This window comes from Cynara cardunculus, assembly GCF_001531365.2.
Source record: "Cynara cardunculus var. scolymus isolate 2C chromosome LG 1, CcrdV1, whole genome shotgun sequence".
Classification (NCBI taxonomy): domain Eukaryota; kingdom Viridiplantae; phylum Streptophyta; class Magnoliopsida; order Asterales; family Asteraceae; genus Cynara; species Cynara cardunculus.
In genome coordinates, this window is record NC_037528.1 from 14,533,761 (window position 1) to 14,595,324 (window position 61,564).

Sequence of the window (61,564 nt, forward strand, 5' to 3'; positions counted from 1 at the left end):
CAAATCGATAATTAATTAATTATATCGGTTATAAATCGGTAATTGTTTATTCCTTTTATAGTTCGTAGAATCATCCGTGTCGCATTATGAACATATATGTCGCTTATTAACTAATCTTAGTTCGTGACTTTCACATATGAATATACGTAAACACTTATGAACATTTATTTGCACCTATTAAAACTCATGAACAATAAAGTAATTGATTTTCACATGTAAACACAATAATATATGGTCAAAGTGTTTCGCTTGTTAACACATATTGACCAAATGTTAGATGTATGTATATAGATACTGTTTTATGGACACAATGGAACACAAGTGAACAATATATACATCATATGAACATTGGCGACGACATATATGTTGAAGATAGAACATTCAAAAATTTTATCATATTAAAATAACAAGTCATCCATAATTTGAAAAAAAAAATAAACATATTGATTTAACTATAAACATTGTGTCATCAATATTAATTTTATAGTGATAGAAGAACATAATCTAACAAAAGCTTATGATTGGTCTAAATTGTTTGTATAGTTAATACATTTTTCATCGTTAACAAATGATTTTAGCGCACAAGCGCTCTCTCTCTCTCTCTCTATATATATATATATGTGTGTGTATATATATATATATATATATATATATATAAATATAAAGAAGAGTATAATTTTTCCATATAAAACAATTTAAAAACACAAAATTCCACTGGAGAAGAATTGTAAAGTTGACTGGTTCTACGTGTGTAATATTTTCTTGAAAAGAATTCAAAATAAGTATATATTAATAATATTAAATTTATTAATTTCATATTTAATACTTGAATACAATAAATCAGTTGCATATTTTTAATTTAAAATTATTATTTTAACCGAATTAAAATATTTCTACATAACTTACAATAAAAACTTTTATTCCAATTAAAATAAAAACATATAATATTGATTTTATGTTTTTTGCTTTTTTTTTTTGGTATAAATATAATCAATGATTTATTATGGTAAACTAGTAATATGAAAATAGTGTGGACAAGATCACGAACAAGATGACATATGGATAGAATTTAAACATTGAATAAAAGTAAAATTAATTAAATAAAAAAATTAAAAGATTACAACAAATTAACGACCAAACACGTGAACACTAAATTACCATATTCCCATTAATCAATTAGTACTAATCAAGCTTTGTTCATGATAATCTTATTAATTTCAGATTACCAATCACTTCATGTCCATTTTTAACTTTAATTTACTTATCACTTTTCTTTCTTCTTCCTCCAACTTCATCTATATTTTATATATACCCAGAATTTTTAATTTAACGCAATCACGTAAATGTCCAACTTCTTCAAATATTTCATTGCAATTTTTTTGAAGTATATATAATATTTATAGGATAAATAGAACAAATAAACGTACATGCTTTCTCCCTTGACCTTCTAAAAAACTAATGACTCATATACAGCTAAGTTAAAATTGACTAAAATAAATTTTTAATTGAAAAAATGATTAAAAAGTAAAATGGGACAATGGGCTATTTTGGCAATTGTTGGTTTGTTTGGAGTTATAAAAACCAAGCGGTTCTTGATTGTTGAAATGGGGAGTTCGCCGGCACAACAATCTGACCATAAACAGCCGTTTGCTCATGTAACCGGACAAATCCCCTTCTGACGTGTCCATACCCTGGTCCCCATTTTTCCATCCCCTTCCCGACATGATGACCTGGATCGGTCCCACCTGTCGCCTCTCTCCACACAAAAGCAAAAACACATAATTTCGTCATCTTCTTCATAGAGGTTTCTGACATGGCCTTATGACATGGCATACGACCCAAAACAAACAAGCCTTCACCACCTTCTCTGTGTGTGTGTGTATGTATATATATATGCTACCACCTCCCTCCATTCTCAATCACAACAAACAAACTTAAACCACACAGGTTTAAATTCCTTACTATCTCTCTGATTAATCATGGCCGTTGATTCATCGACGTCGTCATCCCTCGGCCCGCCGGCCACCGAGAAAGATGCAAAGGCTCTTCAGTTTATAGAAGAGATGACTAAGAACTGTGATTCGGTTCAGGAGAATGTTTTGAGTCAAATTCTGACCCAAAATGCTGACGCTGAATACCTCAAAAAATGGAACCTTGGTGGCGGCGGCGCTGTCAATCGGAAAACTTTCAAGTCAAAAGTTCCGGTCGTCTCTTATGAGGATCTCCATCCCTACATCCAACGTATCGTCAATGGCGATCGTTCTCCCATCCTCTCCACTCGCCCCATTTCCGAATTCCTTACTAGGTCATCATGCATCACTTAATTAATAATATTTTATTTTATAATTGATTTCTTTTAAGTATAAATTAATGAACTGCACTTGATTTTAAATTCTAATTTATAATAGTTAATTAATTGTTAATTACAGTTCTGGGACATCAGCTGGAGAAAGAAAGCTCATGCCCACCATTGCTGACGAGATGGATCGCAGACAGAAGCTTTATAGTCTTCTCATGCCTGTCATGAACTTGTACGTTATCAATTTCTATAAGAAGTGGTTATAAAACTCGTTTGTTAACAGCTTAACGGGTTTAATATAATTCAGACAGCTTTATACATATGAGAAGATGTTGAAATTATATATTTTCTTGGTGTTGCAGGTACGTGCCGGGGTTGGACAAAGGGAAGGGACTGTACTTCCTATTCATCAAAGCCGAGACCAAAACCCCAAGCGGTTTAGTAGCTCGACCGGTTCTTACCAGTTACTATAAAAGCCAACAATTCAAAACCCGGCCCTACGATCCCTACAACGTTTACACCAGTCCCAATGAAACCATCCTCTGTGTCGATTCCTTTCAAAGCATGTACTCTCAAATGCTCTGTGGTCTTATATATCATCAACAAGTCCTCCGTTGTGGGGCGGTTTTTGCTTCCGGTCTAGTTCGGGCCATTAAGTTCCTCACGTTAAACTGGAAACAACTCGCCCTAGATATTCAAACCGGATGTTTGAACCCCAAAATCACCGATCCGGATATTCGTGCATGCATGTCCAACATTCTGAAGCCTGACCCGGACCTCGCCCGGTTTATTACGGTTCAGTGTTGTGAAGGGAACTGGGAAGGGATTATAACCCGGGTTTGGCCCAACACCAAGTACCTTGACGTCATCGTGACGGGTGCCATGGCTCAGTACATTCCTATTCTGGATTTTTACAGCGGTAATTTACCTCAAACTTGTACGATGTATGCCTCCTCTGAGTGTTACTTTGGATTAAATTTAACCCCCATGGTGAAACCGTCGGAGGTTTCATATACCATCATGCCAAACATGGGTTATTTTGAGTTCATCCCACATAACTCGGTTGACTCGGTGTCTGACTCGGTTGACTCGGTGTCCCACTCGGTTGATTCGCCACCTCAACTCATTGAGCTAGCTGACGTCGAACTCGGAAAGGAGTATGAACTCGTCATTTCGACCTACTCGGGTCTTTGTCGATACCGGGTCGGAGACATTCTCCGGGTCACGGGTTTCCACAATTCGGCCCCGCAATTCAAGTTCATCAGAAGGAAGAATGTTTTACTAAGTATTGAATCCGATAAAACCGATGAAACTGAGTTGCAAAACGCCATTGAAAAGGCTTCCGAGCTTTTAAAGGAATTTAACACTGCGGTTGTGGAGTACACGAGCTACGGAGACACGAAAACAATACCGGGCCATTACGTTATTTACTGGGAGTTGTTGGTGAAAGATCCGAGTCACGGACCCGGTTCAGAGGTGTTGGATCAGTGTTGTTTGGCGATGGAGGAGTCTTTGAATTCGGTTTATCGACAGAGCCGGGTTGCAGATAATTCCATTGGTCCGTTGGAGATCCGGGTCGTGAAAAACGGAACCTTTGAGGAGTTAATGGATTACGCCATCTCGCGAGGTGCATCCATTAACCAGTATAAAGTTCCAAGGTGTGTCAGTTTCACACCGATCATGGAACTTCTAGATTCTAGGGTCGTATCGACCCACTTTAGCCCAAGTGCACCACATTGGGTTCCAGACCAACGTTTCAAAGACATCAACTTTGTTAGCAACAAATCAAAATGAAATTAGAACAAAGATTTGGTCGATCACGTAAAACATGCTTCTGTGACGTAGGTTCTGAGAATGAAGGGTATAATGTGTAATTTCAGAAAGTAAAGGGTGTATTGTGCAGGTTTAGAAAGTCATGTACCAATAATGTAATTGTTGAAATGATGATTTATTTTTTGCATGTTTTGTTGAACTTTTGTAGTTGATGGGCATTATTGTAAGGTGATTTATATTCCAGAGGGTTATTGTTTTTATATTATTCTCAAAGGGCTTTATTGTCAAGGGGATACTAATGTGTGTTATGTGTGCTTCTATTTTCTAGGTTCTATGATTTTGTATGATAATATTACATGGGGATCATTGAATCATATTATCATGAGTTGGCATCAAGGTTGTTTTTGTAAGACATGTGAGTCAAGTTTATATACTTGAAATTTTACAGTAAAATGTTGTGAAAGTAGCTTTTACAGTGTTTATGCTGTGAAGATTCGTTTTCTTTTTACCTTCACAGTGTTTTGCCGTGAATTTTCACGTGTCTAACGAAAACAGTCTGGTTTCACGTGAACTCAATTCATATATCGTAACTTATATACAAAGAAGCGAATCTATATAGAAGCATATGATGGTGTATGTTACTGTTTTATGATTCAATCGCAGCGGAAAATAATTAAGTTTAATAAAAGGTGTCACCATAATATTATATTATGTGTTCATATATTCTTAGAACTACTTATATGACAATATTTTATCGATAACATTAATTACTTATCTACATATTTTCTTTTATGTTTCCTATATGTGCATCATCTTTTAATTTGCAATGAAAACTATGTATGACGATTAAAAAACCCATTCAATAAATAATTATTATATTATTATTGTTATTGTTATTATTATTACTATTATATTGTTGACAAACTTGTAATAAAATCGACCGAGGTTCACGAGATCAAACATAGTAGAACATGGTGGGAAAAAAAAAAGGTTAAACTTGATTTTTGTCTATTTTTGGTTGGTTTTATCTGGCTTGTTTGAGTTTTATATGATATAAAATCTACAGGGGTGTTTGCTTCATAAAATAGAATTTGATGAAATTGAAGTCTATAAAAGGAATTTGACTTTGAAAAAATTGGAATGAAATTTGATGGAATTTGACCACGCGTTTGGTTGATAGGAATTGGAATGAAATCTCTTAAAATAATTGAAAAAATTGTCTTTGTTTGGACTATCCCACCATCGCCTCACCCACATCCTATCAATCACCTTGTCATTACTATCGTTGTGACAACTATCAACTCTACCCTCCCCCAGCCCAGCCCAGCCCAGCCCAGCCCACATCACTCATGCCCCACCCCCTGCTCCATAGGTGGGGGTTGTTGGGGGCCAGCAGAGTGGGGTGGGACCAGAGTGGGACAATGGCGGCATGGTTGTAGCTGTGACGACTACAGTGTATGCTGGTGGGTTGGAGTAGGGTAAGGTGGGGTAGGTAGGGGTAGGTGGCGGGGTGGTAGCTATGATGATGATAGTGGTCGAATGGCTGGGGTCTGGGAGTGAGTGGGTACGACGACAACAATAGTGACATGGTGTTTAGTGGTGGGTTGGAGTAGGGTGAGGTGTAGGACGTTTGGTTAAGGGCGGTGGGGATGGGTGGTAGTTGTGACGATGATAGCGGTGGGGTGGTGGTCGGTTGGCTGGGAGTGGGTAGGTATGACGAACAATAATAGCATGATCGTGGTGGGTGGTGATAAAATTCAATTCCTTCAATTATGTCAAAAAACAATGAATTCATTAATTTGTAAAATTCAATGGATTTTGTCATTCCAATTCCATCAAATTCATTTGAATTCCGCAAATCAAACGGCCCCTAAGTCTCGTGGACCCTTAAATATTATACATCGTTTTTTCTTTTTCTTTTCTTTTCGTGTTCTAATAAAATTGGTTCGCCTTCATGAAAAAGCATGAACCCCTTTTTATCTATTTCTTAATCAATGATCTTAAAATTATGCTATTGACTTGATCACAAAATAATGCCACAGTTAAACAAGTGTCATTTAATAATTTCTACATAATTAATTAATTACCCTAGTTATAGGGTGATTAGAGACAATGTCACTTTCTGTTCAAAGCCTATAATACTATAATTAAAGGCTACGAAAGTGACTTAATTAACTTTTAATCGCAATTAATTAACACTTGATGATTGGATGATAATATAAGTATTGCTTAATCAATTCAGACGGCACTTAAATATGTTCTCGCATAAAAGACACATACCACAACTGAAAAGGGAAAGCAAAAGCTTGTGTCTCCCCTAAGACCATAAATACAAAATTAATATTAAAAATATTTTAAATTAATGGTTATTATTAAGAATTTATTTTCTTGAAAAATAAAAATTTGTGTTCGTTAAATATTTTTTATTTTTTAATCAAACTAAAAAACAGTAAAAAATCATAATTAATTAACTATTTACTTAAGCATAGTAAATTATGTGTGTTTAAAAACTCAACTAGCCCGGCCAACTTAATCGATTGGAAATAACCAGATCCAATTTAATTTAAAATAACCTGATACTTAATTGGGTTATAAATTTTTTAAACCGTAGGATTTGGTTGAAAATTGAAATTGAGTTTGGGTTATTTGAATCTGATGTATTCATGTAACATGGATATATAATATCCTTAAGACCTTGATAAATATATGTACATTTGACATTAGATCAATCCAGAATTAGCTTTTTTCAAGCTTATATTACAATTTTAATCGTAACTTTATTTATTTTGATTTAAATGGACCGTTAAGAGATGAATCTTGTTTGACAAAAAAAAAAAAATTTGTCTCTTAATGGTTCTAAAACCCTCTGAATGATTTTGCATCATGGGCCTCCCTTAACCATTGAGTGCCCTAATTTTATTGTAAGCGTTTACCAAACAATTATATTTCATTTTGTAATATATCACGAGAGCCTCTTAATCATTATGACCACTTAATCATTCTGCACCAAACTATTCAACAACTAACAACACAACCCCTTAGTCTTATTATATGTTTTCGTTTTGATTTTACTTCGGTTAAACAGAAGGCAAAGGATTGTGTGAGAAAAGAAATTATGGTAAGAAGCGTAAAAAGAGATCTAAAACGTTTGATCACTTTTAATTTCATGTTCACCTATGAATTGCGATTTAGAAAAAGAATTGATTTGGTGTATCTCGGTGCACCTCATTAGTGTTGACATTCAATTATGATTGATCTAAGGGTGGAGATATCTTCTTACGCTTCTCCCTGGAACCCAACCCTTAAACACAATCTCTTACCTAGATTAAACATGATACATCCCGATCAATCCAACCTGTATAATCGAGTTTGGTTTATATTGAAAATTTTCAAACCTTAAACATTGAGTTGAGTTGTTAAAATGTATTTATTTCAAACCCACCAAACCAACCAGTAATAAATATTAATTGCAAAAAGATATTTAAAGTTTTGATGGAACCCACCAATTTCTTGCATTTCATTTTTATGACATGGTTCATGCCATGTAATCTTGAAACTATCACCCACCATCCCTAGGTTTCCATGATAGGATGTTGCATGATACAGATGAATGAAAAGGATAGTTTAGTAATTTACTTTTAATGGCAAATTTTATTATTTTTAAATATATTATTTGATTTAGCATCGAATAAATATAATTATTTAATAAGATATATATATATATATATATATATATATATATGTATATATATCTTGAATTAGTTAAAATTATAGTTGAAAAAAAGGTAAATGAAATTGATAATATAAATTAACAAAAAAATTTAGAAGAACTCAACGTATTATTTCATTTTGAATACTTAAATATATGAATTATTTTTGAAAGAAAAAACCATTAAACTGTCTTATTTTGAATGATTAAGTCTTCGAACTATTTTTTTTAAATGAAAAATCATTAAACTTTATCATTTTGAATAATTAAGTAGTATCTACACATTTTTTTCAATAAAATAAACCATCATATTTTAAAGTTTTGTTACTTACATCATTTTAACAAAAAAACATGTAACTGGCTAAAATTTTTTTAAAGTAAAACTACTTGTAACCCTCTAAAAATAGATCAAAAATAGGGAGATCGGCGGCAGGGGCCAACAGTGTGATAACCAATATGAAAAGCAGACAATGATGGGACGACAAGGAGTGACGAAGGGGAGTAAAACCGTTGTTTGTGAGGGGATTGAAGTGCTTAGAGTTTGGAAACTGTAGAACCGATTTAGGTTTTCTTTTTTACTTTAATATCTTTCTAAAAGTTCAATGATTCGTTTATTACAAAAATAATATTTAGGAACCTAATCATCCAAAATTAAAAAAATTAATGGTTTTTTCATTTAAAAACTTAATCATTCAAATTGAGAAAGTTTAATGGTTTCTTATTAAAAAATTAATTTAAAGACTTAATTATTTAAATTGAAAGTTTAATAGTTTTTTTAAAAAAAAAATAGTTCAAACACTTCGATTATTTAAAATAGAGTAGTTTATTAGGTTTTACGAAATTTTCCATATAAATTAAAGATGAAAAACAAATGAAACTTTTCTAAATAATTTAGAGCATGTCAAGTTTAATCCCAAATTTATTTATTTTAATATTTATGTCGTTAATAAATATATTAAAATAATATAATAATACTATTCGGTTACATTATGTTTTGTGTTAGTTTCAACGTAATATTTTGGTCTTTCAAGTATTAAATTTATATATTTTTAATTAATTTTATAATATATATAATAACGTTTTAATTTTATTTATTACATATATTATATTACAAGTTAGATTTATACTCAATTTTTTAAGCTATTATTAAAAATACTTTTTACATATTGATCAGCTTAATTATGTAAATCATGATTACTTGTTAATAATATAAAATTCAAAAACATATTTAGTTAAATATCTCATACACAGATTTATATTACAGAATTGCTAACGAGAAGGTAAAAAAAATAACCGAAAGTTAAAATCTGAACAACAAGAAGCGTGTAGAAAATATGTAGAACCTGCATGTTCTCCAATCAGACTTAAAATGGCACAATCAATCCATCTTTTGGAAGAAAAAAAAACGTGTAACATGACATAATAGAGACATGCATTATTTTATATAACATGGTAATCGAGGATGAAAATGACCTCGTGACACCAATTAAAATTACAAGAGAAGTGCCACCAGTAGAGTTCGAAACAGTGGTGGACAATAATGATCGATTCGAGCTATATCTTGCTCAGTGTAGACAAATTAACAACAAAATATAGTATAATGGATTGCAGACTTGTGATCTTAGTGTTATTAAAGATTACACAAGAATGTTACAAAAATATTTTATTTCATAAAAAATAAGTGCAAGTTGCCGATATAACTACTAGAAGTAAAATGGTTTAAAGTAGATCGAGAGGTCGTTTATCAAACGCTTATCTAATAAGTGTTTATTGAGTCATTTACCTTACTGAATATATATATGGTAGGGACCATAATCTTAGCTATGACAAAGACCAATAGTCTTTACTCAACAAGTGTTTATTGAGTCATTTATCTTAACTAGGGGTGAGCATAGGCAGGTACCCGCCCTTTTTGACAGGAACCGGAACCAGAACCGGCGGTTCTAGAGATATTGGAACCGGAACCGGTTAGAGCGGTTCTTGAATTTTTGGAACCGCCGGGAACCGGTTCCGGTTCCGGGTACCCGCTTCCTAAAATATTAAAATTTTGTTATTTAGAAATAAAAATAAAATATTGCCAAAACACTAAATTAAATAAACAAGAATACAAATTATACGGAATAATGGTTACAAATATTGTTTTAACGATTACAAACCATAATAGACTAATAGAAAATGTTCAAAGTTTAACGATTATATACTAATAATTGTAAATTTTTAAAACTTAACGATTACATACTACGAACTGTAGTTTAGTAGAACTAGAAAGTAAATGAAGAATGAAGATGACCGCGTCATTTGAAGATGTAATTTAATATAAATTTAGTATTTAAAAAAATCAATTATTTTTTTATTGAAAAACAACCGCCGGTTCCGGATACCCGGCGGGTAACGGTTCCGAAAAACTGAGAACCGGAACCGTTCTCAATCAGTTACGTATTTTAGGAACCGGAACCACTCATATCGGTTCCGGTTCCGCAAACGGGTATCCGATTCCGCTGCTCACCCCTAATCTTAACGGATATACATGACAAAGACCCAGGATATTAGTAACGGCAAAAACCAAAAGTCTCACTTGCTTAGTGCTTACCGAATAAACTGTTACATACGATGCTTTTTGATAGACTAGAATGTAGTTTGGTAAAATAAATAAAGAATATTAACTTTGATCCTTATAAGGTAAACGAAGACAATCAATATTTCATGCAAAGATATTGGAGGAACATACGGAGCTCGTGGGATGGACCAATTTACGCAAAATATTGGAATGGATCTCGAAAGTGTGCAGATTAAATCAATCCATTTGCTCAATGTGGCCCTAACAATTACACATACAAGCAGATTATGGAAAGTCATAGATCACATTTAATTCCTTGAAGCTAGGCCCAGCCTCACTCACCATAGCCCTGCCACTATATTCATAGGGAACACATAGGTTAGGTTAGGTCAGGTCAGGTAAGGTCGGCGGTTTAAAGACATTTAAATAATCGACAATTTGAACGTATTTTCAAAAACTGGTTATGTCATAAATTGAAACCAAAACGATTAGATATTAGTAGTTGATAATTAATCACTCGAAAATGTTACAGTCATATGACTTTATATTTAATTGTCTAAATATAAGTTTCAAGCTACATGTTATGATAAGAATATTGAATTAAATGACGACGTCAATCAACAACGATAGTTTCAACTTCTACGACCCTGATGTTACCTTATATTTGAGTTTGTTCATATTTTTGCACGGTTAAAAAGCAAAAAGTTAGACTCGTTAGGATTAGTACGAGTCTGAATTATATAATAAGCTAAAATATTAAATTGTTGGACCATGTACTTGTATCTTTAGTAGACATTTATTACCATTAATATGAATTTTTTATATTATTATAACTGGGTCGAATTACATTACATGTACCTAACCTCATAACCGACCTTACTCTGATCGGTTTGTAGATTTTTATAAACTAATTAAACTTCACGTTAAATTGGGTTGGATTGGTTTGTCTATTTTTCGGGTTGGATTACTATTCCACAAAACAAAATGGCATAAAAATCTACGGTTCCAAAACTTTATGTCTCTTCCCTCTGTCACTAATCATGTCTCGACACATCAACAATTAATTTAATATGCATTTATTTAAAATTTTCCATTTTTTTCTCTTCAATAAAATATACTGTGTCATCACATGATTGATAGATAATATAGAGAGATGGAATTTTAGGACTATGAGATTTTTATTCGATAAGTAGACCATTTATATCTCATTACTATCTTCCACCACCCAATCACCAATGTTGAACACAAGAGGCTGGAGGTGAATGAACTGATCGGGGAAATTACTGAAAACGTTTATCTGTAAAACATATGTAAATAGTAACTTTGCAATCGACGAGAGGCTGGAGATGATGATAGAAGAGAGAGACAAGGGTAGTCATGGAATACGGACGCTTCTTGATCAGATGTAAATCGACCGATCCAGAAGTTCCGTTTAGTTTGCCAAACAAGAATTATGTTTAACTTGGAAGGAAGTAGAAAAGGGGTTGCACGTAATTTCCCCTCCTCTCCGTCGGGTCTCATCATAACGATTCCATGACCATCATGAAAAAGGTAAATCACGATATCCTAAAGCCTTGTTAAATCAGATTTGAAGTCAAGAAGTTACACCCACTTTCGATGCGACAATTCAACAAGGATTAGATGCAACATATTATGAATAGTGATATGGTTTCAGTGGATGGTGTAATAGTACAAATTCTTGTTATGGGGTTTGTTGATGTTTGCTGCAAACAGAATTTTGTTAGGGCACCATCTTTTTGTTGAAGATGTGTTCCCTAAAAACAGGAGATGGGAGGAAGCATGGGTGAGACATGGTGGTTTTAACCCATACCCATTTGTCCCAACCTTCCATACAATTTGTTTCCACTGATATAAATACATGCATATATATATGGCGGAAACCAATATACGTGTCTTAATAGGGAAGATATCAAATAACGACCTTTGAAATACTGAAAATTTATCGCAACCATTTAATGAGTTTTTATTCAAAACGTTGATTCAATATGCATGATTGTTTTCACATGTGAAAGTGTTGATGTTTCGGTTGTTCTTATGGTTCTCGATTTTTATTTGGTTTTTTCTTTGGACGAATATGATGATAACACTCGATCTCATTATCTTAAGTTGTTCGACCAATTTTTTTTTTGTAAAAATCATGAAACAAAAATTGTTAATCGTATAATTCTATGAAAACCACTCAAACAAAGGGTATTCAAATCTGTTGTCCCAAAATCTTACATCTAATTCCTGTCTCATTATTGAAATGAAGACATGTCAGATTTTTATATATTTTAAATTTTTTAATTTAACTCATATTTTCTATATGATGATGTGTATTTTAAGACAACATGTTTTTTTCAATCAAATGAATAAAACAAATTTAGAAATTGTGTTGGGATGAGGCCCAGCCCAATATAACACAAAGGGGTATGTAAATAAGCATAGGCCCATTATTTGATAGAAGTCAAGAGCCCATATATTTTGAATAGCCTATGTCCAATTCTTGTAAGCTCGGAGTTTTTTTAAGGCAAGGAAAGAATTAAAAACTAAAAAAAGGTTACAAACGAATAATCTCAAGTAAGCCAATGTGAGCTTGGTCGTCAAGTTTATAACCTGGATATCTAATTTGCTATGTAAGCCGATTAATCTCAGGATGACCACCCGCTTTACAGGTGGTACGAAGTCACCACATTTGAACGTACGTGGCCCACAAAGGGATATCCATGTTTTTTTTGTTAAGATTACATGTATTAATTATTATATTTTCAATATAAACGATTCACATTCAAGTTGTAAATGAACTGGTCACGAATAAAGTTGATAACTCTAGTCCAATATCTTGTTAATAGAAGCATTGTCGCGTTTCTATTTTATTCTAAAACAAAGATGTATTTTTCTTTTGAAATATATAGTTTACATACGACAAATGCAACAAATATATTTTTCTATGTTCCGTAGTTCACATTACACATTTGATGAGGTATAAATCTCTAACCTCTTAAGTCTTAAGTTCTTGCTCCAACATATTCTCTAAAACCTTATGTCAAAATGGAGATGATGAAAATCTCCAAGTTAAAAAAATTCCCAAAAAATGATTACTTATGAAGATTTTTTATTCTTGCTACCAACGAGGATGCTTGAAATTAAATGTTCAGAGATAGAAATAATATTTTATGGATTGTAAATGTTTTAATAATATAAATAACATTATAATCTTCAAAATAGAGATTCTGTTGGAGATGAACCCAAATTCTACTGAAGATCTTCTTTACTCAAACGGTTCCCAAACCTTGTCTGAAATGGAGTAAGTATGAGATTACGACTTTTATTTCTTCATTTCAGAAAATCTGATGAAGAGGGTTGGGTTCCAATGAAAATGAGAGTTAAGTTGGACGCACATTAGGATTAGATGCACCAGGTCAATCTTCGTATCAAACACAATCCATAGGTGAATTTAAGATTAAAGGTGATTAAGAATTCAGATCTTTTTTTACGCTTCTCACTTTAACTCTTCTACTCACACGATACTGATAAAGATGCTCATACAAACTACAACTTAGTTGCCAACATATTCGTCTAGTTTTATATCCACCAACTAAAGTTGCAAAAAGAATTGTATTAGAACAAAAAAAAAAGGAATTTGTTTGGTAGCATTTTAAAATTTGAGGATGAAATGAAATTATTCAAATTTAAAACGTGGTATCGTTCGACAACGACGTCCATCGCACACGCTTGCATGCCAGCACCACGCACTACATTCAATTTTTTTTTTAATTACTATATATTTATTTTTAAATTTCCAACTAACAAATACTCAAAATCAAGCAAAAAAAAAAAATAGTTACAAATATATATATATATATATATATATATATATATTTAGAAGATATGCAGGGGTGGATATGTGAAAAGACTAAGGGGTCGTTTACCAAACGCTTATTCGGGTAAGTGAATATCAAGCTACATTACCTTATCGGATGAATATGTAAGGACCAAGAATCTTACCCGATAAGAGCGAGATAAGGACCAAGAGTCTTACCTGGTAAGTGAGGGCGACGACTCTTACCATGGTAAGCGCTTACCGGATAAATTATTACATACAATACCGTTTTGGTGGACTAAAATCTTACCCGATAAGTAAATGATAGTGCTAAATTTTACCGGTAAGTGTTTGGTAAACGGGCCCTAAGTAGGGTTTCGTGTATATGCTTAATCAATTTTTGTAAGTAATTTTTTTTTGGGTATTAGAAGTTTATCTGTTAAATTGACGAATGGTTTAAAATATTGAAAAATATAAGTAATATCAACCAAAAAACTGTGATAGTTTTTTGAAAAAAGCTTAAAAAACGGTCTTTCGAGATGATGGAATTTGGCTTTTGACTTCATGAGCCTTTAATTCACCTTAAAAATGTTGTCGCTGCACAAAGTTATATGTGCAACACAAAAAATATGTTGTCATTATTTGTTAAATAATTTGATAAATAGGTGTTTTTATTTAGGGGAAAGTTCGAAAAATCCCAACGAACTATTCATTTTGAATGATTAAGTCCTTAAACTTTTTTTTAAATTGAAAAATCATTAAGCTTTCTCATTTTGAATGACTAAGTCCCTAAACTACTGTTTTTGATTGAAAAACCCATTAAATTTTCACATTTTAAATAATTAAGTTTCTAAACATTTTTTTAAATAAATAAACCATCAAACTTTTAAAAAATATGTTTATAAGCTATATACAAGTGTTTTAGGATTTAGTTTCTTCTTAAATGTAATCACTTGTATATTAGGTTTATAAGCAATATACTAAAAACATTATAAAAGGGAAAATCATGATAAAACTATTAAGTTAACAGATGAATTTGACACCGGTTAGGCCTGTAAAAGCAAATAGAAGCATTAAGGACACTCACATAATTTTGTTGTAATGACAATATCCAAAATTTCAAAGTGGCTGTCTATATTATAAAACATTTTAAAAAAACTCTTAAAAACAATTTTTTATGCATAAAATATTGTTTATTGATGCATATTACTTAAAATTCAAAACTACAAGTAGATTGTGCATAAGTATAACTTATTAAAGCTTTATGTTTAAATTCGTGTAACTAACTGTAAATAAATATAATCAAATACATGATAAATATCTTATTTTAAATATATAAAAATCTAAAATATAATTGGAATAATTGAGTTGTAACATAATATTTAACTATAATCTTTATATAAAACTATATTATTAAACCAAAAAAAAAAAAAAATTGCTTCATTATTAAGCCTAAATTAAAATATATTAAAAATCGAATTAATAAAATTACACAAAAAATAAGAATTTTTAAATAATTAATTTGATGCTAATATCGATATAATTTTTTCAAATTCATATTTTATCAAAAATAAAAACGTTATCGTTTTTTCAAAACCACATAAAACCGTATTATATTGATAGAGATAAAGAATAAAATGAAACATTAAAATTGAGTATCCTTCTAATCTACTCTAAAATATTTGAACGTCTTCTTAACTATATAAAGTTTTGTTATGCGGTGACTCCAGACTATCTGCAAAGCAAATGGTCGTCCTGGAATTAATCAACTCGCATAGCGAATTAGATATCCAGATTAATAAAAAAAAACTTGTTTGAAATTCTAAAGATTTGACGTTAACAAAACAAAACAAAAGAAACTTAGAATTAAAATTAAAATTAGTTTAGGTTTCATATTTTGGTTGAACTATATTTGAACCCCTTATAATTTTTAAAATCAACCAAACTATCCGTCCTTGAACATATAAATTCAAGATAAAAATTAAATGTCCTAAATTTTTATGTATCATTTACATCCATCGGTTATTTGAATACATATAATCAGAAAGAGGAAGTGAATATGAATTAAATAAACTTAAGATACAAATGAAAATCCGATGTGTTTTAATTTTATTTGTGAGACATGATTGAGATGTGATTTTATTTATAAATTTGGGAAAGGGAAAGGTGTTGCTTTCTTGTTGGTATTTCAATTCTTATTAGTACCCAATATCTATTTTATTTAAATAATTGTTAATACATCTTCAATAGCTTTTTTAAAATGGAGAAATGAAAATTTTGAGTCAGTATTTTATTTTAACAGATTTTTCAAAACCATCTCTAAAATTAAGAAAATATGAGAGAGAACTGGGAAGAGTTTTTCTTTATCCAAATATGAATAACACCCAAAATTATCAAATAAAAAAATAAAAAAATTTGCTTAGAGATGTTATTTTATTGTTTTATATTAAAAATCGATATTAAAATGTGTAAAAGTCAATGGAATATTAAATAAGAAAAAGTAATGTCTCGCTTCATGTGCCAACATAGGATGCACAAACAAATCACATCCTTTTTTCATATCATATGGATATGGATGCATATTTTATTTCTTATTTTATGATTTTTTAAATATGTTATAGTTTTACATTTTATAGGAAGTTATACAAATTCATATCAATCATACTTAATTAGGAGCCATTTACTAAATACATACTTGATAAATGCTTATCGGATAAATTTTCTTATTGGATGAACATGAGAATGGCCAAAAATCTTACCGGGTAAGAGCGATAGGAATGATGTAGAGTCTTACCCGGTAAGTGATGATGATGGCTCTAACCAAGGTAAGCGCTTACCCAGTAAATTGTTGCATTCGATATGTTTTGATGTACTAAAATCTTGCGCATCAAAACAAATCATAGTGTTGACTCTTATCGGTAAACACTTACAGGGTAAGCAATTGGGTAAACGACCCTTACCAAATAAATAAGACATTTAAGGAAATGATGATAATATATTTATTATTTTCTTAGTCTCAAAATAATTATTCATATTTGTAATTATATTTGTCTTAAAATAAATATTCATTTTCAAAAATAAAGAACCAAATTCTCAAATTTACCCTTAATTAATGCTTGAATATTTAAGATAGTGAAAAAGAGAGAAATTATAAACATGTCATTTGGTTAATAAAAAGTGTAATAATTATATATGCCTAAAACTGTGTGTCATTTCAATTGTGGACATTTATTTTGGAACAGATAAAGTATAATCTGGATATTTATGAAAAATGATCAGAAATCATTCATTATGATTAAACACTTTAGACAAGAATATAATCAAAATATTTATGAAACGAAATATTCAATAGATTATATGAAACAGTAGAGATTGCTTAGTAGTAATTGAAAGGTTTGTATTAGATACTCTCTCTCTCTCTCTTTATATATATATATATATATATATATATATATATATGGAAAGAGAGTTAGAGAGAAGATCAAACAAGATCGTGGTCAACTTATGGGAAACGCTAGAACGTCTATATCACTTATGATTTTTTTTAGTGAAAATTACATGTGGTCGTCGAGCCAAGTGGACGTGTTACCCGCCTTTGGTTGACCCTTCTTAATCACATGCAATGTAAACATCAAAATACATTCTCGTAAATTAACTTCGTTCTCGTTAAGTCCAACTCCAACCCCCTTTTTATAGTAATTCCTAAACTTAGAAAATTGATAATTTTGCATAAAACATCTAAGAAGAAACAAATTTATGGAGACGATGAATTCTTAATAAAATGAAAAAAATGAAGATCTAAAAAAATTAAAATTAAAATAAAAAAATACGTAGCGTGTTGTTTCAAGTTTGTCGTGACTGGATGAGATAAGCTTTGCATCTCACATTCAGACCATTGAATTATATGGAGCTTGCTTCTTCTTTCAAACTCTTCTAATGATGCTTTTTCTTTTTCCTTTAATTAATTATTAATATATCTCTAATAACATTAAATTAAATAGAAATAAAAGACTAAAAAAAGATAGATATGTTATAGGATAAGTGTGACATCGTCTAAAAGATATAATGATGACTAATATCTATCGTAGTTATCTACTTATATTTTATCTCTATTTAAAAGGCTTTTGAATAATGAGTATTACAGATTCATTTTTTCAATTATATTGTAGTTACAATTTACAGATTCATCTACTTATATTTTATCAACCCACTTTTAGTTACAATTTACATTTTTTAAATTATATCAATACAATAGTTCTATGTAGAGACGGACATGTAAGTTTTTAAGTGTTCGTATCATTTTATTATAAAAATTTATTAATATATTTTTTATATAAAATCATCTTAGACTTGTTGGTTAGTTTCTTGTTTTATGTATATGAAGTTATGTGTTTAATTCTTTTATCTCAAAAAATTTCACGAGTTTTTTATTCCAAAAAAAATAAAAGTAATAATAAACTTAAAATCAAAAACTAAAAATTAAGAAAATGATATTTGAACTCATTGCTAGAAGGGGAAAACAACCATGCAAACCAACCATGTCAAGAGAAAATTTGTGTTATTATTGTAGTTTTAAAAAATGTCACACCCAACACGATAAAATGATGGCACCTTTCATGACCTAATTTTTTTACGCTACAATGGATGAACAAAAACCGTGCCACGTGCCACTGTATGCACCATATTGGGTTTGCCGTTCATTATAAGAGTATCTCCAATATGTATGTTATAATTTTTTTTTGTCTTTTCTTCTAAATTTGAAGATTTCTCCATTCTCTTTCTCTTTTTCACTATTTTATATGAGAGTTTAGCATAATTAAGGTACATTACTTTTAATGTTAAATCACGTTAACTGTACATGTTAATATATGTTATAACTTAAATGTTAATACATGTTAAGGTCAGGTATGTAAACTTACATTCATATATGTCCAGAGTTCTTTAATCGAATATTTTCATGTCAACTTATGTTAATTCTGCAGTTTAAGGTATGTTAATTGTTAAACCTCTAGAGATTAAGGACATTAACCTTCATGTTCGCCTACAACTATACGTCAAAGTTCCACTTGTTTAACACCGCGTCCATCAACACCGTCTATTCAAGATAGGTGCTTTAAGCATTTTCATAAAAAAATGCAAACCGTAAATTGTATCATGAAAAAATCAGACCATGTGATATGACGATGTAGGCTTTTTTATGCAATTTGATGAAATCCCAAATTTAATATATATTTCTATGTATATAGATGTACTAGTAAGGTGTTTGCACAATGTCGTAATGTGCTTTTCAACTTAAAACTGAGAACTTAAAATGTCAATCATATTTTTTTGTCCATTTTGACGCTAGTTGTATATTTGTACAATATAATTGAATATGAATTTAGAACAGATGTAAGTAACAATGCATAATATAGATTCATATACCTGATTTTTTTTTTTCTACAATAACCTTTGTATATGTTTATTAACATACTATAAATATAGATAGTACAAACTTGTACGTATTTATGCTATTTTATAATATTATTAAATCCAGAAATANGGGATTTACTCACTAGACCTGTATGGTCTAACCCTCATTTTCTGTTGTAAATTATGCAATGCAGGAATAGCTGGGTTCGGGGATATAAAAGGGAAAGGGAAAATGTGATTATTTTCCTAATCTGTTTCCTGCTTTTGAAGATACATGTTGTGTTACATGTAGTAGTACAGGATTTGTTTTGAAAATTTTATATGTAGATTTTGTACATATAACAATCCATGTATTAGTGGGACCTTTCTAATGTAATCTATGTTTCTATGTAATGAAATATGTATTTTATGCAAATGTGAAGTATGGGGATGTTACATAAAACGAAAAATGAAAAAGTAAGGGATGCACTCAAAAATTAAATAAATATAATGGTACAAAGTGTAAGTGATAAAAATATTCTTTTGTAATATATATCATATAATAATATAATTTAAATAAATAAATATAATGGTACAAAGTGTAAGTGATAAAAATATTCTTTTGTAATATATATCATATAATAATATAATTTAAAAAAAAAAATATAATGATATAATTTATAATAAAAAAAAGACACATTTTTATTTTTAATATGATAAAGTTGAAAAAACAAGACATAATAATATTAAAATAAAAAATTCGATATTAAACTCAGTTTAGAAACTACTTTTTAAATGAAGGATTTGATTTGCTGCATATGTTCGTTCATGCTACCTTTCGTCTTTTGGGACAAGTTTCTTTAGTAAACCCTCAAAACGTAGAAAGCATCGACAATCTTTTCCAACTTATTCCTCTCACCAACCCCCACCACCTCACTCCGGCCACCTCTCTCAGACGAAAAGGGGATCAAATCACCCATTAACGGATATGCCTTCCGATCAGCATCAACCGTTACTGACTTCCGACGATAGAGAAACCGCCTACGAACCCAACGAAAAAGTACATGTAGTAGGAGTAGACGACGACCAACACCAATTCGACGAGTACGGCGACAAAACGCCGCCGTTCTCATGGCGGAAGTTATGGGTGTTCACTGGACCCGGATTATTGATGAGTATAGCGTTCTTGGATCCGGGTAACTTAGAGGGTGATCTTCAGGCGGGTGCGATCGCGGGTTATTCACTCTTATGGTTGCTTTTGTGGGCTACGGCTATTGGCTTGCTCGTTCAACTTTTATCGGCTCGGCTTGGTGTAGTCACCGGGAGGCATTTGGCTGAGCTGTGCAGGGAAGAATACCCGAATTGGGCGGGGAAGTTACTGTGGATCATGACTGAGCTCGCACTTATCGGAGCCGATATTCAAGAAGTTATTGGGAGTGCGATTGCTCTCAAGATTTTGACAATTGGGTTTTTGCCCCTTTGGGCTGGTGTCCTTATCACTGCCTTCGATTGGTAAATTACAATCTGTTCTCATTTTTAGATATCAGTTAATTGAAGTTTAACTGCATTGAATTTTCCATTTTGATCATCTTAGAATGGTGTAATTCACTGATCGTTTGATATCGAGCCCTAAAAATCGAAGATTTTCACTGTCTTATCAAAAAAGGGGGTGGAAGAAAACGTCTTTTTAAAATTTGACTTGGATTCTGGGTGTTCCTCAAAATTGGATCCATTATATTTTAATGGGTGATGATGGCTTCTTAAATCTGATTCATCTGATGGCTTTTTGTAGTTTGTCAAATTTTGTCTGTTTGTCTGTTTGTGATTTGTTTGTATACGTGTGTATCTATTTGTGATTGGAGCATCTTGACTCTTGAGTTAATTAGTTTAATCTATAGATCATTTGATAGTAAACCCTTAAAATCAAGATTGCAGTCTGTCAAAAATTAGGTTTTAAGAATTGTTTGTTTTCATGATTTGATTAGGGTTCTTGGTGTTCTTGATAATTGGATCTTTAACAACATGACTTGATTCTGTGATTCATGTGATGTTTCTGAATAGTTTGTCAAATTCTCTATGTATGTATCTGTTCTTTAATCGTCATGTTTCATCTGTTTTTTTGCTTTTGATATCAAGTGAATAGTTTAATTCCCTTTTGATTCATCTGATATTGAACCCTAAAGAAAAAAAATGATGATTATACCATCTGTCATGAATTGGGTTCTGTAAAAAAATGGGCTTTTCCTAGATTTGATTTTGGGTTCGGTTTTTCGGATCTTTCAGAAAAGAACAGCAATCTGATTTCGACAATTTTATTGATTACTTTGTTTTCTTCTAATCTTAAATGCAGTTTCATCTTCTTATTTCTCGAAAACTATGGTGTGAGGAAGCTAGAGGCACTTTTCGGGGTGCTAATTGCAGTAATGGCAGTCTCATTTGCTTGGATGTTTGGTGAAACTAAGCCCGATGGCAAGGAGCTTCTTGTTGGTGAGAAACGATACCTCTCTTTAACAATTCAGCTTCTAGTTTTATTTCGACTAAAAATCGCTAACATTTTCTTCCTCTTTGTAAGGTATTGTGGTTCCAAAACTTAATTCAAAAACAATCCAGCAAGCAGTGGGAGTCGTTGGCTGCATTATAATGCCGCATAATGTGTTCTTACATTCTGCACTTGTACAATCGAGAGAAATCGACCCACGAAAAACCGGTCGGGTCCGAGAAGCTCTGAAGTACTACTCGATAGAATCTGCCATAGCACTTGCTATTTCGTTCATTATTAACCTCTTTGTAACGACTGTATTTGCAAAGGCGTTCTTTGGTACTGAAATAGCCAATACTATTGGTCTTGGGAACGCTGGTCAGTTTCTTCAAGAGAAGTTCGGTGGAGGGTTTGTGCCGATTCTGTATATTTGGGCTGTCGGGTTGTTAGCGGCTGGACAAAGTAGTACGATCACGGGAACGTATGCCGGCCAGTTTATTATGGGTGGTTTTCTTGATTTGAGATTGAAGAAATGGGCAAGGGCATTAATAACACGTAGCTGTGCTATAGTTCCGACGTTGATGGTTGCTCTAATTTTCGATAGTTCTGAGGAGACGTTGGACTCGCTAAATGAATGGCTGAATATCCTCCAGTCTGTTCAGATCCCGTTTGCGCTTATTCCTCTTCTGTGTCTGGTGGCCAAAGACGATCTCATGGGCGTTTTCAAGATCGGTCCTGTTCTAAAGGTATCATCTTTCGCTCAAAATTATCAACAAAATTGTTTATTTTTTCATCTTTTGGGGTGTGTTTGGTACGCATCAGTAGTTGACTGGACTGGACTGGATCGTTGAAATAATCGTGCAAGGTTTTAGGGTTTTAATTTGATATGAGTAGTTTAATAATTTAGCAGTCTTTGTTCCACCTATTTTGTTGGGACGAAAAAAATGCATTTTTGTCTAACTTAGGCCCAGTCCTTTCCCAGTCAATATCACAACAAACATGGGACAACAAGTTTTTATTTGTCTTGTCCTGTCTTGTCTTGCATACCAGATCAACATGATCGATATTTCATGTTTGATTTGAATATAACTTTGCAGACAATCTCGTGGTTTGTGGCTGTGCTTGTGATGGCGATAAACGGGTATCTATTGCAACAATTTTTTGCTGAAGAAGTAAGCGGGCCGGTCTTTACTTCTATTGTCATCGTCTTCACTGCTGCATACGTCGCATTCGTGGTGTACCTTATTTGGCGAAGCGTTACCGTATCTACATTTGGTTTCTTGAAGCCAAGAAGCCAAGTAATGTAGAGCTTTTACACGCTGGTATATGTATATAATTTATGCTTTTCAGGCTATATTATTAACACAATCGTAATCCTAGCAGCCGAAATCCGTCAGAAAAATGACATCGTTATGTTGTAGCAACGTCGTAGATGTTAGTGTTTATGACCTCTTATTGAAGGCTGATCACGTTGCACTGATGTAGCAGTATGTAAGACCTCTCTTTGGAAAGATTAAGCAACTGAATATGGAAACGACCTCTTTACTGTTTGGAGTAGAAGAAAATTCTGCGTATATCTTATATTTTCTAGAGTTGCTGTGTATGAAATATACTGGCTTTGTTTGGTACATGATGACTAATTAATTAATGTTTTAACATGCCATGATGTTGTGCATTAGTAGCGTTTTTATGTAATAAGAATCGGTGAAAAATAACTACAAATGAGGTTTTTGTGTTCAAGAAATCGCTCAAATAGTCGAATCGAGAACTTAAAATCAGGCATTATGTGCAAGGTTTTGCTTTGAATTCGAGACGGTTTCGTGAGTTGAGTTTTTATATGTTTTGGTATGTCCATGCCATGTATGAATGCTACTTGTGTTTCAAATCGGTACGAGATGTTTAGTAAGCTCGATATAAGCAACCATAAAACACATATGACCGTGTAGGTGTGATTCCAAACGAGATCGTTAGACCTCACTACCGAGTACTGAAATAGGTCCCGAGCCAGACGGATCAGTCCCAAATCGGTCCTTGACCCCTTTAAAATCAGAAGGCCGGTTTCGACCAAAATTCCTAGGCCCAGTAACTAATCCAGTCTCATTGGGCTGGCCCCAAATCTGGACCTTGGTTTGGGCTACTTTTTTTAATTTACTTTTAAATCTTTTTAACACAATTTTATTAATGTTTTTTTTTTAATTACGATTTTGAAATTTAATATTACAATACACTTTACATAACAATTTTAGTTGAAAAAAAGAACTTGAAAATATAAATAAAAAAATCGATCCTATATATCGTCATGAATCAGGCTTTGAAATTCTATAAAATTTATAACTGGTCTCGGACAATCAGGATATAACTGACCCGAACTGGGCCCAATTTGGCAACTCTACTTCACCATTTTTTTTATTAACCTGGATATCCAACCAGTTATGCTAGCCGACAAATTCTAGGACGACTATCTGTTTTGCAGATAGTCCAGAGTCACCGTATTTGAACCTCCATTGACACAAGAGGATTTTTTTTTCCTCATTTGATTTGAACCTGAGACCTCCTGGTACTTCACCTGGATATCCAATCAATTTAGATATTTATGAAAATGACGAAAGTTCATTTATTATGATTTAAATATTTATGGAAGATGACTAGAGTTCATTAATTATGATCAATATTTTATATTATGAAACAATGAAAACTTTTATGAAATTATATATTCATTAAATTTAATGCACGGTTGAGATCGAGTGTATTGGTAGTACAAATGTAAAGGGTTGCATAATAACTCACCTCTATATATGTATGTATTTGAGTTAGTTCTTTTGTTAATCCGTGATTGTTTAATTATGTGAACCAATTTTTATCCTTCATTCTTGAAATCTATGAATTAAATTAATCATGACATATTTATAATAAAAGAAAAACTGAACATAAACAAACATTGATGAACATTATTGAACATGGGTATTTGTGGAAAAAGATCATAACATATAAACATCTACGAATAATCTTATTGAACACCATATGGTTATGAACACAATCTTATGAATTCCTTATGGTTATAATCACATTCTTATGAAGACCTTATGGCTATGAACATCATGTATTAATGCAATTCAAATTAATATGGTGAATAAGTTCAGTATGTTTTTGGAACATTTCACATATAAACCTGCAATATGTTCACTTTGATTAACTATTAATTCACGTTAAAATTAACATAATTATTCTAAATCTTGAAATGTGATGATATGATTATAATCCATGAAAACATGGAAATAATAATTAGTAAAATCTCATTAAATACCATTAACTGAACTTACAAAAAAACAATTTTAACATCTCACTAATTATTGTATAAGTAACTTACATATAAAAACTGTAACATCTCATTAAATGTCATAAAAGTAACTTACATATAAAAATTATCTATTTGTCATTCATGATTAAATCAAACATTTGAAATAATCTCTACTAAAGAATAAATTTTATTGGTCCAATAAATTCACAAATTTAACTACATATTGTTGGCTAACAAAAGATCCTACCCCCCCCCCCCTCTATATGTATAATATATTGTAACAAAAAGGGTAAAATGACATATTTGCCCTTCACATGAGGGGTCATGATGCATTTGACGGAACCTTCTCTAACAATGTTAATGGAAGAGACTAGTTTGGGTTGTGAAACACAAAAAATGGACCAAAAAAGTTACTTTACAAATTGTAGAGACGAAAACCAGAAAAACACAAAAAATGGACCAAAAAGTTACTTTACAAATTGTAGAGACGAAAACCAGAAAATAGCCATAGACGATGGACAAAAATATAATTATCTTCTATAAATAACAATAAAACATGGTCGTTTTAGTTCAGATAGTTTTTTAGATATAAATATAAATAAAAGAGTAAATTACAAATTTCGTCCATGTGGTTGTATGAAAATTTGAATTGGGGACCTCAAATAAAATAATTACAAATATGGTCACTATGGTTTCAATTTTGTTATGAATTGAGTTCCTGTCTCTAACTCCGTTAACTTAGTTCCGTTAAGTCAGGGTGTTTTTGGTCATTTACATTTAGATAAATAGAAAATATATAATATTGTACGTTTCTCCCTCATCCGCCTAAACCGGTGAGTTATCGACCATTCCCAACCCTTCTCCGACGCGCTCCCTTTATCTGCCCCTCCCTTAACTCCGGCCACAACAACGTCGACCACAATATCTGAAAGAAACCCATCCATCAAACTAAAAGCCTAGATCTCCATAAAACCCATATCTAAAAACATATCCAAAGATTAATGTCTCTTTTCGGTGAATGGATTTCCGAGATCTAATTTAATGGAAACGCTTATTGCAATTGGTAATCAATCTGTGTTAAATCTAGTCTAGAGATTGCCAGATCGTATAATTCCTAATTTCTTAACCACATAAATTGGATCTGATGTAGGCAGCAGTAGCCACTGTATGCTACACGAGCTTACTCCACTCTCCGACATTCGCACCTTTCTGACATTGAATTCAATTCCTTGTGCAAAGGAAGTCCCAGGTTCATCAAGAAAATCGAAGGAAAGAGATTTAGGGTTCGTCGTGGTTTGGATAAATATTTCACCGAGTTTAAAGAGAGAGAGTCGGGATTACAATTTTCGAACCCAGATGATGAATTTAATGGTTATGTCTAACATTGATGTCGATTTCATCGTCTCTCTCATCATCAACAAGCAGGTTTTAGAGCGACTATGGTTAAAACAACTAGAGATCAGATGGTTCATGAGAGAATAAGCTAGTCAATTTTGGTAAGTGACCTTCACTTGACAAGTACATAAGGAATTTAACAGATAGATGTCTAACGGTATTTAAAGAAGGGACCTCATCCATAACAAAAATGAAACCATAGTGACTATGTATGTAATTATTTCGTTTAGAAGATCCAATCTATAATTTTCATATAACCATAGGGACCAAATATGTAATTTACTCTAAATAAAAATAATCTCTCTATACGTTAAAAAAGATTGAAGTTAGAAAGTGACCAGCATAACGCAAGGCTTTCGGGGATCTCTTTACCTTCCAGATCCGGTAAACGTCGTTGTCGGTAAATTCGAATGACCATCAACAAGCTTTTCTCTCTGCCAATAAACGCTGCTCATCGTCGCCGGTGATTTGATCGGAGCTCTTACCAGAAAGGAAAACTTGGCACACCTCTTTCATCCCTCGCTCTACCACTAATACTTTCTTAAGAGATAGGATTCAATTTCATTGTCTTTCTTGATCTTCATACATTCCCTTCAACGCAATAAATCGGTGATTGCCCAATTATGGCACGCTTCACCTGGGTACCGGGGTCGTTTACTACCATCACCGTGATCATGTCGATTTTTGTGTTGTTTAATAATTTGTGGTCGTCCTTGTTTGTTTATGCGATTGTCGATGATTCAAGCACTATTATTCTCCGTCCTCCACATGCAGGTAGCAATCGTCACACAATGTTTCTACCTCTTTTCCCTTCTCCTCCTAACTCCTCCCGGGTCTCCTCGTTCTTCGGTGACGGAAGGTCTCGACGTCACCTCCAGAAATCCGATACTCGTCGTCCAAACGCGCGGATGGCTCTCCATGATGATCTCCTCGTCAATGGGTATCTATTTATTTCTCGATTGATTTCACGCACACACATGATAATGATATGGATATGTGAATTATACTTGGAGAACTAACGATCATTGAGTAGAAATATTCGAATTCACTTGGGATCACATTGAATAGAAATTGTAGTCAATTCTTGTCACATTTTAGTTTCAGAAGTAATAGATTGTACCATGTAGATATTTGATTGATTGAATTGATGATTATTAGGTATTACACGACTAGGTTGTGGATTGGATCTCCACCCCAGAAGTTTGCTCTTATAGTTGACACAGGGAGTACTGTTACTTATGTTCCATGTTCTAACTGTGAAAAATGTGGCGATCATCAGGTACTTTTTCATACATTTTTTCGATGTTCATTAGTTAATCCTTCATCTGGATGAAACTTGAAAGCTAAAAAGTTCACAGAAGTTATATAATCGCATACAGTTTTTCTTAAAACCCTAGCTCGTTTCAAGTTTCCCCTTAAGAGCTTCTTCATTAGCAGTTGATTAAAGATTGTTGATCTAACCAGGACCCAAAGTTTGATCCGAAGAAGTCCAGCACGTACAAAGCATTGAAATGTAATAGTGATTGCATGTGTGACGAGCACAAGAAGCATTGTGTGTATGAAAGGCAATATGCTGAAATGAGTTCTAGCAGTGGTGTAGTTGGTGAGGATATCATATCTTTTGGTAACCAAAGTGAACTTTCACCTCAGCGTGCCACTTTTGGTTGTGAAAATATCGAAACGGGCGATCTTTACAGTCAACATGCCGATGGGATAATGGGTTTGGGTGGTGGTGATCTTAGTTTAGTTGATCAACTTGTTGATAAAGGTGTAATAAGCAATTCATTTTCGTTGTGCTATGGTGGGATGGATGTTGGTGGTGGTGCCATGGTTCTTGGTGGTGTTTCTCCCCCCTCAGGGACGATCTATGCCTACTCAGACCCTGTACGCAGGTATGTTTTGTATCTATCCTTCTCATGGATACAAAACTTCATGTCTTTTCTAACAAAATACATTTGATACATCTCACACATTTACTCTAGTCTCGGGGTGGCAACAGCCCATATTACAATGTTGAGCTGAAGGAGTTGCATGTTGCCGGGAAGAAGTTACCTATAAGTCCGAGTGTTTTTGATGGAAAGCATGGAACAGTCCTAGATAGTGGAACAACATATGCGTACCTACCTGAAGAAGCTTATCTTGCATTTAAGCATGCTGTAAGATTCATTTCTCTTAAACATTTAGGTTTCTATTTGCTCTAATTCATTGTTTTTAAAAAGGTAAAGGTTGATCAAAGTTATTGTTTGTCCATTGCTGTTTCATTAACAATATTCAAGTAAAAGTTGGTCTTATATTACAAATGAATTCTAATTAATTTGCTTTCTATATTGTGTTAAGATGAACACTTGTAATTTACTTGCATAAAACTTGACTTGGACAATAGTCTTTTTCCATCTTCTTGCCATTTCATTCGTATATTTATTGATTTTCTAATCTTGCTCGCAGCTCATGAAAGAACTCAAATCTCTCAAACGGATCGATGGTCCTGATACAAATTATCTTGACATTTGCTTCTCTGGTGCTTCAAAGTATTGTTTGTGAACTATAAACATGTAGTAGTCACATAAGTTGATTATATAATCAAGTAGGAACTAATGTTGAGTGTATGTTATCTCAGCGATGTTTCAGAACTTTGGAAATCCTTCCCGTCGGTTGAAATGGTTTTTGGGAAAGGACAAAAGCTATCATTATCCCCTGAGAACTATTTGTTTAGGGTAAGCACCATTTTTCTTCAAATTATATAGTTTGTCTTTAAAACCAGTTATGGTATATATCTAGAACTTAATTCCAGTCTCTTTTCCCTTCTCATTTGTTTCTTATTTGTAAAGCACTCAAAGGTGCGTGGTGCATATTGCCTGGGGATTTTTGAGAACATGAAGGATCCAACAACTCTTTTAGGAGGTATATCAACTTCACCCCATCGGTTGTTGCTGTCATCATTACTTCTCGATACTGTCTAGTATCACTGTTACTCACTTGTTTACCTTTTGCTGCTCAAGTTTCTTACCCTTTCTCGTACCACGAAAATGTTTCGAGTGTAAATTTATACTTGTAATTTTTGTGCTCATTACAGGCATCATTGCTCGCAATATTTTTGTTATGTATGATCGTGAACATGACAAGATAGGATTTTGGAAAACTAATTGTTCTGATTTATGGGCAAGACTTCATGCTTCTGGTGAAGATACATCTCCTTCTTCGTCTCCTTCTAAGTCTCCTTTTCCGTCTCCTTCTTCTTCTTCTCCTTCTTCCTCTCCTTCTTCGTCTCCTTCCCCATCAGAAGGATCACATTCAAATGAAGATACATCTCCTCCTTCGTCTCCAATGGGGACACCAGATAATATCACTCCAGGTACAATAAGCTGCTAGCTTCAAGCTTTATAATTTATCTTAATTTTCGCTGTTACGCCATGCATATAGGTTAAATTGTTTGATGCTATTGGTTTGATTGGTTACTGTTGCATAAAATGCATTTTTTTGTCATATGTCCCATGTAGGAAAGGCAATATAGTAATTTAAGTTTTTCCTACATTTACCAACCTTTCATAACCAAATATTCACTGAACTATCTTTCTCATCTGTTAGGTAGAGTAAATAATTGGGGTTTCACTTTCTTAGTATAAGTAGTATGTTTTCTTTAGTTTGCTTTAGTTGTATATATGATGGTAATTAGTGTAGGGTTCCTTACTAGATTAATAAGAAAAATATCACCTTATGAATTCCATGGTTTTAGGAGTCTTGTCTGAAGCCGTTTCCAGAACCCCAACAGCCTTTGTCGAAACCCCAACAGCCTTTGTCGAAACCCCAGCAGGCTTTGTCTGATTCCCAACTGCCATCGCCAAGTTGTGCTGGAAACCTAGTTACCACCGTCGGAACAAGCAGCCAGTCGCCTAACCAAGTCACAACTGCCACCATAACAAACAACTACTACATTGAGATATTAATTAGAGTGAACTACTGCCATATTATGTTGTTGCAACAGTTCATGCAAGCAGTTCAAACAAGTTTAGGGAGAGTCGGTGTAAGTAACTTTGGGAGAAAGTCATCAGCCCTGGACATACAGGAGGTCTGAATAGAGGATAATGGGATTCTTTAGACAACTTAGTAGAGGGAGTTTATCAGTATAAGTTAATTATCTTGTTACCTTGGTGATTAGGTGATATAGTAGATTGGTCATATCTGGGTGGGTTTGTGGATGTACTTGTGGTCATTGAACTAGATAAACATGTTTTGGTTGTTTGTGATCGTAGTGACATATTTGATACTGTTGTAAGCATTGTTACAAACTATAGCTGCAACATTCGCAACAGTCATATATAACAGAATTTAATTTTGTTTGAGACAGGGATGACATCTCCCCTGTTAATTGAAGTTCATATGGGGATTTTGGGAATCGACACAACTTTCTCATGGAAAATAGAAAGTGGGGTGATGGTTTATTGCACTGGCTGAAAGCCCATTAAGTTGCAAAGGGATATTCTTAGGTCTATGGGGTTGACTACGATGGGACCTTCTCTCCAATGTCATCTGCTTTCATTTGTATAACGTTGGTTGTCATTAATCAATGGCCGCTAAATTAGTTGGATGTCAACAACACTTTCCTTAATGGCGTTCTTGAGTAGGTGTACATGGAACAACCACCCGAGTTTTTTTTTTTATTGAATATGTTGATTCGACTTTCATTGTATGGTCTAAAAAAGTCCCTTAGAGCATGTTTCGGTGTTCTTTTAGATGTTCTCCAAGAGTTTTATATGATTTGCAGTTCCCAAGATTAATTTTTGTTCTTTAGATACCATGACAAGTAATATACTCGCGTTATAGAAACAATGCAGTATTTGATAAACAAAAAATCGATAAAGGCTTCTTATGTTTCTTCCTGCATCAAACATCACATTTTGTTCTTATTTTGTTTGTCTTCCAGAAGAAGAATCAAAAGTTGGAAGCATAATATTTTATATGTCACTGAATGTTAACCACTCTACTTTGGAACCCCGCATCGTGGAGCTTGTTCGATTAATTGCCAAGGGTTTGCAAGTTAACACTTCACAGGTATTTATTCATTTTCAGACTATGATTGCATCCCTTTCATGTCCATGTTGCTAAATTTTCACCTATAAATTATGGTTTGTACAGGTTGAGCTATTAGATTTCACATCCAAGGGAAATATTTCTCTTACAATATGGTCCATTGTTCCACCAAAACCTGATGAATATATGTCTAAAGCCACTGCATCTGTGAGTTAATACTGCCTTCCTCCTTTTGTCCTTTTTTTGGAAAATGGGTGATCATCAGCTTCGTCTAGACTAATCCCATGGTAAGTTGCGACTGTAAGCTTCCCCCATAGCCCTGAGGTAAATCTCCAGTGGCCACAAATGCATATGTAGATGGCAAGATCCGAACCCTAGTTGATTTTGTCATCTCCTTGTCTTTATCCACCATACTACCGACTTATTATTATTTGTTATGTTTGGTGTCAGGCTATTATTACTCGGATAGCGGAAGGTGACATACACCTTCCAAAAAGCTTTGGGAAATATCATATATCCAATTGGTTTACTGACTCCGAACCAAATAGGTATATTCTTGTCTACTAGTCTAAACTTGGACCATTTCTTCTCAATATATGTTAAGACCCCATAAACGGACTCTTTAAAAGACTCCTTCAGTATATATTAAGAAGAAATGGTCGAAAGTCTGGACCAACAAATAAGAAAAAAAAAGGCGAAAATGGTTAGTTTAGTTTGGTTTGATAAGAAAATAAAAATGAAGTGCAGAACATGGTGGGAGAAGTACTCAGTTGTGGTGATAGTCCTGATGGTGGCATCATTTTTGGGATTGGGGGCCGTTGTGGCATGGTGGCGTTGGAGACAACTTGGTAATATTCCGTACAGGCCCGTTGATTCAGGTTTGGCTGAGGCAGAACTTGAACCACTTTGAAACAAACAAACTACAACTGCCAACAAGAACTTGAAGTTTGGGCTGCACATACTCAAAACCAATGAATTGGATCAATCATAAAACGGGTTTGCAAAGGCAAACTTATATAAGAAATGTTGTAGCTTTCCACGATAAATTAAAAGCTTGGCCTTTAGTTGATGGCCAAATTTACACCCTTTTTTCTTTGTCACTATAAAACAAGAATTCCCATTTACTTGTTTTGGCTTATCTCCTCTTGATGCTATAATGATGTTATACTTGTATCATTGTATGTTAAACCGTTACATTTATTATTACTTGCAAAAAGAGAGGATATTAATTCCAAGTATAAATTTACCAGTTACAATTAGGGGTTGTTTGGTTCGCGGAATTTAAAGGATTTCAAGGGATTGGAATGATCAATTCCTTTGTTTCGTTTACATATTGAAAATGTAGGAATCTTTTGAATTCCATTGAATTCCTTATATTAAAGATTTCATCATTCCTTAGTAAAAGTGAATGACTTGAATTTCATCGTTTGTTACATATAACGGATCTTATAATTTGGTTTTAAAAAGACAAAAATAACGTTTGTATCCAATTTAACCAACCATACCCACTCCGCCACCACAACAATGCCATTCGTCATCACAGCCACCACCTACACCTATCCCCACCACTTTCACTTTCGCACCTGCCACCTAACCACCATGCTACTATTGTCGTCATCACAACTACCATCCCCATCCACCTCCAAACAAATATGGAAATTCCAATTCTTTTAAAAGATTTCATTTCAATTCCTACCAACCAAACGTGTGGTCAAACTCCACACGGCAAAGAAGGTGGGCAGAAGGTGATCAAATATATATTATCTTACAAGTTAGGGTTTCATTTAGAAATCCTTGCAAAAGAAAGAGAAAACCATGAAAGCATGTTCCATTTAGGTATTTTGAGTGGACTTTTCTTTTGTTAACTGTGTATGTTTAGACTAGTTTGTACGCATCTCATTGCCTAACATTTATTGCGGAGTAAACTTCATGCTTATGAAAAGAATTCAGAGCTTTGATTTCAAAATGTTCTAATCAAAGGAACTTTAAACATTTGCATTATTTATTTCCTTGTTATAGAATGTAAAAGTGTATGTTAAATGTTCGGAAAGCTTGTGTTTTTAAAATAAAATATTTAGAAACCGTTTACACAAACATTTAATCAATAAAAGTCTACACTCTCGTTAATTTTATCAGATAAGATTATAGTCATCAAAAAAACGTCATATGCAACGATAAACGTTTATTGAATAAAAGTCCTCATCGTTACTCATCGAATAAGACTCTCGGTCCTTGACATTGTATATTTTCGTCCTGGCCATTTTCATCTGGTAAAGAGTCCTTATCATTTTATTTACATAAAATTATAATTTTTTATTTTTATTTAAATATAAATTTATATTCTCTATTTAGAAATCAAATTGTTTGAGATTGTTTATAAAAACAACTTATTGACTTATTTCGGTGTGACATCGATAATAAACACTTTTAAGTGCTTGGATAAACAACTTATAATGGTGTCAATTTAAAGTCTTCTAATTTATAATAAGTTAATAAATACTTTTATAAAAAAAAAATAAGTTATTTTAAATAAGCAATCTCAAACCTGGCTTGACCTTGTCAAAAGGGAAATTGGAAGAGCGATGAGATGGGAAAGGTTAACCATGTGTTAGAAAAATAATAGGAATATCTGAAAATGGTAGAAAAACAGTAGTCGAATGATGACGACAGTAAACAAAATCATAATCCAAGATTCATCTCCTGTTTGTGTGAGAAACCAAATTCAAATTTTGTGTCAAATTCAAGTTTCAAGCACAAGTCGACCCCTGCTCCCTACGTACTTCTTCAGGTCACCTCTAATGTTGAACTCATCTCTTGTTTCTAGGGTTCCATATTTTTAGTCCTTTTGATCGACGTTGGACTAATTCAATTCTTCTACTTGACGCGTTTTCAATTGAATTTTGGTCAACTAAAAATCTGCTATTGAATCTTTCCTTGATCTTATGTTTGAATTCAAGCATTACTACTTCGTATCTTATATATTAGCTTCATTTTTGTTCCTTGAGATCGATCATAAGAACAAGTCGAATTTGGTTTATTCAAAGTACGTATAAATGAATTCTGCCTGTTTACCTTTTGATTGCCTATTATTCCTATGAGGATTTGATGTGTATAATGTAATAGTATAACTGAAGGGTTTTTTTGTGTGTGCTGAAATGTGTTGAATCACTAGATGTACATACCTTATTAGCATATCATGATGTTAGGAAGTTTCATTCACCATCACTGATATTACTGGCTTTTGATATTTTTAGACCAGAGTGTGCAAGGTATAATCAAACTCCTTCACATTGTTTCTCTATTCCTCTTCAAACACATCTCACTTGTTGTTTCAGTTATGTTCTACTTAAGGTGTTTATGCATTGCATAAGGAGTTCCAGGAGATTTTCATCAGTGGAGTTTGGCTTCTCTAGGGATCACCAATGTGAACAAGATCCTATCAAATTACAAATCATAAGTTTGCAGAGATAGGTCAGTGGTGTTTGCATTTACTTTCTTTGTGGTTCATAGTTTTCTGCCCTTCACATTTGATATAAATATCAACATAGGTTCATGTGAAGTATTCCTGAGGCTGTCATCTCCAAATTGGTCATTAACCATGATGGGTTCTCTCATTTTATGTGTGCTGTTTAGCTCTTTTCAGCAATGGAACTTATGCATAGATGTTGGTTGGCAACTTCATGTTTACTGTTACATGTGATGATATTTAATAAAACATGGTGCTACAGATGTTGAGACACTAAGTATGAGGAATATATAATTTCCACAAGAAATATATATGATTCTAGGGTATCCACTTGCAACCAATTGGTTTTGAGATGGTTATTCGAAGATGCAGGCTCATGTCATAGCCATATATGTATACAAACTGATGGAACAGAACTTGTCTATTACAACATTGTTAACATGTATTTATGCATACAAAGAAACGAAAACAAATATTATAGCTGATCACAAAAGTAACTACAAGAATCAAATCAGGAGATATTAAGGCATAGATCAAGTAATGTGATATGGAGGCATATATCAAGTGATATGATATGGTGTATCATGATGACAATCCTTATGTCAATATGATGGCTTCTTTCTTCTCTAACTCTCCTTTGTCAATTCTTGTGTCATTCGTGCTCAACAGAACTTCACTTCTTTCCCAAATTGAAAGAGATGTTCTGAAGATGGGCGATTAATGCTTGTAAAATTATCTATTTAATAACATAAATGATATGCTATGTTAGAAATTTAATAAAGGTATTTATGTTGGATGCATCATAAACTATACAATGACGGTGAGCTTAAAATCTTTTTATCATTCAACAATCAACATATGGATTAGTTAGTGATCACATTATGTTAATAGCACTTAAACTTCATTGATTGAATGCCCAAAAACAAATTAGTTTGCGTCCTATAGTGTCCCATATTAATTTGTCATTGAAATACTATTTTCCTGGAAACCATTGATGCATACTCAGCAAACTCTAGAATGAAATTCCATGGGATCCAGAGAAACCATGTCTTCATCCATAGGCTCCTAAGTACGTGGATCAATCAAAAGTTCGATTCTTTTTTAACTAACTTTCAAATGATACCCACATTGAAGTATGTAGTGGCTTTCTAATGGACTTGCACTGACAATTTATAATTGCATACTTTGTTGTAAGATCTGGTTATCTGCCCTTTTACATGGGATGGTTTTGTTTCTCTTTGGTGAAAAAGATAGCTTTGTGTCAATTTTCCATGAACATTTATAATCGTTATGATAAATACTTATTTACACAGGTGCAATGGAGATATCGCCATTGAAAGTGCTTCTCAAAAACATTTCTAGTTTTCTTCACATGTCATGCCGTGATAATGAATGCTGTGAAATTGTTGAAAAGTACTACATCAAGATTGAAGAAGTGCTGAAGTTAATTAAGCCAGTACTTGAATCTATTATTGATGCTGCAGTGGCTTCAGATGAATCACTACAAAAGAAATCTGCAGGCATAAGCCAGTCTGTCGATGAGCTCAGGGAGCTTTTTGAAGATTGTCATCCATTGATGAGTAAACTTTACTTTGTATGTTTTAACAACCAACACTTTCATGCTTTTAATATTCTTGAATGCAACTAACGATCGCTCAAATACAAACACATGCAATCGCTCACATACAAACATATTCTTGATTTCTCATCTTCCTGTATATCAATTTGTTTTATTCATATCAAAGTTTTGGGAATTATTGAATGACTTGCGGCCTAAGATAATTAGGTATGCCATGACTAAGCAAAACGATTTATGTTATAGTAACAAATCGTCAATTTGGGCTGCTAGAATTTAGTAGGTTTATTCTTTCTCATTGGAGATGGCGACGGTTACAATTAGCAGGGAACTGTTTAATAATGTTGACTCTGGTTATTATCTAAGTTAAAAACAGCGTGTAAGACTCTTAGTTTATAGTTGCTAGTATCTAGAGAAAATTTCTCTCATAACATTATTCCATAGCCTTTGCCCTTTGGGGTGACGTAATTCCACCCTTCCAGCTGTTGGTTGAAGTGCTGAACTTCTGATTGTAGGTGGAGAAATTGTAGGATTTATGCAAGAGATTGGGGGACGCTAAAGCTCGGGTATATTTAGTTTAGCGCAAACTAGTTGATAAGCAAATTGTTAGTTGAAAAGCTAGTTGTTCACTATAAGTTAGCTGTTAACTGAGAAGCTAGCTTATAAACTAGTCATGTTTGGTAGAAACTAGTTGATAAGCTAGATGACAATATAAATGACCTAAATAGACATGTTGCAAAATTAATTGGAAAAATATAAGACATAATTGGAAAAGAAAGCAGCAAAAAACTTTGGAGCTTATTGAAATGCTACTTGAAATAGCGTTTCAAAAAGATAGCTTTTGCCTAACAAAACGAGGTTTTTTTCAATAATCCCAAAAAACAAGGTAGCTTATAAGTTAGTTTATGGTTGCAAAAATGGCCTCAAGCTTAGAGAAGATTTGTTTAGTAGGATTTTTTTGTCTACTCCTAGTGTTATTGGTATTTTCTGCTGTCTTTATGATATTGTTGCTTTCGTTTTTTGCCTATGATAGGTTTTTGTGTTGGTTTGTATGTGCGATTCTCAGATAATGTTTTTCGTGCAGAGATTATTGACTCATTAGGTCTTACTAGCTCGATTTTGTATTCTAAAGGTTTTGAAAGTCGAATCATTGTTTGCAAAAGTTAAGACCCACGGCCTAGAACTCTTTGAGCTGCTGCAATCTTGTGAAGGACTTCCTGTTGAACAGAGTTCATCATCAGTTGAGGTACCTTCAAAACTTGTACATAAAACTTCTGTATTGATATCATTATAAATGAATTATAATACTACTTTTTAGTTTCATGAAATAGCAAAACTTAAATGAAAGTTATGTCATGGAACTGTGAACTTTTGGTTTGGAACTTAATATCAGCCATTGATTTCATTAGATCTTCTTGGCGTAGGGGAAAGTTCAAATGAGAACCTGCAATTTTATCATGAATAAAACATGAATAGTTGGTTCTTGTGTTGTCAAAATTTTTACGGTTCTCATTTGAACTTGCCCCTCTTGAGGTATGTATATATATATATATGTTTTCCCTGCATGTCTTCATATTTCTTACATATAGCATAATTAATTGCAGCATTGCATCCAGAAAATTAAGCATATGAGGTTTGAAAATTCATCAGCTATTGTCTCCGAAGCTATAAGGTATCAGGTGGAGGGCTCCGAACCTAGCTCAGATACCAGGTCCAAAATTGCCGATCTGCTTAGCTTAAGGTCAAATCAAGAACTTCTAATAGAGGCCGTTGCCCTTGAAAACTTGAAAGAGAATGCCGAACAAGCAGAAAAGATTGTGGATGTAGAATATATCGAAGAAATGATTGCTCTTGTTACCCACATGCATGATTGCTTTGTGGAGATGAAACAATCACAGAGCTGCAGCCCTGTACCAATACCTCCAGACTTCTGTTGCCCGCTATCACTTGAACTGATGACCGACCCTGTAATTGTAGCTTCTGGACAAACATATGAGCGGGCATATATCCATAATTGGATTGATCTTGGGCTTACCGTTTGCCCTAAGACAATGCAAACGCTCGGTCACACTAATCTTATTCCTAATTACACAGTAAAGGCACTGATTGCAAATTGGTGTGAATCCAACAACGTTAAGCTGCCAGACCTTGCAAAGATCACGAGCTTGAACAAACCCAGTTCGCCCAGATCGACATGGACTGTGGGTTCACCGAAGAACTTAATTGTGTCTAGTGCGACCAATCAGGAAGAAGCTTCTATGGTGCATCATGTCCATTCATCTTCAGAGGATTCCATAACTGGAAATAGGCATGAGTTGAACAATAAGAATGACAATTTGGCTGAATCTGAGGAGAGAAGTTTGGATTCAGGTGGACCTTCAGCCAGTGGTGGAGTGGGTGAAGGGTCACTGGAGGGCCATAAGAGGAGTACTTCAACTTCCGGCTCACCTATCAGTAGACACTTTTCTCAAGAGATCACTCATGATGCAAATGAGGAATCTTCGCCAGATTCAGCAGCAGCAAACAACGGTGATGCTTCAGGGGAGGTGGCGGCAGAGCCTCAGCCCGCCATTACTACCGCCATTCCTCCACAAAGGGAGCATGAATATTCACCTCGACTCGGACATAGATCACGAAATCAAATATGGCGCAGACCATCTGAAAGATTTGGACCAAGAGTAGTTTCTTCTTCAGCTACTGAAACGAGACCCGATCTCAGTGGAGTTGAAACCCAAGTCAAAAAGTTGGTTGAGGATTTAAGTAGCACTTCACTTGATGCAGTAAAGGATGCTACCGGTGAACTCAGATTACTTGCGCGCCATAATAACGATAATCGAGTTGTCATAGCCAACTGTGGTGCCATCACCTTATTAATAAGCCTGCTCCGTTCAGCTGACCAAAAAGTCCAAGCAAATGCAGTGACTGCACTTCTGAACTTATCGATAAACGATACCAACAAAACCGCTATTGCTAATGCGGATGCAATAGAACCTCTGATTCACGTCCTCGAGACCGGAAGCTCAGAGGCCAAAGAGAATTCCGCTGCAACCCTTTTTAGTCTCTCCGTTATCGAAGATAACAAGATAAGAATCGGGCGGTCTGGAGCAATTGGACCGCTGGTTGATCTATTAGGGAATGGAGCTCCAAGGGGGAAGAAGGATGCAGCCACGGCTTTATTCAACCTGTCAATATTTCACGAAAACAAGTCCCGAATTGTGCAGGCTGGCGCTGTTAAGTACCTTGTGGAGTTGATGGACCCTGCAGGTGGGATGGTTGATAAGGCAGTGGCAGTTCTGTCGAATCTTTCTACGATCCCGGAGGGAAGAGCCGCGATTGGTCAGGAGGGCGGCATACCGATGCTGGTTGAAGTGGTTGAATTGGGTTCAGCCAGAGGGAAAGAGAATGCTGCAGCAGCACTTCTACAGCTCTGTACTAATAGCAGTAGATTTTGCAATATAGTGCTCCAAGAAGGAGCAGTTCCACCATTGGTGGCTCTATCACAATCTGGTACCCCAAGAGCCAAGGAGAAGGTATTCCTTCCGTTCCACATGGATAGAAAATTTAGATTTGTGAACTCTTTATAAGCTCAAAGTTGTAGGCTACTAATAACTTGCACTCTGCTTTTTTGGATTATGGGGCGGTTGATACAAGTTGTATTGACATAAACTCGGATCCTTTTTGTCGTGTTGCAGGCTCAATCACTGATCAGCTACTTTAGAAACCAGCGTCACGGCAACGGCGGGAGGGGCTAAGGAACGGAATTCGATGCCATTTTCGGGTAAGTTCTGTATACAAATGCATATGATTATTTAAGGTCGGCAATGGAAAACATGATTTCTGGAGTTTTTTCATAGATTCTTCTTGTTTCTCACTTCATCATATGTATGTAGACCACCTCATTTGATCATTTAGATTCATAATTTTAGTTTGTTTAGCTGCAAATAAACTACTAATTTCATAAAAACATATCAAAATGTGACATTGATTTTTTTAAGAATTAATATTAATTCGATTTATCATTGCTAATTTACTCAATATTACAAGTTACTCTTTTTTCATATTTATTTTATTTAAACGTACAAAAAGAAGTTCTCCACATGGGGAAAGTAGGTTGTCGCATTCATTATTATTTATTTTCCATGTTTCAATTCAGAAATAAATATATTGAATTTCGATATTTGAAAATAAATAAACATGAGGAATATGGGCTCATTTATTATTTTCCATGTTTAAGTTAAAGAATAATTCATTGTTATTTTTATTCATGTTTCCATCTATATAATTTATAATGCATTTATGTTTATTTATTTTTTTAAAATTAATGATTTTTTTATTCTTGTAATTTATAATTCGTCGACAATTACAACTCATATGGTTTATAATTCATTTTATGTTTTCGTCTCGTATACCAAACGGTAGACCATTGAAGATGTTAGATTTAATGATAAAAACAATAATAAATTGCACGTGGAGGAAAACTGTAATTTCAAAAATAAAAGTATAGAAAACGTAGTTTACTATATAAATTTTATCGAATGTGAGTTGATACAAAACCCATTTGTTATCATGTCTTTGTTTTCTGTACTATACTTTGATTTTCAAGTAGTTTTTGTCATCAAGAAGTATAATTTAGCTTAAAAAATAAGAAACAATTTATTAAAAAGTGTATCTAATTAGTGTTGAAGAGTAAAATAGTCATTTATATCATTTAGGCTGTTGATTCAGGAAAAAATAACATATCTTTATCCAAATAGACAACTTAACTGAAATAAAGCTTAACATAAGATTTAGTAAGCAGTCCCATTGAACATCTCCAATAGATTCTTTAAAATGAAAAAATAGAGATTTTGCAGATTTTGGACATGTTTTTTTTGCTACGACGGGTTTTTCAAAACGTTTCTCCAAAATGGAGAAAGTCGGAGAGAGTGTAAAAATCTTCAAATTTAGAGAACACCCCAAGAAATGATTACAATGAAAAGGAAATATTATTTAAAATATTTACACCATAATGAAACTTTGAAAATAAATATTTAGAAAGAAAAATAATATTTCATCAGATAAAAAATATATTTTAATAATATAATCTTTAAAATAGATAATCTGATATAATTTATTCTTCATTTTAAAAGAATTTTAAAAAATCTATTAAAGATAACGAAAACTTAAACATTTTCCTATTAATTGTTTGTGTGTGTGTCACGTATGAGGAGGGAGGCTCGACCGTCGAGTCAGCAAGAAGGCGAAGAGGCCACAGAGAACGAGGAAAGGAAGAGAAGATATATGGATAATTAAAATAGTTATTTCTAGTATTTAATTTATTTACTGAGCATAATAACTGAACTATAACTTATCTTAAATCATACAGACAGTCTAATAATATGAAAAACTTGAGTCATACGAAATTTAATGAAATACTAATCGATTAAAACTCCTAAAATTAGATAACTAAATATTCTATAAAATACAAACTAATAAATTCCATTAATTTGGACCGGTCCATGTGACATTTGTTTGTTTGGAGTCATGATGTGGTTTGAGGGGGGTGTGATCTTGTGAGTTACCCAACATATATAAAAGGACGTATCACTTTACGGTATTTTTAATAGATTTTTTTACAATTTTTTAAAAAAATCAATAAATAAAAGTTAAAATCTTTTTAAAAATAATTAAATTTAACTATAATAAATTCTTTATTTTAAATTTTTCAACATTTATTATATTATTGATGACATTCTATAAATTCATCATTTTAATACATCTTTTAAAAAATAATTATATAAAATAATAATAATTAAATTTCATTCATGAAAATAAATAAATAAAACTAATTTATCTCTCTACATATCAAGTATTCGAGAATTCTCTAAAATTAGGTTATGTAGAAAATCTCTTGGAACAAAATAAAAAACAAAAGTCCTATTTTCTCCATTTTAGAGTCTTATTGAATAAGCTCTTATGATCTTTTAGAGTCTCATAATCACATACACAATTATTGATTAGAAAACTCGTTTGCTTGATTATAAACAATATCTAAAAATAAATTGATCGAGAGAATTTTCTCAAAATCACACACGAAAACTCTTTTTCATATAATAAAATTATATAGGTATCACAAATTACAATATCATATAAAATTAACCAAAATCACACACTAATTTTAAACCAAATCAACATATATATATATATATATATATATATATAATTGAAATGATATCAAACTGAATTAAGGACACTTGTCTGTGCCTTTGGAGTTTTTAAGCTTTTGATAGCAAGGGCACTGAGACTTGGGTGCGTAAGGAGTGGATGGAACGCAACCCTTGCATTTCCCGCAGCAAATCCCGCAGTATTTGAGACATCTTTCTTTGTAACCCGCATTCGCACATCGATTCGCACATTTGTTATCGCATCCAAACGTACCTGCACCTAATTTAATTGATCAAGCAACGACTTAATTAAACGTTATATAAACCGATTAATTAATTAATTAATTAGAGTGGTGATGGATTACTCTGAGATGGTGCCGGAGATGGCGCCGGAGAAGTGGCAGCACCGGAGGAGATTAGGAGGAGAGCTGCAATAAGCAGAAAAGCAAATGGAAAGAGGGTTTTCATGATGTTGTGTTGTGTTTGTAGGGAGGTTGTATTTATAGCGAGAATGGATGAGAAAATGTCGTTCAATTTTCCACATGGATCTTATTAAACAACGTACGGTCCAACAACTCCCCTGTCCTTTTCGCAATCAATTATTTTAAGGAATTTCCTTTTTATCAAAATAATAAATTTGAACAAAAGAGTTGATTAAAAACAACCACAATCGGTCTCATACAAAACTCGCTTTCAATGACATTAATGGAAAGGGACACGTTTTGGCTCACTTAATGGTGAGGCTAATGCAAAGCTTAGGATTGAACCCGAGACCTGTTTTGTATTTGACAAAATCATAACATCTTTTTACCAACTGAATTAAACAGCACAAAAAATTAAACTGATATATTATGTAAAAGAAATAAGTTGTGTGAAAGGAAAATAGTAAGAAAATGTTTAAAATAAATATATAAATATTGATTAAATATTATCTTCAAGATTCTTTATAATATAAATTGTGATTCACAAAAAGTGTTCCCTTTTATTTTTTTAATTAAAATTTGAATTAAATATTTTTAATAGTATATTATAAAGGATTTGACAAAAATTATTAAAAATAATTTTTTATATATGAAATACTGTTTATTTATACATATTACTTAAAATTCAAGATTATAAATAAATTGTGCGTAAATACAACTTATTAAAACTTCATGTTTGAATTCGTACAACTAACTGTAAATAAACATAATTAACTAGAGAATAAATATCTCATTTTAAATATAAAAAATCTAAAATATAATTAAAATAATAATTGACTTCTAATAAAAAAACTTAATTATTATTTTTATAGAAAAATATATTATTAAATCAAAAATAAAAAAAAGAATTAAAGAAATCCAAAGAAAACGAGAAATTTTAAATAATTAGTTTGATACTCATATCAATATTTTTCTTTCAATATTTTTATGATGTATTTATAAAAATATTATTGTTTTTTCAAAACCACATAAAATCATATTATAACATCAACTGAGACAAAAAAAAAACATTTGAATCGGTATATCACGGTGTATTGTCCAAGTAGATTTCTAATGTTAAAAACATAGACGGAAAGGAGTTAGGAGTGGACTTAGAGTGTGACCGCGTTCGTTTCCGCGTTCATTTATTGATGACGAATTTATGGTGTTTGGAAATTCAAAAGCGGACATAAAATAAATATATAATATGACCAACCCATCAACCACATTCGTGAACATCTATAATTAATATATTTCCCATCATTTATAATTTTATTAAATGCTCAACAACCCTTCACCAATTTTATTTATTTTTAAATAATTTCAAGAGGTTTAAATAAAAAATAACATCATTTTTATTTGGAATTTACAGTTTTTTTTTGGCGGCGTTGTATCATGTTGTGTTCATAAGGTGTATAAAAATAAACAATCACAATGTTTAATTGAAATAATATATTTGATAGTGGTTCATATCGTGATACTGTAGGTTTTTTGTTCTTGGTTCACCAAAGATGCTTGGTATGTGTTCACATTTGATTTATTTCGTCATAGTGTGTATTCAAGTCCTTACACCAGCGTTTTATAGGGATCTACAGTTTTTTTGGTTTTTTGTTTCTGGTGTCTTTTGTGTTCACAAGATTATCACAATGTATTATTTGGTGATAATTGTTAAGTTACTTGGTGTTCATAGTGTATTAAGTTACTTGTTAGGTTGAGTTTTATTTTTTAAATGAGAGTTGAGAGGAGAGAGAAAATTTACAAAATACCCACAATAACTTTTATTTAAAAATTTAATTTGAAATTACTAATTTTCTAATGTTACCCTTAATTTAACTATATATCTTACATACATGACATATATTTATTATTTAACTATAATTATTTTGTATACTTTAATTAGCTTAAGTACAATAATTAAAATTATATTTTTATATTTTATTTAACTATAATATCTTTTTGTGTATATTAATTAGTTAAATTTGTGTTCTCATAATCTATTTAAATTTAATTATAATCATTTTTAGTATATTATTTAGTTTTAGTAACTTTCAAATATAATGTTAAACTTATATGATCCTACATTTAGTTTTTGTAAATTGATAAACATATGAATTTGTTTAAATTGTGTATTTTACTTACTAAAAATTATAGTGTTGAATTTATAGATAATTTTATACAATTTCACATATTTATTTATCATCATTATGAAACTTACATCTAAATTATATAGTTAACATTCATTTAAACGAAAATATGTCATTAACGGTGTTTAGCACATTTGCATCATGTTAAAATATATTAATTGAAAGAGGTGAGGATTGATTGAGAGAAATGATCGATCAAGGTTAATCGATTGAGAAACGCCGTTGTTGATGATTTGAAGAACAATAAGAGGCAAATAAGAAGTTGGTTTACCTCTTATCAAATAAGAGGAAAATAAGACATAAATGCCTCTGAAAAATTGAAAAAAAATAATAATTTGAATAACCCTGTCTCTTAACGAATCAGATATAAGAGGTTGATAAGAGCTTTTTTATGAAAAACAAACAAAGCTTATTGATCAATTTTTTCAAGTATTTGTTTTGTTTGTGTTAAAATGTGGTCCATCTTTCTCTATTGTGCATGTGCTATTTTTTCAATAAGCACTTTTACTAGCTTCTTTTTATATCTATTCAGCACTTTACAAGATGGCTCGTAACTATTTTACTAAATTTTAGCTTATTGATCAATTTTTTAGCTTATTGATCAATTTTTTAGCTTATTGATTGAAGATGGTTTTTTTGTAGATATTTTAATATATGGTAGCTCATTAATTGAGGATGGTTTGTAATTATGTGAATGCATTTTAGTTCATTGGTTGAAGATGGTTAGTAGCTATTTTTGCACTTTAACTCGTCCATTGAAGATGGCTTGTACTTTGTAGCTATATATGTGTGTGTATGTATATAAATTAAAATTAATATACATACACATATTGGGCCGGTAATCTCCGTCCTTGAACCCGAGCCAAAAGTTTCGGTTTTCACCATCGGTTTCAAATTTTGTTGGCATCTCTAGATTAGATGGTGTTTGTAAGATTTTGTGGATATGCACCTACACATTGAAATGTTCTTGTAATAAAACATTAAAATGAATGTTTGCTTTGGTTATTGGTCTCTTGCTCCAACGTAGTTATTATTTGTTGTTTGCTTCAGAAGCTCTTATGTTTTAAACAAAGTTGTTGGTTTTTTATTGGTTACGTGCTCGAAAAACACTGAAAATAAAACCATAATCTGACAAAATCAAGATTAGAAAGCAATAGATTTAGTAATGAATTAAAACGGTGCAGTGTAGTTAAGGGCACTTGTCTCTGCCCTTGGGGTTCTTGAGATCACGGTAGCTAGGACACTGAGCCTTATCGGCGTATGGACCAGAAGGCACGCAACCCTTGCATTTGCCGCAACAGATCCCGCAATACTTCAGGCACTGGTCTTTCCAACCAGATCTCGAACATCGATACGCGCATTTCGCATCGCATTCAAATCCAAATCCACCTGATCATCCATTTCAAATCAAATCAAATAACAAAACTTAGAAATTAATTAATTAATTAATTAAGAAGAAAATGGATGGAATTGATTACTTGGAGCTGGGGCTGGGGATAATACGGCGGTGGCGGAGAAGGAAGTGATGAAGAGCAAAGTGACAATCAGCAGAGCTGCTGCAAATGGAACAAGTTTCATCTTGTCGATGGTTGTTACGGCGATGGGAGATTGAGCAGGTATTTATAGCGGTAGTCGGTGACGGTGGGTGACGGTGATCCATGTGCGTTTCACAAGGATATATTAAATTGTAGAGATTATTTCATTTCTGAATTCAATCATTAATATAAATTATATAAATTAATTATTTGATATTTAAAAAAATGACATAATTAATTTATTATGGATTTAGATATTTGTGAAAGATTATCAGTATTAATTTACTGTGATCAACACTTTATATTATAAAACAATCGAGATATTTCATTAGACTAGATATATGGTTGAGATCGATTTGTACTAATTATTGGGTTTGTAAATGATCTGCATTCTAATATTATATTCCTTTTACATTCTTGATACATTGAGTTGATTCATCAGTTCAAATTACAACATTCTACACATATATTTTAGAGTAAATTACGTTTTTCAGTCTTTGTAGTTTGTTAAAAAATGCAATTTTTGTCTCTATAGTTTAAAAATTATGGTTCTCGTTTCTATGGTTTGCACTTAATTGCTATTTTGTCTCCCGGACAACTCGCCTATCCCCAAGACAATGGACAGAAAAAACAAAAAATTGTAAACCAGATAGACCAAATTAACAATAAATTGTAAATAATAAGAATGAAAATAGTAAGAAATGACAAATCATTTAATTTCTAAACCATAAGAACGAAAATCTTAATATTTAACAAGCCACAAGGACTAAAAACAAATTTTACTTTATATTGTTACTATACGAGTATTTTTAACATGAAATTTTCAAAAATATTTAATACACTTAATATGTAACAGATTCTAAAAAAGTTATACAAAATGATAAATTTTAAGCAAGTTTTTTAATAAAATGATAATTTTAAACATAATTTATATAAAATATTAAAATTTTAAATATATGTTGATGTCGAAAAATAGAAAATAGAAAGAGTGTTTTCAGGTTTGAAATTCTTTTGCAAAAATATTAAGAGATTTTTTTATATTCTCTTTCGTATTTTTTTCATGTACATTTTACAGAAAGTTTTTTGTTTAGGATAATCTTTGGATAGGGGCGTTTGCGGTTCGATTTGAACGGTTTAACCCTCTTAACCACAAGCTAAAACCATAATGATGATTTAGGGAATTTTTTTTAAAAGACGGTTTGGTCTGACCGGTTTAGACGTTTTTAGCCTCTTATGAGATTTAAACTCAAAGAACATAACATATATATTCAAAACGAAAATTTTGCCAATATACATTATTAAAAATAGAACATTGAATTATAAAAGATACATCTATCTAATTTATATCTAAAAAACATTGAGCTAAGTTTTAAAATGTTAAAAAAAATCCACTAACAATGTTGAAGTTTTGGACAAATATTGAGCAAGTTTAATGACGATTTGAAATTTTGGATTTGATTTTTGACAGAATTTTGATTTTGCCAATTTAGATGATGTGGTAAATTAAGAAATGAAAACTAAAAACATAATGTTTTGGACGAATTTTTTTTATTGTGTCATTAATACGAGCCTATAACATGAAAACTAAATATAATTAATATATATGTAATTTTTTGGTGGTCGGTTCGGTCTAGACCCTCTTAAAAAAACGTTCAAACCATAGAACGGACCGGACTGAATGGTTTGACTACCTTTCAGATCAGACCGAACTGTCAGACTGTTTAAACCATCAAAAACAATCTTGTTTGACTTGGTTTGACCTGTTTGAACGGTACAATGATTTTTCGGGACACCCCTATTTTTTCTTCTTCAAAATTCATCTTTCATCCTCTTTTCTTGACCTGAGAAAATGTTTTAGGATCCTGTTTAAACAAAAAAGAAATTAAAAGAAAATTTCAAAAATCTTTATTTGAGAGATTCTACTAGAAAAAAGCTCCAAACACCTATGTTTTATATTAAATATAAGGATTGTTTAAATGCACATCTATATATTATTAAATGTATATTTATCTGTTAATTTTCTTCTTACACACATCAGTATCTAGACTTGTTTTTACATTTTTAATGCATGATTTAATCTGATTCTTACTTAAATAGCTGCATATAACATGGCCCTAAAATTTTAAATTAGAGTAAATTACATGTTTTGTCCTTGCAGTTATATGTTTTTCACGGTCCTTGTCGCTTTTTTTTAAAAAATTCAATCCTTGTGATTGTATTTTTACAACAAGTTAGGTCCGAACCCAATTCATTGGTTTATTTAGGACTGGACCTATTAAAAAACTATAACCACAACGACTAAACTCATTAAAAAATAACGATACGACTCGTTAAAAAATGCAACTATAAGTACATTGATTTTTTTTTTTTAAAAAAGGGACAAATACCCGTTAAAACACTTGATTCCATTAGCAACGAGGATTCGGAATATCACACATTGATCAATTAGAGAGAGATTCAACAACTAAAAGAAAGACCGATGTTTTGCGATCCTTCCTTTCTTCAAACGGAAGGAACAGAGATAGAATCAACCCGATTCCCGAAATGCCTTTCTGGATATTCCTCAATGTCCCGGCTATTCACGGAACGTGAGAAACAGAGGACTAGTCATCCGCTTCCGAAGAAATCGAAGAATTTCTTGGAAATCCTACCAGATCCGTTCGTTTTTTTTAAATAAAGACGTAAATTATTTGATAGAAATAAATTAGAAGTAAAAAGAGTTGGAATGCAGCGTTCATTAATGATTTACTACTAATTATGAGCAACAATTATTTGCAAACAATACAGCCTGTCACTCTGTCTCTATCTTCTAGTTTGGTTCATTTCCTCCATCACTGCTCTTGAAACTTGCATTCCATACAACCTGTAATGCATATAATACAACCTGTCTCGTACCTTTTCCCCAACATTTTGATAATAAAAACAACCATAACATTTACTCCAAAAATACAATGCACTGCTTTATTTTAAATTTATCTGTAGAAATATGACGTTTTTTTTACTATTTTTCTTTTTTAAATTTAGTTATCAGCAATTTTTATAAGATATTCCGGTAAACCATAGATGTATGGACGACTGGACCAGCTTATACGCACCTCAACTAATCCTATGGCAACCTGAGTCACACATTGTTAACGGTTTTGAGACGGCTTGAACTTATGAACCAATGATAAGCTAACCCGAAACCTCAACAGCTAAACTACCGCAAATGGTTAATGATTACAAGATAACAATGGAGGGTTTACTAAATTACACAAGTCGGGACCAAACAAAACAATATCAGTTGTTTTGAATGCTTCACAGGTTGTAATCTCGCCAACAAATATTATGACTTAGGGGTTGTTTGATATATGTTAAATGATTTGGTGAAGAATGATTAAATAATTAATGGTCTAAATGATAGACTCGATATGATTAGTGTACAATGAAAAACAGTTGTTTGGTAAATGTTCTGAATGGAAAAAAAATTTAGATTACCGGTTTAACCTTCTATATGAAATTTACTTGTGTTTTTTAATAAAGAAGAAACTTAGCGCCCGTGTGATATTCAAAAGAAAGATCTAAAATGGAATGCTGAAGATTCTGTGCCAACATAGGGCTGTATTTGCATTAATAATCATTACAATACAAATAAATGCAATTTTATAGAAGACCAGGGACTTGAATGTAACTTTCTTACCCGAGGCAGAGGCACACACTCTATTAGTACATCTCCAACATATATGTTATATTTTCAGAAACTCTTTCCGAATTGGGAGATTTCCCCGTTCTCTCTCCTTTTCCTTTCTCTATTTTAAAAAAGAGCTTGACATAATTGTTGAAGCAAACTTTTTCTAAATCTCCAAAATTACTAAAAATTACTAAAATACCATAGCTGTTGAAAGTAGTCTTGTTTAATCACTTTTGGCTTCAAACACTTGTTTCTAATCTGCTGATTCAAGCTGGTTCTTAAGATTGTCCAACATTCAACAAATGATGAAGTAATAAACGAAACAAACCAGTAAATCATACACATGTACCATAGAAAACTGGAATTCCTCATACATATATACAGAGAGATTACCTGGAGTTCGTATTATATATATATATACACACACACACACACCGATTAACACCATCGGATTTGGTTAAGGGGAAAGGATTTACATCTGAGTGCCAAGTCTATAGGAAGGGCAGAGATGTTGACCTTTATGATATTTAGAGGAGTAGGGTCCTGAGGATAGCAAATTGACCTGCATTTATTCATATCATCATGGAGTTTAGGTTTTCAGCAACATATTATTCAATGAGTACGAAAGAAAAGAAACGATGATGGATCAAATCAATCACCTTGATGATCTCCCATTTAGAGCTAGGACGCACATATGCTGCTAGGATGGCCATGTGAAAATGCTGAACACAACAAAGATACATACATTCATTCTCATACCCATGCTAAGCATTATCTAGATACATAGAAATAATACTTCAATTCATGTCTTTTCATGTTCAGCTAAGTTATTGTATTCTGTGAATTTAAAGGTGTTTTCATCACTCCTAAGCTGTTAAAACCAGACATGTTTCTATTAGAACATGCTGACCACGACCACCTCTTACACCGGTAAGAAGGGATGATGTTTACCAACACACACTGACCCTCAAATATGCTGACCAAGTAATTACATAAGGGGTTGTTTTCTGACCGGTCCGTGCTTACCAAGACACTTGGTAAACAACCATTTTCAGTCCATGCTTATCCAGACCACACCCTTACTCGGTTAGGGTTTACCCAATTTGTGTTGGTAAACGGAGAGCCAACACAATGATGCTCATAGTTGTGCTCATGTGCTTGTGTTCATGCCTAGGTACTTGGTAGGCCACCTTTCATTTCAGATTAAAATAAATAAAAGCTTACTCTAAAAGGATCTCCTCTTAGAGACTGCACAAACATCAGGCTTCTTGCGTTCTGACCCTGAAATAACAGGGACCAAATTCAAACGAGCGAACGTAATCTCGACTACCATGGTGTTCAAGAGAATAACAAAGTATCAGTAAAGCTGAAGCATCTGAAAAGATACATACCTCCAAGTATATATCCCTCAGTCGCCTTCCAGATTGAGCACAACAAACACGAACAACAGGTTCATCACAACTCCCACTAATTATATAGTCTCTTCCGTTCATATAATATGAGCGAGTGTAATTTTGAGCATTTCCTGTAGGAGCTATATCGAAATTTGTATGAAGCCTCCCATCTACAGCCAGAAGTTGTTTAACCTGCCACCAACAGCCATTAGGCTTGGACCAAAGACATCTAATAAATATTATAGATATATCTAAGCATTTGGCTTTCTGAAAAGATCCCAAATGTTGTTAAAATTACAAGGTATCAGGACCATCCTAGATTTAGTCATTATACAGACCAAATCGAAATACCTCATTGTCCACAGCTGATGCAAGCAAATAAAGGTCATCAGGAGAGAAGCAAACCATCACGTTTCCACTTGAACTTGAAGCCGTGTAGCATGGGTTTACAGGTTTTCTTCTCAAGTCCCACATCTTGACATCATGATCAAATGATGAAGTAACAAAGAGGGAGGGAGAATGATGTGCAAACTTGGCCACGTTGATGGGTTCTCGATGCATATCGCTGAACAAATATAAGCGCTTGCCAGTGGAGATATCATAAACAGCAACTTTCTTCGAGTAACCACTTGTAAGAATCTGATCGTCTGTTGCATTGACATGAACTGAAGTCAAGTGCTGAAAGTCATCAAAACCCACACTAGTAGAACTGCAATAGCTATCTGCAACTCCTGGAAGTGTGTCGTTTATGTCGTACAATCTCAAGGATCCGTTGTCATAACCAACAACAAGCTGTTTGTCGCAGCAGAAAGTTTGTATAATTAATGCTAGATAGATAGAAGCCCCGAGTGAAATAATCAAGTGGAATTTTTGACTAATGATAAAAGAACAAGAAGAGAAACATACAAACTTCGAGCAAAATATGCTGACCACAGTTTTGGTATGTAGTAGAACATATACAAGCATAGATGCTTGTAACAATCAGATCAAGGAAACTAGGCACGTGCCAAATACCATCAAGTAGTTCCAATCATTGTTTAGGAATCACAAGATATGCATGCATAAATGCTTATAAATTTTAGCGATCAAGTGTATTCAGCATGTTGGCCAATATGGACCAAAGGGTCATTGGACCAGCGGCAGAACCCAACCTTCCTGGAGGTCAAGAGTGCAAACCTCACCAAATGTGAGGAGTGTGTGTGAGTTTTATTTGCCATATATAAAATATTATATACTTCAAAAAAAATGTTGGCCAATATGGGGACTCGGTATAGTTTTTTGCATGTCAAGGAAAACTACAGCTAACCTAGATCCCTTCTCAATAATTTAGAATAAAACCAAAATAAGTATGCAAAGGAACAAAACAGAGCTGCTCTAAGAAATATGCTTATTGTTCGAGTATAAAAAGTACCTTGGATGGGTATCTCTTAAGCCAACAGAGCCCCAGAACGCTCTTATGTGTATCAAAGGATGGCACATAACTAACCAAATTCCCTGTCTCATGGTTGATGACAACTACTTCCCCTTCTAGAGTCCCAAAAGCCATTAGGCTGGGATCAGTTTGGTGATACTCGAACTGCCTTGGTCGAAGGATCTTGCCCTCTTCTTTTGGTAATTGGCTAATATTAGATATTGGATGTAAAACAGGCCATGCAGATGAACCAAGTTTAGCAGCACAGAGAGACCTCGAGTAGAAACTTTGACTCTTTTTATGTAGTGATGGACCCTTGGACCTCAAGGATTTTTGGCTGCGCACACTACTTGTTCCTGTTTCGCGCATATGCAATACACTAAGGATGCTCTCTTTGTGCTGTCGTTTATTTGGTAATAACTCATAGTATCTTGAGAAGACAGTTTTAGCTCTTCCTCTATCAAATTTTCCAATGCGGCAATTGTCCAAGACTCCTAATCGTGGCAATGAAGCAATCATATATTCTCGATAATGTTTCTGAAAGCAGATGGGTGAAGGATGATGTGAGTTGTACTTTTTTGAAACAGTAGAAGCATGTGCCAAGCCAATATTAACCACGCCCTCTGGAGAAGTGTCCTGTTCATGAACATGCAATTTACCAAAAGAAACCTGGAACAGATCATGAACTCGTTAACAAGATGGAGTGGAATATATCCCTCATTTGACTTAAATCTCAAGATATGATGCTAATGTTCCAAATGAATATATCAACAAATTCTAGATAATAAAATTTTAACAGTTAGATGTGGAAGTTCTGACCTCATTTAGCATATTACTTGAAGCTTTGGTGGTGTTATTATCATAGAAATCTTTCAAATGGCATGGGGCAGTGTCCTTGCAACACAAACAGTTTTGAAATCGTAGTTCCAGCAATGAAGGAAGTTTCGACAAGGCAGCAGCGGTAGTCCACAGATTAGCCACTCTTGTCGCGCACATCGAAAGTCGCACCAGATTAGGCATGTAAGTGAAGCAGTCCTTCTCCATGCTACTAAGTGAGGTGCAAAAATCAAGATTAAGGGTGTGCATATGCATAAATCTCCCGGCCATGTTGAGCTTTTGAATATCGGTGGACCTTATGTTCAAAATTCGGCAGTCCAGACCAGTCTCAAAAAGATCCCTGAAAACATTAGCCATACATGGCATAAAAAACCACTTAACTTCTAGGAATAAAAATGACACAGTAACCATTTCTTAATCATGGTACACATCTAAGCTTTTAATAATGCTCCTTTTGATGGTAATTAATAGTATTATGCATATTGTGTCCCTCTCCCATTTTTCTTTGGTATTAAGGGGATGGAGAGTGACATTGTGATTGCAAATGACACCTGTGACGAATATGAGTATGAAGTTTATGATCAATCTGATGGAAGCCACGAAATAGACCTCAAGACATCCTCCTTTAATGGCATATCCCGGATATCAACTACATGAAGCCTTGTGCTGATTGCATGCATCAATGACAACACAGGATATTCGTTCAAGCCACCGCTGGATTCATGAAGCAAGTCAACAGTGTCAAGTGCGTCCGACTCATTTGAACGGAAAAGATCGATGAGGGGAAACAAATCAGCAGTTTTAAGTTGGTCCAGTACAATCACTATTGTACATTTTTGGCACGTGACCTTCTGAACCATGGCCTGGCATTGTACAATATGAAGGAAAGAAAAATGTTAGGAATCAGAAACTATGTCACCAGCCTAAAAACTATCTCAAGGTACATTCTCAGTAAGTAACAAAGTATAGCATCTACAAGCATACGAGAAAGATGATTTTATTCTTACAGATATATTAAACTGCTAAGATTACTCCTTGTGATTGGAAGATCACAAGTTTGAGTTGGAAACAACTTCTATGCAAAAATGCAACAGAAAGGCTGTATGGGAAGACTTCCCTAGCGAACTTCACAAAGCCAAGGATTGCAAGGTTGCCCTTACCAGTGACGGACCCATATATTTTTTCAAACGGTGGCACCATTTCAAAAATCATCTTTGATGTGTTGGTTAGTTCATTGCTTTTCATATGTGAGGTCCCGTGTTCAAAAGTCTTTTACTGCATAACGTTTTTCAGAAACATAATAGATCTGAAATTAAAAGTTAAAAACTAAGAAAATGACACTAACAGGATTCGAACTCAGGTCTAGGTAAACCAACTCTACCAAGAAAAGCTTGTGTTCTCATTGTAGTTCCAAAATATATACGGTGGAACGCAACAAATTAATACGTTGGCACTTTTCACGATCCTAGAATCTTTACGCTACGACCAATGAATAATACGGTGGCACGGGCCACCGTCTGCTCTACATTGGGTCCGTTCATGGCCCTTACATAGATTAGGCTTCATAAATAATTAAATTGGAAAGAACGGTTTGGACCTGACCTTTAAACATGTAAGCCTTAATCATAAACGATATCTCTTCAAATGTGGCAAATAAATAAAGTAATTCAAGTAACTCATATCTATAATACTTTTGCATGCCATTATTAGAAGGAAAAAAGAACAAAATATAGGGACAGTGAAGATAAAAAGAGTCTTGCACGAAATATGACCTTCTTCAACCATGATAGAACAGCCGAGCTAGGTTGCACCTCATGCACCTGGCAGATTTCCAAGTACCTATAGCACCCATAAAAGATAAGTTGCAAGGTAAAGGAAGAAGCAGCACTTTTCAAAATCATTGTGTTAATCTTTCCATACGGCACATTAAATCGAATCCAACAACAACAACAAAGGTCTTCCCTGTTAGATTTTGGAAACAAAATATCAAAAATACTTGGATAATTCAAGGATCGTGTATAAAACACTTTCCAAATCTGTGATTTCGACCCTATAGCATGGGGTACCACAAAATCAGATTTGGGATAATCCAAAAACAACGATATGGATTTTAGGCAAAATCCAAGATCAAAAACACAGAATTCCTTGCTTGTTTATGTACCTTAAACAAGATTCTCAACCCTGCAATTATCAAATCGAAATCTTATTTATATAGCCACCGGCGGTTAAGTCGGTTATTTTGGCGGGAGTCGTGTCTGTTCTTAACAGACGCGACTGTTCAGGAGTTTGGATCCATTTCTTGCATACGGATGAATTTTCGGACCGCCGCCAGGGGAGATGCCCCTTGTAACCCCACTAGATGCGCTGCCCCCGGACCCCTGCGTGCCCGAGATCAACTTAACTTATCCAAGCATGCACTTCGCACCCCCCGGGCTCGAATTATAGCTAAGTCTGATTTCAGCTTGTCTCACATTAATCCCGATCATACTAAATGGCTTGATGACACTAAAATCACCAACATTCGTTACATGCCCCTCCAAATCGGTTGCTAACGAGGAAATTCATTGGATAAAATGATGGGTTGTGGTTTCCTTACAAGGACCTGGGAAGAGATGGCACTCCCTGCGTTCCCCAATACCAGATAAAATTTTGAGTTTTGAGGCCCAGAAAGACCAAAGGAAGGTTGTTTATTAATCATTAATTCTCTGCTTCGATTATTCTAAAGAGCAAATCATTCACCTACTTAACACAACAACTATCAAAAGGAAAGCAAAAACTAAATTGAAGTTCACCAAAATGATGGCTCGAAATTTGTGCAGTATCTTCAAAATTTAATGCGTTCAATCTCCTAAAGCTAAATCGTATATCTTCCCATGGAAGTACAGTTTATCCTCTGTAAACAGCAATTTTGGTGAAAAGGAAACTCATTATTTTCCATTTGACGTTATAATCTAAGATATGATAGTTTACAAACTCTGCACTTTCAGTTAGAAGCTTTCAGGTAAACCTTTTATGCAGAAAAACTGGTCAGCTCAGATAATATACATCATTCATCTACTAAACGTAAGAAATTAAAACTTAATCAATAAAAGGTAAATCAGAGGATATTTTCATCAGAGAAATTTGGATATGTATATAAAATCCAAAGTCAACTTCTTCTTATCATCAATTTGTTCTGATATTAGAGCCCTAGAGATTTTTCACAAAGAGTTCGCCAGTAACAGTAAACAAACTCGGGAGCAGAAATTGCACAATCAATAAACTCGTATACTTGGACGAACAGAAGCATCACAATGCACAAAATTTTACCCTCGCTATCAGAAATCAAACGAAATCCGAATAAAAAATTACAGAACAAGAAGAACGTCAACATTACACACATGCATACAAACCTGGTGTGTAAAACGGAGATATGTGGAGTTGAAGACATCGCTAGCTGTGATTATGCTGTTGCTACTTCTTCTTCTTCTTCTTCTTCTTCACATGAAATTTGTTACTGAAGCGAGTTGAGGTCGTCCTACCTGCCTGAATCTCCGAGAAGGAAACACAACCCTTCTTCTCTACGTGGTCTGTTGCGGAATACACGTGGGAAGATCAACTCTGATGCATCGTTTATTCATTCATCAGTTTTGATAAGTGGTTTAAAAGATTAAATAAATCCATAAAAACAAATATTAGAATCAAATCTACATTTAAAAAAAAAGTCATGTATATATTTATACGCATATTATTAGATTTATTAATTATTAATTATTAATTATTAATTATTAATTTATAAGATATATGGATTTGGTCCAACAAGAGTAGATAGCACGTGGATGTGGGTCCAAATAGGGGTTGGCATTATTTGCTGGTCCACTTGTAGTTGTCACGCTTTATTGCCTCCTTCAATACGCTTGGTTTTTATGATAAGTTCTCTTTTTAATAATAAGCAAGAGGTTGTTTGGTTTACCTATTCATATTGCTTATCCATTCATAGTTTTATTAAGAGATAATCTTTTAAATTGTTAGAGGTGAATTTTATTTAGTAAATAAAAAGTTTATTTTTTAATGGTTTTAAAATATTCTGAAGGATTTTGTATCTTGTGTTTCCCTTAACCATTTACTCTTAACAATTATATTTCCTCTTGCATTGTATCATAAGAGTCTCTTAATCATTCTGACTATTTTTTTATTTTATACCAAACTATTCAGCAACTGCTAAACAGATCCTAAAACTACAAAGAATAAGACAATCTAAATGTACAACCGAGAGGTGCAGTAAAAAAGAAAGGACAAAGACGAAAAAAACCGTGGCTAAAAAGACAACGGAGACGTAAAAAGAAGACAACAAAAGCATAGCTAATAGCGTGACAAATGCACAAACGCGATCGATAGGCTAAATGATAAAAGATGTGACTTGTCGATCTATGGTCCCTACTCTATGGATCTCTTCTTTAATCTTATCGATATCCATTCAAAAGTTCTAACTTGCATCTCGGTGAACAAGAACTCAACGACGGGTGAATTTTTTTGGAATAGGATGTTGTTTTGATATTCCCACATAAGATAATGAATCGTTCAAATAGATGCTTGCCAGGTATTTTAGCCAAGGCAAGAAAAAAAACATCCCTTGATAATTTAGTATCTCCTCCACCCTCTATCCATAATAACTATCGAGATCCCACTGTTTAAATGTAATCATTTCTGCTTTTTATCGTTCACCTTCCATTTTATCATTTAAAACATGTGTGAATATCGTATCTTTTTATTTAAAACAAAAAAAAAATTATATTGAATTAATGAAATGATCCCACACCATTAATTACTACTATTAAAGAACCATGTTATGCCTTCATATTTATTTAATACACACAATTTATTAATTGATGTTAATAATCATCCAATTTAATATTTTTAACCAAAATTTCAAAGTAAAAGTAAGTTTTCATATAAAATAAGTTGAAAGAATCATAAGAAGTTGGTGGGTGTGGTCCATGACAAATACTAGTAACATTTAATTAAACATTTCATATAATTATTTGTAAATAAAAATTATATTAATTAGGATCAACAACATTTCTTCGTTTAGAAATTTTTCTCGTTGTTTTGCCAAAAAGTCAAATAGTCTTAGGATCGTTTACCAACTCGGTAAAATACCTTTTAGTTAAACAATGGAATTTTGTAAAAATAACATAGTATTTGAATAAAAAGTTGATTACCAATAATCTTAATTGCTCTCATACAAAACCCACCTTCAAGGACACCAAAATAAATGGACATTTATTTTCTCATTTAACGGTTGAGGCTAGGGAGGGGTGGGGAGGGGTTGAATTTGAGACCTATCTTGTATTTGAGAAAAGTCACCACATCTTTTTACCAAATAAGGGGCAGTTTACCAAACGCTTACTCTGGTAAGAGTTTATCGGCAAAATTCAATACTTATCACTTACTTACCGGGTAAGATTTTAGTCCAAGAAACGATATCATATACAACAATTTACCCGGTAAGCGTTTACCGTGGTAAAAAATCATCGTCCTCACTTACCAGATAAGACTATAGGTCCTTATCTTCGCTCTTACCGGGTAAGATTATTGGTTCTTTCCATATTCATCAGTAAGGTAATATAACTTGATAAACACTTACCGGGTAAGTGTTTGGTAAACAGCCCCTACACGTTCAGAGACATAGTATTATTAGTTTATCCGCATTAATTTTTTGTCATCAAGAAATTATTATTAGCTACAACATATTTTAAAAAAATAATGTTATTTAAGTTATGATTTAAGATATAACTTTAAATTTACTACATAATTGTACATAAAAAAATTTAACGTGTACGTCTCTATTCTTATAAGTAAGTTTGAGTTCGACGTTATGTCCATTAGTTGTTGAGATGCGACAGATGTATTTTCACAAGAAAACGACGATAATTTATTCTAACTTAGTAAAAATATTTAATGATTTCGGACATTCTTATAATCTTACGGTCAATCATCTAGAAAAGCATAAAAACGTATCATAAATTATTTAATGATTTAATAATGCGTTATAAGTTTAAGTATATTAAAAAACACGATGATAAAACTTTTGACCAAAAGTGGGATCAATTATCCGTATAAGATTTTGAGATCACACATTTAACATAAAGAAAACATATTTTCAAGTGGGGTCACTTCTCCTTTAATCATATGGTCATATTTATGGCAATTAACACACAAAAGTTGGATTAATCGTTTTGTATTGATAGGTCGAATGGTCTATCTGTTTTATTCATTTTTTAAACGATTTTAGTAATGGTTATGATTGGCTTTTACTGCACTTCAAACCCTTGCCGTTATGTGCATGTGTAATTCCTCAAATCCGGCCATGGTTTCTACAAAAGCAACTCGTGATCAATTAGGAAGCGGCTTAAATATGTCATATTAACTGAACTTACAAATAAAAGTATGATTGGTTTATAATTGTAAATATTAATCTGATAGTGTCTGTTTTATTTTAATATTTAAAACTTATGTTTAACAGTTTGGTGGCTACGTAGCGTTGTTTAGCCTTTTGTTTGTTTCAAATAATTTTAAGTTGACGTACTAGATGCTTTATCAAGCTTATATTGATATTCCTTCTGTCTCAAATAAATGCCCATAATAAAAATAGACGAGTTGTTTTAGACATGTGTAATTATTAGACTTTTAGTTAACCAAACGATATTTTTGTCCTTACTCTTATATGGAACAATTAGTTTATTCGTCTTATAATTAAGGGTAAAATTGGAAAGCATGTATTTACTTTTGAAAGTGGAACATTTATCTTGAGACAAGCTAAAATAAAAACCTGGACACTTAGGGGTTGTTTGGTTGGTTTTCCATTAAGCTCTATATTGATAAAACATTTGTGTATATTAATCTGTCTATATGAATTGTGAAAGTTTTTGTTTGAGAAGGGTTTTCCATAGACGAAGGGAGTGTATTTTTTTTAATTGAGAAGGACAAGTTATGGAAAAAACTTGACATTTTGCATCAAGCCTCTCTTAGAAGCTTACTGAATAAGCCATTTTCTAATCATTAAGTCACTACCAAACACCATGTATAATTGACCGTATAACCTGCAAATCTCATTAAATATATTAAACTGCTAACAAACAAACAAACTACGTATTAGTAATTATGGTTTCATGGTTGTTAAAAACAGATGATGT

At 33.0% G+C, this 61,564-nt stretch overlaps 6 protein-coding genes across 10 annotated transcripts; 4 read left to right on the forward strand and 2 right to left on the reverse strand.

Annotated features, from left to right (window-relative positions):
* The first annotated feature begins 1,948 nt into the window (after positions 1-1,948).
* Positions 1,949-4,247, forward strand: LOC112522252 (probable indole-3-acetic acid-amido synthetase GH3.1). Its single transcript, XM_025131372.1, has 3 exons — positions 1,949-2,305; positions 2,430-2,531; positions 2,662-4,247. Exons 1-3 carry the CDS (start codon positions 1,980-1,982, stop codon positions 4,091-4,093), a joined length of 1,860 nt encoding a protein of 619 aa, XP_024987140.1. The 5' UTR covers positions 1,949-1,979; the 3' UTR covers positions 4,094-4,247.
* Positions 4,248-20,412: 16,165 nt separating this feature from the next.
* LOC112516715 (metal transporter Nramp3-like) lies at positions 20,413-23,600 on the forward strand. Its single transcript, XM_025123922.1, has 4 exons — positions 20,413-21,064; positions 21,903-22,039; positions 22,125-22,777; positions 23,129-23,600. The coding sequence occupies exons 1-4, from the start codon at positions 20,541-20,543 to the stop codon at positions 23,336-23,338; spliced, it is 1,524 nt and encodes a 507-aa protein (XP_024979690.1). The 5' UTR covers positions 20,413-20,540; the 3' UTR covers positions 23,339-23,600.
* A 3,747-nt stretch (positions 23,601-27,347) lies between these two features.
* Positions 27,348-32,894, forward strand: LOC112515325. Its single transcript, XM_025122115.1, has 16 exons — positions 27,348-27,664; positions 27,883-28,003; positions 28,189-28,616; positions 28,724-28,880; positions 29,170-29,252; positions 29,342-29,438; positions 29,553-29,625; positions 29,798-30,076; positions 30,222-30,226; positions 30,458-30,749; positions 30,881-30,993; positions 31,209-31,270; positions 31,584-31,773; positions 31,858-31,959; positions 32,203-32,300; positions 32,500-32,894. The coding sequence occupies exons 1-16, from the start codon at positions 27,348-27,350 to the stop codon at positions 32,660-32,662; spliced, it is 2,580 nt and encodes an 859-aa protein (XP_024977883.1). The 3' UTR covers positions 32,663-32,894.
* Positions 32,895-34,444: 1,550 nt separating this feature from the next.
* On the forward strand, positions 34,445-40,820 carry LOC112507859 (U-box domain-containing protein 4-like). Of its 3 annotated transcripts, XM_025112705.1 has the most exons (6): positions 34,445-34,540; positions 35,088-35,223; positions 36,532-36,812; positions 37,927-38,040; positions 38,399-40,324; positions 40,487-40,820. In XM_025112705.1, exons 3-6 carry the CDS (start codon positions 36,537-36,539, stop codon positions 40,544-40,546), a joined length of 2,376 nt encoding a protein of 791 aa, XP_024968473.1. In that variant the 5' UTR covers positions 34,445-34,540; positions 35,088-35,223; positions 36,532-36,536; the 3' UTR covers positions 40,547-40,820. The 3 variants fall into 3 exon arrangements, with proteins under 3 accessions (XP_024968473.1, XP_024968402.1, XP_024968548.1); XM_025112634.1 differs by having other exon boundaries at positions 34,445-35,223; XM_025112780.1 differs by lacking the exons at positions 34,445-34,540; positions 35,088-35,223 and having other exon boundaries at positions 36,737-36,812; positions 37,879-38,040.
* A 5,860-nt stretch (positions 40,821-46,680) lies between these two features.
* Positions 46,681-47,126, reverse strand: LOC112500908 (peamaclein-like). The gene is made up of 2 exons (XM_025104526.1): positions 47,021-47,126; positions 46,681-46,931 (listed from the first exon to the last, which is right to left on the reverse strand). The coding sequence occupies exons 1-2, from the start codon at positions 47,118-47,120 to the stop codon at positions 46,732-46,734; spliced, it is 300 nt and encodes a 99-aa protein (XP_024960294.1). The 5' UTR covers positions 47,121-47,126; the 3' UTR covers positions 46,681-46,731.
* Positions 47,127-51,072: 3,946 nt separating this feature from the next.
* Positions 51,073-58,022, reverse strand: LOC112518830. 3 transcript variants are annotated; one of them, XM_025126592.1, is made up of 10 exons: positions 57,782-58,022; positions 56,162-56,228; positions 54,999-55,252; positions 54,372-54,729; positions 53,553-54,221; positions 52,493-52,933; positions 52,139-52,333; positions 51,972-52,028; positions 51,407-51,469; positions 51,073-51,309 (listed from the first exon to the last, which is right to left on the reverse strand). In XM_025126592.1, exons 1-10 carry the CDS (start codon positions 57,817-57,819, stop codon positions 51,220-51,222), a joined length of 2,232 nt encoding a protein of 743 aa, XP_024982360.1. In that variant the 5' UTR covers positions 57,820-58,022; the 3' UTR covers positions 51,073-51,219. The 3 variants fall into 3 exon arrangements, with proteins under 3 accessions (XP_024982360.1, XP_024982369.1, XP_024982351.1); XM_025126601.1 differs by lacking the exon at positions 57,782-58,022 and adding an exon at positions 56,551-56,606; XM_025126583.1 differs by lacking the exon at positions 57,782-58,022 and having other exon boundaries at positions 56,162-56,388.
* Between the last annotated feature and the right edge of the window lie 3,542 nt (positions 58,023-61,564).

What these genes read in the sequence shown, in the direction of transcription:
- LOC112522252 (XM_025131372.1), top strand. Translation starts at nt 1,980, where the DNA reads ATGGCCGTTGATTCATCGACGTCGTCATCCCTCGGCCCGCCGGCCACC. An exon ending in ATTTCCGAATTCCTTACTAG is followed by an intron (nt 2,306 to 2,429) that starts GTCATCATGCAT and finishes TGTTAATTACAG; the next exon opens with TTCTGGGACATCAGCTGGAG. An exon ending in CTCATGCCTGTCATGAACTT is followed by an intron (nt 2,532 to 2,661) that starts GTACGTTATCAA and finishes TTGGTGTTGCAG; the next exon opens with GTACGTGCCGGGGTTGGACA.
- LOC112516715 (XM_025123922.1), top strand. Translation starts at nt 20,541, where the DNA reads ATGCCTTCCGATCAGCATCAACCGTTACTGACTTCCGACGATAGAGAA. An exon ending in TGGCAAGGAGCTTCTTGTTG is followed by an intron (nt 22,040 to 22,124) that starts GTGAGAAACGAT and finishes CCTCTTTGTAAG; the next exon opens with GTATTGTGGTTCCAAAACTT. An exon ending in AGATCGGTCCTGTTCTAAAG is followed by an intron (nt 22,778 to 23,128) that starts GTATCATCTTTC and finishes ATAACTTTGCAG; the next exon opens with ACAATCTCGTGGTTTGTGGC.
- LOC112515325 (XM_025122115.1), top strand. Translation starts at nt 27,348, where the DNA reads ATGGCACGCTTCACCTGGGTACCGGGGTCGTTTACTACCATCACCGTG. An exon ending in TCTGCTTTCATTTGTATAAC is followed by an intron (nt 31,271 to 31,583) that starts GTTGGTTGTCAT and finishes AAATCGATAAAG; the next exon opens with GCTTCTTATGTTTCTTCCTG. An exon ending in TGTCTAAAGCCACTGCATCT is followed by an intron (nt 31,960 to 32,202) that starts GTGAGTTAATAC and finishes GTTTGGTGTCAG; the next exon opens with GCTATTATTACTCGGATAGC.
- LOC112507859 (XM_025112634.1), top strand. Translation starts at nt 36,537, where the DNA reads ATGGAGATATCGCCATTGAAAGTGCTTCTCAAAAACATTTCTAGTTTT. An exon ending in TGATGAGTAAACTTTACTTT is followed by an intron (nt 36,813 to 37,926) that starts GTATGTTTTAAC and finishes TGTATTCTAAAG; the next exon opens with GTTTTGAAAGTCGAATCATT. An exon ending in AGAGTTCATCATCAGTTGAG is followed by an intron (nt 38,041 to 38,398) that starts GTACCTTCAAAA and finishes AATTAATTGCAG; the next exon opens with CATTGCATCCAGAAAATTAA.
- LOC112500908 (XM_025104526.1), bottom strand. Translation starts at nt 47,120, where the DNA reads ATGAAACTTGTTCCATTTGCAGCAGCTCTGCTGATTGTCACTTTGCTC. An exon ending in ATCCCCAGCCCCAGCTCCAA is followed by an intron (nt 46,932 to 47,020) that starts GTAATCAATTCC and finishes ATGGATGATCAG; the next exon opens with GTGGATTTGGATTTGAATGC.
- LOC112518830 (XM_025126583.1), bottom strand. Translation starts at nt 56,290, where the DNA reads ATGATTTTGAAAAGTGCTGCTTCTTCCTTTACCTTGCAACTTATCTTT. An exon ending in TGAGGGATATATACTTGGAG is followed by an intron (nt 52,029 to 52,138) that starts GTATGTATCTTT and finishes CTGTTATTTCAG; the next exon opens with GGTCAGAACGCAAGAAGCCT. An exon ending in CTAAATGGGAGATCATCAAG is followed by an intron (nt 51,310 to 51,406) that starts GTGATTGATTTG and finishes GAATAAATGCAG; the next exon opens with GTCAATTTGCTATCCTCAGG.